The sequence below is a fragment of the Peromyscus maniculatus genome, chromosome 1, assembly GCF_049852395.1.
Source record: "Peromyscus maniculatus bairdii isolate BWxNUB_F1_BW_parent chromosome 1, HU_Pman_BW_mat_3.1, whole genome shotgun sequence".
Lineage (NCBI taxonomy): Eukaryota > Metazoa > Chordata > Mammalia > Rodentia > Cricetidae > Peromyscus > Peromyscus maniculatus.
In genome coordinates this window covers 136,423,556-136,491,439 of record NC_134852.1, presented here as the reverse complement: position 1 = coordinate 136,491,439, position 67,884 = coordinate 136,423,556, and the positions used below count along the sequence as shown (strand labels likewise).

General features: G+C 50.2%; 4 protein-coding genes across 10 annotated transcripts; all 4 read left to right on the top strand.

Annotated features, from left to right (window-relative positions):
• The first annotated feature begins 9,793 nt into the window (after positions 1-9,793).
• On the top strand, positions 9,794-15,923 carry Cd19 (CD19 molecule). 4 transcript variants are annotated; one of them, XM_042270616.2, is made up of 15 exons: positions 9,794-10,045; positions 10,262-10,528; positions 10,809-11,015; positions 11,146-11,424; positions 12,566-12,676; positions 12,918-12,966; positions 13,198-13,286; positions 13,514-13,615; positions 13,740-13,841; positions 13,920-13,988; positions 14,093-14,149; positions 14,262-14,318; positions 15,285-15,374; positions 15,473-15,579; positions 15,734-15,923. In XM_042270616.2, the coding sequence occupies exons 1-14, from the start codon at positions 9,955-9,957 to the stop codon at positions 15,562-15,564; spliced, it is 1,662 nt and encodes a 553-aa protein (XP_042126550.1). In that variant the 5' UTR covers positions 9,794-9,954; the 3' UTR covers positions 15,565-15,579; positions 15,734-15,923. The 4 variants fall into 4 exon arrangements, with proteins under 4 accessions (XP_042126550.1, XP_015854342.2, XP_042126551.1 ...); XM_015998856.3 differs by having other exon boundaries at positions 9,824-10,045; positions 12,569-12,676; positions 15,288-15,374; XM_042270617.2 differs by having other exon boundaries at positions 9,824-10,045; positions 12,569-12,676.
• Positions 15,924-26,204: 10,281 nt separating this feature from the next.
• Nfatc2ip (nuclear factor of activated T cells 2 interacting protein) lies at positions 26,205-40,260 on the top strand. Of its 2 annotated transcripts, none has more exons than XM_006980379.4 (8): positions 26,205-26,876; positions 27,524-27,596; positions 30,199-30,319; positions 31,445-31,525; positions 31,617-31,803; positions 33,787-33,931; positions 34,042-34,151; positions 38,026-40,260. In XM_006980379.4, exons 1-8 carry the CDS (start codon positions 26,505-26,507, stop codon positions 38,182-38,184), a joined length of 1,248 nt encoding a protein of 415 aa, XP_006980441.1. In that variant the 5' UTR covers positions 26,205-26,504; the 3' UTR covers positions 38,185-40,260. The 2 variants fall into 2 exon arrangements, with proteins under 2 accessions (XP_006980441.1, XP_015854391.1); XM_015998905.3 differs by having other exon boundaries at positions 26,206-26,886.
• Positions 40,261-46,185: 5,925 nt separating this feature from the next.
• Positions 46,186-54,037, top strand: Spns1 (SPNS lysolipid transporter 1, lysophospholipid). The gene is made up of 12 exons (XM_006980378.4): positions 46,186-46,788; positions 46,893-46,958; positions 48,562-48,698; positions 49,721-49,872; positions 50,130-50,196; positions 51,254-51,399; positions 51,646-51,801; positions 52,073-52,262; positions 52,617-52,682; positions 52,888-52,986; positions 53,212-53,383; positions 53,698-54,037. Exons 1-12 carry the CDS (start codon positions 46,548-46,550, stop codon positions 53,790-53,792), a joined length of 1,587 nt encoding a protein of 528 aa, XP_006980440.1. The 5' UTR covers positions 46,186-46,547; the 3' UTR covers positions 53,793-54,037.
• Positions 54,038-54,168: 131 nt separating this feature from the next.
• Lat (linker for activation of T cells) lies at positions 54,169-60,137 on the top strand. 3 transcript variants are annotated; one of them, XM_006980376.4, is made up of 12 exons: positions 54,169-54,948; positions 55,139-55,166; positions 55,272-55,306; positions 55,542-55,629; positions 55,772-55,836; positions 55,920-55,949; positions 56,031-56,094; positions 56,166-56,260; positions 59,314-59,376; positions 59,475-59,537; positions 59,635-59,736; positions 59,894-60,137. In XM_006980376.4, exons 1-11 carry the CDS (start codon positions 54,846-54,848, stop codon positions 59,727-59,729), a joined length of 729 nt encoding a protein of 242 aa, XP_006980438.1. In that variant the 5' UTR covers positions 54,169-54,845; the 3' UTR covers positions 59,730-59,736; positions 59,894-60,137. The 3 variants fall into 3 exon arrangements, with proteins under 3 accessions (XP_006980438.1, XP_006980439.1, XP_042139315.1); XM_006980377.4 differs by lacking the exon at positions 55,920-55,949; XM_042283381.2 differs by having other exon boundaries at positions 55,920-56,094.
• Positions 60,138-67,884: the final 7,747 nt, after the last annotated feature.

The following is a 67,884-nucleotide window of genomic DNA, read 5'->3' as shown; positions in this document are numbered from 1 at the left end:
GGGAGACCGGCCTACATCGTCTTGGCAAATGGGGCAATCAATTCCCCAGTGACCTGATTGTCCAGTCTGGACTGAGGCTTGGCTGAGGTGAAAGGCAGCTTTTTTCTGCTCTGTGGCTGGATTTGCCACATTTAAAGCAAGCTCCAGGTGAAGGTTCTTCTGTGCCCATCCATCTTCTTTGGAGGAGATAAGAGTGCTGCCAGGAGCTGGCATGTCTCTGTCATGAAAAGCTTTTTTATTAAACATTTTAAATGCCATATTCTCAGCTCTCTGAAGCATTTGAGGGTCATTACTTGTTAAGTATATCTAAACTAGACAAATGTTTGTTTCTAGCTACTTGTTTTAACTTTGATATATTATATATATAATATATATCAAATATTTGAAATAAATATATTCAATAAATATATTGAAATAAAATATATCAAAGTTCAGTCTTTGGCTGACATATAGAACAGTGCTTAATCTTCAGCTGCCACACAGAGTAGCATGGGCCTTTGGCTGCCTCTGAGAGATGCTCCCGTAGAGAAGGATCTTGGGGGAACTGACCTCACTTTGATCAGGCAAAGTAGGGCAATCAACCCAAAAGGGTGCACAGTATGTGTAGGGCCCTGGCAGCGGGAAAGGCATGGGGCAGTTTTGCCCAGCAGTTAGTGTTACCCCATCTTCTTTGGAATATACATATAAGCTAAATCTGAACATACCAAAGGAGTTGATCCTTTACGACGTGACTGATGGTTTACTTGCATATCTTATAAGATAAGGATTTTATAGCTTTATCCCTGTTAAGGTTAGCCTTTAAAAAAAAACAGCTTCTGAATGGAAGCTCTTTTAATATCAAGATAAGACTTTTAACTCATAAACACAGTCCACATAGAGACTGGGATCTTTCCTGATCCCTTTATAGTACACCATTATAGAACATAACAGTTTTCTGTATGACTTAGTTTACCCAACTAACTACAGCTTAGCAATGTTAGTAAGAGCAAAGAAGTTAGATATACATTCCTAAACCAGTCTATGTTATCCTGAATAGACCTTAGCTAAGGAGAGACCCTTTGTCAGGCTGCTTAGGTCACCATCTTATTGCATCATAAAATAGGAATACTTTAGTCTCTGGTGTTCAGCTGTGGTCATAAATTCTTATTTCAAGAATGAAGGAGGGAGCTTAACCATAACTTATGGAAGACAAAAGCAAGTTTCAACAGTGTAATCAGCTCAGTATCTCTCGAAGGCAAAACCAATTTTTTTTTTCATTTATTTATTTAGGTTTTTTCTTTTTTCTTTCTTTCTTTCTTTTTTTTTTTTTTCTAGACAGGGTTTCTCTGTGTAGCTTTGCGCCTTTCCTGGAACTCGCTTTGGAGACCAGGCTGGCCTTGAACTCACAGAGATCCGCCTGCCTCTGCCTCCTGAGTGCTGGGATTAAGGGCGTATGCCACCACCACCCGGCTCTATTTTGGTTTTTTCAAGACAGGGTTTCGCTGTGTAGCTTTGCACCTTTCCTGGAACTCACTCTGTAGCCCAGGCTGGCCTCAAACTCACAGAGATCCACCTGCCTCTGCCTCTCGAGTGCTGGGATTAAAGGCATGCAGAGGAGGTCTTAAATACAGGCTTACAGTACAATGGCAGAAATTTGCTATCGATGTTTTACAATCTTGCATCTAAGCTGTTAACACCCATTATGCAGGATACACAGACGAGGAACTTCCCTTAAGCATTCAGGAGGTTGAAACCTGGGAGGGAATTAGCATAAGGAGGATATCAAGGTCACAGTAGGCAAGCAAGACAACAGTTACCCAAAACGGGGGCCAGGACCCTACAGGTGCCCCTGGCAAAACCAAATTTTAACAGTGTAAACCATTCAGCATCTCTAAAATCAATACCAAGTAGATTACTCTTAGGTTACAAATTCTGACTGCCAGCAAGATACACCCCTGTACATGAATGCATGGAAGTGCAACTTTAATACCTTATCAAACCAGCATTGTTTTAAATCCTATCTTTCATAAATCTTGTTTTCAGGACAGGATGGGAATTATCATACAAAACTCCATCCTAATCCAAAATATCTTTAAGACCTGCTGTCTCCTTGTTGGGCCCACTCCATGTGGTCACCTTTAATCAAGATGGCTGTGAAGTCATATGACCTCCCTCTTCTCCAACCCTAGTCAAAATGGTGACTGCCCACGAGGCTGTACTTAATTAAGATGATGGCAGACCAGTGTTGCTTCCCAGAACAGTTCCAATTTGGAGTTACAAGTTTTAAGTTAAATTTTTCTTACAGATTTTTAACCATACCCAACTCCCTCAGCTTTTTTTAAAAGCTAAAACAGCATAAAATAACTTTAATATTATTTATACCCAAATAACATCTCTGTTATTGCATCAGATTCAGTGGTCAGAAATCCCAGAGGCAAATTCTGAGCCCAAGCAGTTGCTTGGAATAGTAACAGCTGAGCTAGACACATGGAAAACATAAACTGAGGCATCCAAGACCAGTCAGAAACAAGCATGCAGTGGCCACATTCGCTCACACATCCAACTGAGCCTGAAGTAATTCTGTGTGGCTCTGGTGTCCACAAGAAACATAGAGGCACAGATCCATACTTACACAGAAAATAGACAGGTCTTCTCTAACAGTGAGACAAACAAAACTTTCCTTGAGAAACAGATTTTGTTAGAAATTACATCGATTTTTAAACCATGTCAGATGAGCAACTAACAAATCCTGAAATAAGAGTTTACATTATAGAGCAGCATGTAAGAAACCATAGGAACCTAATCCCAGCACTCAGGAGGCAGAGACAGGCAGATCTTTGTGAGTTCGAGGCCAGCCTGGGCTACAGAGTGATTTCCAGGACAGGCTCCAAAGCTACACAGAGAAACCCTGTCTCAAAAGACCAAAAAAAAAAAAAAAAAAAAAAAGAAAAAGAAAAGAAAAAAAAGAAACCATAGGAACAAAAGATTTAAAGATTTTTAGGAGTGAGGTAGAGCCTTAGAGGTAAGAGTGATAGGAATTCCCACCTTGCCCCTACGGTCGCGCATGCCAGGTGGGACACTTAGTTATTTCCGGGTCATACGTCCTGTGTGACCCATGACCCTGTGGCTGTGTGGTTGTGTAAAGCGCCTGGTGCAACCACGTGATCTATGCACATGTGTGAAGTAGCCATGTGGGCCTGTGTGCGCAGGTGCAGCTTGGCCTTTAAAAGCCGGACCCCAGGTTCCCCTGCCCCCTTCACACACGTGTCCTTTCAGCAGGCCTGTGCACATCTGTCCTTCTCTCCTTATCTTAATAAAACTCTTGTTAGTGGCTTCTGTCCGGTTTCGTGACTTTTCCTTGCAGGGTAAGGGCACCGCTAAAAAAGCAACAAAGAGACTTTGGAATGTGGGTCTGCAGGCCAAAAGAGCCAGAGCCACGTGGAGAATACAGTGGGCTAGAGTTTAAGCTGGGGTCATAGCATAGTGGGTCTGCAGTCTGAGTGCAAGGTGAGAGCAGGCCAGGAAGGAGCAGAAAACAAGGGAGGCGTCCATGTGGATCTGCAGGCCAAAAGAACCAGACAAGCATACATGTGTCCATGTGAAAGTAACATAGGAAGAACAGGACTTTGAAATTTGGAGTTAGATTCAGTCACAGACAAACGATCTGTACATACCCTATTGAGGGCCAGGTCAGCAGACCCTGTAAGGGAGGACAGACATGTGCTGGGCATGAAGCAGCTGGCCTCTCCAGCTTTGACTCCTGAGTTGTAACAAGCATAAGGATGGGACATTTATGCAGTTTAGGGTAGGGGAGCAGACAGGAACAAACAAAGAGAATGGATCTGTTGTGGGGGGAGTGGGTGGACAGAATTCCAGCACGATAGGGTGGGAGAGCAGGCAGGAACAAAGAGAACAGGTCTGTTGCAGATGGAATCCCCGCATAATCAGACCAAATGCCAGGAGAGTCTAGTGAGTAAAAAGGCCAAGTGGGTTCCTTTTGGCAGGCCCTACCAAGGTATGCCATTAAGAGAACATCCCAGGAATAACAGAGTTAGTGCAAGAGGTTTATTGGTGGATGGGGAGAAAGAATGAAAGGCCATTTTGGAATGGAGTCATGAGAGAGACCGGTGCAAAGAATAACAGAACAGGAAAGAGGAAGGGGCAGGAATGTAGGGCTCAAAACCCTGGATGAGGGAGCTCAAACCTTGTCATATGGTGTGAGACAGCCCCAATTTGGATAAATTTTGTAGTAAACACCCCAGGAGTGTCTGAAGATTGGATTTAGACCTGCAGTTGCCCATTTCCAAGCCTGTGCCTGTGAATCAACTGCTAAAGGCTGGGGGCGGGGGTAAGGGATGAGAGCTACCTTTGGGTATATGTCTCTTCCACAAAGGGTCCCATGGAACAAAGATGGTCTTTGCTCTAGAAACAGATGGGGGGGGGGTGCGTGGCCACGGCTTGGGGGCAACTCCAAGAATCTTTGACCCAGAAGGTGTCTTGACTTGGAAGAGGTCGGGACTGCTATAGGCCGTGGCTTGGAAATGGTTGACTTACCCAAGCCAAGTCAATCAATCTAGTCTGGCGGAGAGGGAAATAAAAAGAAGAGTGGCTTCCCATGTGGCCAGGGGACTAGCGGAGAAGGCTCACCTCTTCCTGGGCTTCTGGCACCAAGATGATACCTTTTCTGTACCCTGATAATAGGTTTCTCCACAGATGCAATAAGCCAGATCAAGCCAAATTAAAAGGTAAAAGACCAGGCCCATCTGAGCAAAGCACTCCCTGCTGAGTGTTGGTTTTAATGCAGCGGTGCAGGAAGACATGTGCAGGGAGTGGGGGGGGGGGCAGGAGAAGAAGAAGTAGGGAGGAGGCTGTGACCCGCTTTTTATGGATTCCCCTGCACATGTACATATGGGCTTACAGAGCTACATCACACATGAGCATAGATTGCCCGATAACACTGTGTGCAAATTGCAAATTACGCAGTGCACGGATTATGTAGGATGCAAAGCCTGGAACGATTAGTCGGTTTGCCAGCACATGCATGGTCATGTAGCTGGGGGAGTGGCCAGGAATTCTGACAGTGAGTCCTCCAATCCCCAGAGATGGCCCCTCTGAAGGAGGGGCTTAAATATGGGTGATGACACTTCCTCCACAAGCTGGGTATGTGCCCCATCATGGTAGGCAGGGTCTTGAGCAGCTAGCAGCCGCAAAGGAGGAGCTCCTGCTGCTCGTGGTCTCAGCCTGGAATATGGAACTGGACTCTCAGCAGCTTTTCTGAGAGGGTAGGGTTTGGGGAGAGAGAACTGGGGGGGAGCTGGCGATTCCAGCTGAACAATTGTATGTCACCCCTTATCATATATTACCAACAAAAGGGCTGGGATATTAGGTCTCAAACCCAGGACAAATGGCCGAGGTGCCTATTTAACATATCAAAATGGCCCTGGCCATCAGGTTCTCCCAGAATCCCTCAGTCCCTACCTGTTACAGGATTTGACTAGCACACCCTACCCCCTACCCTGAACTCCAGCCCAGGGGCTGGGGTGCCCTTCCCCCATGGGCTTTTTCCCATATTATCCAGCCATTTGGCTGCATGGTCTGAAAGGGAAAAATCAGTAGCCATCTTGAGAGATGCTTCCCCTTCCCTTCCCCTCCCCTCCTCCAAAGGTATTTGCTGACCAGCAGTTTTAGAAGTGATCAGAAGTTGAACTTAAGGCTGGACAATAAATCTATGTATCCTGGACTTGGCAAAACAAGATATGGGGAGTAATGGACTCAACTGACCAGAAGTTGAACTCAGGGGAGAGTAGGACTGGAAGAATAAATCTGAATGTGTATATCCTGGGTTCAACAAAAGCAGGACACAGGGAGTAAAAACTTATGTCTCTAAGATACCCTGAATCCTGGTAGCCATCAGTAACCTCATGCTTGTAGCTCAGCCAGTAACTTCAAAGAACTGCCTCATCCTTATTCCCCTCATCCAATCCCAAGCTGCATGTAGACTTTTCCTATATAAACCCCTTAAAGTGAGTGCTCAGGGCCATTCTCCTCCACCCACTGTGTCGGATGTTGGACTGCAGACCAAGCTTGCTTGTTTTGTTAAAAACCTCTGTGTGCTTGCATCAGATATCAGCTCTGTGGTGTTGTTGCTTGGGAGACTTGCGACCTGCTCACAACAGGTCTTTTTACCCTTTTGGCCTCTTGGTCTCCTGGCTTTCCCCTCTCTCCTCTTCTCATGTGGCCCGGCTAAGGGTCATGTCCACTCTGGACTCTCCCAGATGTCTCTGCCTCTGACTGTGCTCTCCCTCCTATCTACAATAAACTTTCTCCTCCACCATACCTAGAGGCAGTCATATCCCTTTTTTTATTTTTATTTTTATTTTAAAGGTTTATTTATTTAGTGTATGAGTGCTCTATCTGCATGTACACCTTTATGCCAGAAGAGGGCATCAGATCCCACTATAGATGGTTGTGAGCCACCATGTGGTTGCTGGGAATTGAACTCAGGACCTCTGGAAGAGCAGCAGCCAGTGCTCTGAACCACAGAGCCATGTCTCTAGCCCCTGTTTCTTTTTTTTTTCTTTCTCTCTCTCTCTCTCTCTCTCTCTCTCTCTCTCTCTCTCTCTCTCTCTCTCTCTTTTTTTTTTTTGGTTTTTTGAGACAAGGTTTCTCTGTGTAGCTCGCACCTTTCCTGGATCTCACACTGTAGACCAGGCTGGCCTCGAAATCACAAAGATCCACCTGCTCTGCCTCCCGAGTGCTGAGATTAAAGGTGTGCGCCACCACTGCCTGGCCTCCAACCTGTTTCTTTTTTTTCATTCAGGGGTGCGTGCGTGCGTGCGTGCGTGCGTGCGTGCGTGCGTGTGTGTGAGGCCCTATGTAGATGTCCAGAGTCATCTTCCCCAGTTCTTCCACCTTACCCATTGAATCAGCTCTCTTAGTCAAACCCAAGTTCACCAGTAAGCTTAGTCTTGCTAGCTGGGCTGTTCTGAGAAGGCTGGCATTCCAGGTGGGCTACTTGGCATTTGTGAGGGTTCTGGGGGTTGAACTCAGATCCTCACACTTGTGCAGTAAGCCCCTTGCCCACCAAGCCATCTCCCCAGATCATGCCTGGCATTTTTACACAAGATTCTGGGGATTCAATTCAGGTCCTCACGCTTTGAGGCAAGCTATCTCCCCACCTCAAGGAGAGATTTTCTTTATTATTCCCAACTTTTCTTCCACTAGTCAATAATACTTATTAAACCTTCGTGAACCCTGGGTGCTCCCAGGGACAGTGAATATCTCTGTTGGCACCTAGAGCCTAGGGCTGTGGCTCCTCCCTCAGCTTGCTTAAGGTCCTGGATTGCCAATGGCATTAAAAAAAAAAAAGGAGTGGAACAGTCTGCATTCTGATTCAAGATGTAGATAAGGAGATTAACTAGCCGCAAGTGTAATTTAAAACCGAGGAAAACACTACAAAGGAGAGAAAACAAGGATGTGAAGTCGGAAAAGTACCTGGGAGTTCTGGGCTGGCCTTTCTGAGGAAGTAACGTTTGAACTGAGAGCTGACTGAGGACGGCAGTCGGCCAAGTGGAAAGGCAGCATGTTCAAAGGCCCTGTGGTTAGCAGAGCCGCTCAGTAAGCTGACTGTGGTGAAGGGAGGTGGAAGGATGATGGGAAACAGCATCATTTCCTCCTCACGTGGGCTCCGGTCTCCATGGGGTTTTAAGAAGGGGTTTCGAAGAAGAGATAGCTAGGGAGAAACACCTCTGGGTGCTAGGCAGGTGGGGATTGCCTACTATTCGAAGCCTCTGTTTCCTAAGCCTCATCCTCCCTTCTTGGCCCCTCAACTCAATCAAGGGAAGTTAGGGCCCCCGCCACCTGTGGTGTCTGTCCCCTGAGGTTTGCCTGGGGCAAACAGGAAGTCACAGCCCAGTTGAGACGGGCCTGGGACTCAACTGAGAAAGCATGTCTCTTGGGTCTCTAGTCTTTCCTTTCCTGTCATCAGTGAAAGGCACAGGCACACATACACACACACACACACACACACACACACACACACACACACACACACGCACGCACAACACACACACACAGGCACACACATGCACAACACACACACATGCTCAAACTACTGAACCACCTTCTCTGTGTGACTTTAGAGAATGCCCTTCCCTTCTTAAGGCCTAAACCCCCATTTCCATGAATTTCTATAACTGCATCAGGGGCTTCGCTGGAACATAAAGGGACCTTAACCAGAAGTCATTTTTAAAGACCACTGCAAAGGGTGAGAGTGGCTCTTGCTCCCCACACAGCTGTCCAGCCCCCTCCCAGCTTTGAGTGATGTGTCCCCAGAACAGTCTCTGGGGTCGGCTCTCTTACTAACTTGCTTAGACACTAGGAAATTTAGCCATGGCTTTGCGGCAGCTAATGGCTCCACTCTCAGGCATTAGCTGACGCTGTCTCTCAGAAGCTGAACTGTAGGCTAGACCAAAACACACACACACACACACACACACACACACACACACACACACACACATACACACACACACACACACACACACACACACACACACACACACACGCCACTTTTTCTTCTTGTGCTGGAACCCAGGGAATTTTATATGTTTGGCAAGTGCTCTACTATTGGGCTACATTACATACCCAGCTCACAATTCCTTCTGTTTGTTTGTTCGTTCATTCATTCATTTATTTTTAAGGGAGATTGAGACAGGGTCTCACTATGTAGCCCTGGCTGGCCTAGAACTCACAGAAGTCCGCCTGCTGCTGCCTCCCAGTTGCTGGGGTTGAAGGTGTGTGTCACTATGCCTGTTTGGCTCTTCCTTTATTGAAATGGGGTCTTGCTATGTAGCCCAAGCTGGAATGAAACCCAGTATGTGATGTGTATATGTATCTCGGTGTGTGTCTGTATGTGGTAGCAGGGACTGAATCAAGGGTCTTGTATATACACTATCACTGAACTTGTCCTGAGCTTTTTAAAAAATATTTTTAGGTTTTCAGTCAGGGTACATAACTGTGACATACATGCAGAGTGCCTAGACTCCTAACAGCGGGAACAGGGCCTGTCTCCAGCTCTTTCACAGGCTCTTAGGACCCTACTCCTTGTACTGGGACACCTTGTCCAGTCTTAACACATGGGGAGGTGCTTAGTCTTACTGCAACTTGATATGCCATGTTTGGTTGATACTCACGGGAGACCTGTCCTTTCCTAAATAGAAACAGAGGAGGAATGTTTTGTGGGGGTAGGAACTGAGGGGGGAGTTGGGGGAAAGGGACTAGGAGGGGAGGAGGGAGAGAAGGGAAACTACAGCCAGGATATAAAATTTATTTATTTAAAAAAGTTTTTTTTTTTTTCAGATGGGGTCTCACTAAGTAGTTTAGACTGGCCTTGAACTCACTTTGCTGTCCAAGATGGCCTTGACTTTTGTGATCCTCTCAAGTAGCTGGAATTATAGGACTGGATCAGCACATCCAATATAAAGTCCTAACACTATCCACAGGTGATAGAGAAAAAAAAAAAAAAATGGAAGCCAGGCATGGTGGCACATGCCTTTAATCCCACCACTGGGGAGACAGAGGTATGAGATAGGATCAGAGTCTGGAGAAGGGAGAGGAAAGGAGACCCGAAATCTGTATCCACTCATTGGACAGATATTCACCAGCTACCACTATGTGGAAAACACGGTGCGAGCCCTGGTGACGATGTTAGCTTCCCCCCTTGGGGCTTCCATGCTGAAACATACATAAGGTCATCTCCTTGGGCTAAGTGGGGGGTGGCAGGGAGGGGATGACTGTTGTGGATCTGGAACAGTGCCTGCAGAAGGGGGCCTGAGGTGTGAGCACCCCTTTCCTCTACAGGGGGACTGCCACCACCCCCACAGACACCCATGGTTCATTGCCCACCAGCGTCCTGCCCGCCCCAGCATTCTCCGCGGCACACAGAAGCTGAGTGCCCCGGGGAGCCCGGCTACCATGCCATCTCCTCTCCCCGTCTCCTGCCTCTTCTTCCTTACCCTTGTAGGAGGCAGGACCCCCCAGAAGCCGATCCTGGTGGAGGTAGAAGGTATGTCTGCCTGTCTTTCTGAAGGGAAGGAGCTGGGGTTGGAAGCCTGGGTTCTGGGCTGAGTACCTGGCCTTCTCTGGGCCTCCATTTTCTTAGTTAAACTTCTGGGAGGAGTCAGAAGAGACCCTCAGGGCTTCCCATACGGTGAACTCCTGGGGTCCTTTGGTTTATGAAGAAGGAAGGGGGGCTGGGGCTCCCCTCTATCTCTCCCCACAGAGGGAAGCAACATTTTGCTGCCATGCCTCCCGGACCCCTCACGGGTCTCTTCTGAGAAGCTGGCCTGGTATCGAGGGAATCAGTCAACCCCCTTCTTGGAGCTGACCCTAGGGTCCCCGGGCCTGGGCCTGCAGGTGGGGCCCCTGGGAATCTTTCTAGTCATTATCAACGTCTCGGACCATATGGGGGGCTTCTACCTGTGCCGTAAGAGCCCCCCTTTCAAGGATACCTGGCAGCCTGCCTGGACAGTGAACCTGGAGGACAGTGGTGAGTGCCCGGCAGAGCTGGGGGGTGGAGGTGGATTGGAAAGTGGGGCTCTCCAAGGACCGGGAAAGTTTTTCAGTCAAGGTGGGGCCACAGCGGCTGAGGAGGAAGGGGTTAGTTATAGGCAGCTGGTTCCCATGGCTTGGTAACTACTCTCAGTTACCCCACAGCTCTGTCTCGCTCGTCTGTCAATCATAGTTGCTTTCTCTCTGTATCTCTGGCTCTGCCTTTCTGGGTCTCTGTATCTCCCCCGTCTCACGTATGGCTTGGGGTTTCTTCCCAGGGGAGCTGTTCCGCTGGAACGCTTCGGATATAAGGGACATGGACTGTGGCCTGGAGAACAGGTCTTCAGGGAGCCACAGGCCCGCTTCTGGTTCCCAAAACATTTCCTGGCTGTATGTGTGGGCTAAAGACCACGCTGAGGCCGTGGGGACAGGGTCTGTATGTGCCCCACGGAGGGTCAGTCTGAATCAGAGTCTCGTCAACCAAGGTAAGGGGACAGTGCTTGGGGAGGCTGGGAAGTGGGTCCCAAGGATAAGGATGGTGCTGGGAACTGGAGGGTTTGGGGAGACGAGACCCCATGGATTATATTTTCATTATCTTTTCTCTCCATGCTCTAGATCTCACTGTAGCCCCTGGCTCCACACTTTGGCTGTCCTGTGGGGTACCCCCTGTCCCAGTGGACAGAGGCTCCATCTCCTGGACCCATGTGCATCCTAGGAGGCCTAATGTCTCATTACCAAGCCTAAGCCTTAGGGGAGAACACCCAGTCCGAGAGATGTGGGTTTGGGGGCGTGTTCTGTCACTGCCTCAAGCCACAGCTTTAGATGAAGGTACCTATTATTGTCTCCATGGAAACCTGACCATCGAGATGCATGTGAAGGTCATTGCAAGGTCAGGTAGGGTTTCTCTCAATTCTGGGAATCTGTGTGGAATTATTGAAATTATTGGAAGGGTTAAAAAGAATTGTGGTCAGGGGTAGTGTGTGTATTTAGCATGTATGAGGCCATGGGTTCCATCCCTAGTGTGTGTGTGTGTGTGTGTGTGTGTGTGTGTGTGTGTGTGTGTGTGTGTAGACAGAGACAGACAGACAGGAGGCTGGTGGTACACAACGGTAACCCTAGAACTTGGGAGACTGAGGCATGAATATAAGTTCTAAGCCTGTCTAGCACTAGGACCAGCTTCAAGCCTCACCCCAAACTCCAGTTTGTACACTGAATACTAACTGTAGCTCTTTGTTCATTGCTTCTGAGAACTGGTTTTTCTGGGTCTTCTCCTGTGAGCTTTGGTGACCTCTTCCTCCCAAACCCTCCCCGTTGGAGTCCTGGGTCTTGTACTCACGCCTATCCACACCCGATTCTCATTCGCATCCTCCCAGGGCTCCTAGTTTCCCATGGCTTCTATCTGCCCTGGGCTCCACACTCCCCATACCCAGCCATCTCCTGGAATTGACATTTGATGTCCCACGGACATCCCTGGCTTGCTGTATAAAGTTAAACTCAGCCTCTTTCCCACCTGCACCCTTCTGGGTGGCTCCGAACAAGCCCTTGGGTGGAGCGTGGGTCGTGTGCCCAAGCTGAGGAGCTTCACTTTCTTCCTCTTCCTCACTCCATCCATCCAAGCGGCCACAGTGTCAGCCTTTGCTGTCTCCTCAATACAATCCCACTGTGCTATCCTGACCACAACCCTGACATGCTACCTCCACTTCCACTCCAAACTTGATCTCAACACGTTGGATTCTAACGTGGTGAACTCACTTTGCCCTACATTTTAACCATGATTATCCTTAACTGCAGAGTTAACCTTCCCCTAATCCTGACATTGCTTGGATCATACCCATGCTTTGTATGTGGTTGGTTAGATGGTGTCTCGTGCTCTGTGGAATACTCTTTGTCCTCCTGGGAAGAACAGTTCCTTAGTGGAGAGGAACCCTCTGTGGAGCTCAAGACTTTAAAGTCTTTAAGACATACCTCCCTGGAGGGGTTGGGGAGTAAGTTAGACGCCTTATGGGATCCTTGTCTCACAGCGCCTTCCTCCTAGCAGTGTGGCTCTGGCTGATGAGGACTGGTGGATGGATGGTCCCAGTTGTGACTATAGTCTATCTCATCTTCTGCATGGTTTCTCTGGTGGCTTTTGTCTATTTTCGAAGAGGTGAGTCATGCCTCCCAGTTTCTCCAAATCCTACCCGATCTTTCCCAGAATAAAGCCACACTGAGCGATCTGACATGTCCCACAGCCCTGCCCTTTCTTCTTTAACACCTCCCAAACTTCCCAGGGACCCTAGTGTTTGTACAACCATCTCCTCTAGTGAACCAAAGGCCCTCCCCTGTGTCCCCCACATTCTCCTCCTGCCAGGCACCCCCCCCTCATCAATCTCTTTAAATCCCACCAGCCCTTATCCTGAAGAGGAAAAGAAAACGAATGATGGACCCGGCCAGGAGGTAAAGGAGCAGCTTTATACTCTTTCTTCCATCCTGGGGGCCTTGGCACCATCTCTGTGGTTGAAATGCTACCCAAGTTCAGAGGCTGCCTCCAAAATCACCTTCCTTGGCACGGTCCCCAACTCACTGGTGGACTGTCCCTACACAGTTAACCTCCAGAACAGACTGGAAGAGAGAATCCCTACATGGTTTAGCCTCAAGGTGCACCAACCCTTTCTCCCCCCCCCCCAGATTCTTCAAAGTGACCCCTCCCTCAGGAAACGGGACCCAGAATCAGTATGGGAACGTGCTCTCCCTTCCGACGCCCACCTCCGGCTCAGGTGAAACACACACACCCCACACACACACCCCCACCCCCCCACCCCCACTCCCCCACCCCCCCACCCCCGACACACCCCCACCCCCACCCCGCGCGCGCGCGCACGCACAGGGGCCTTCGACTCAAGACCAGTTACCCAGGCGCACAGAGACTTTATGCAGGGCCTAAAGCCTTGTCTCCTTTCCTCCCTGTCTGTGATGACCCTTTTAAAACACTCTTTCTCATCAGCCCACTCTCAGCGTTGGGCGGCTGGCCTGGGGAGTGCCAATGGGTCCTATGGCACCCCGCGCATTGAAGTCCAGGACACTGAAGCTCAGAGCCATGAGACAGGTCAGATTGAAGGGTCCTTCTTCACTTTGAGAATGTTGGAGCAGCCTGCGGTGGGATCCGTGGACTGGGGGTGGAGGAGGAGAGGTATTGATAACTCAGTTCTCCACACTGGTCCCAAATTCAGAGCTGGAAGAAGAAGGGGAGGCCTATGAAGAGCCAGACAGTGAGGAGGGTTCCGAGTTCTATGAGAACGACTCCAACCTTGGGCAGGACCAGCTTTCTCAGGGTGAGGCCCCACTTCCCCTGGTCCTGACACTTCCCCGACTGTGGACCTCTGTTAGAGATGCCCCTTTTTCTGTACCAGATGGTAGTGGTTATGAGAACCCTGACGATGAGCCCCCGGGTCCAGGGGAGGAAGACTCCTTCTCTAACGGTAATGTGGGGTCCTTGCGGGGCTGGTGGCCAGGAAAGCGTGGTTGGTGCTATAGAGCTCCTAACACACGGGGACACTGCTTGAGTTCTTTCTCTGTTCCACAGCCGAGTCTTATGAAAATGCAAACGAGGAGCTGGCCCAACCTGCTGGCAGGACAATGGGTGTGTATGTGTGCGTGTGCGTGTGCGTGTGCATGTGTGTGTGTGAAAAGTGGTCACTCTGGGACAAGGCTGGAGACCAGGAGAAAAAGTGACGTGTCTCTTCTTGTTCCAGACTTCCTGAGCCCCCATGGATCTGCCTGGGACCCCAGCCAAGAAGCATCCTCGCTTGGTGAGAGATGCTTAGGAACACCCTTATTTGGTCAATTCAGGCTGATATAATCTTAGCTTTGACCCCAAGCCCAAGTGTCTTATTAGGCTTCATTCCTAACTCTGACCTCCACCCTCTATCCTGTTTTCCTAGTATTTATACTATCTCTAACCTTGAACATCAATGTCGACCCAAGTGGGCCTGACATAGTTGTTTGTGTCTGGAATCCTAAGTCTGTGGGAGGGAGGCTGAGGCAGGAAGATGGCCATGGGCTTGAGGCTAGCCTGGGGTACTTAAGTGAATTCCAGGTCAGCCTAGGCTGAAACCTTGTAGCAAAAACGAAACAAAAAATACCCAACCAACCAACAAAAAAATTGAAGCCAATGATTTCCCACCTGGAGTTTGACCTCTACCAAACCCCAGTCTAATGGAGTCTTAACCTTGACTCCAGCTGTCTGTGTAATTTCCTGTGATCTTGAATTTGACTCTTCCCGATTCTGTTCTTGACTCTTCCTTTGGCCTTGGCCATCCTAAGACTGAGTAGGATCTTTTGTTTTGTTTTTTGTTTTTATTTTATTTTCTGGAGCTGAGGACTGAACCCAGGGCCTTTCTCTTGCTAAGCAAGTGCTCTACCACTGAACTAAATCCTCAACCCCGAGTAGGATCTTTTTTATTGTTGTTGTTTGTTTTTCGAGTTGGATTTCTCTGTGTAGATCTGGCCGTCCTGGAACTAACTCTGTAGGCCAGGCTAGCCTTGAACTCGCAGAGATTGGCCTGCCTCAGGCTCCTGAGTGCTGGAATTAAAGGCTTGTGCCACCACCGCCCGGCTCTGAGTAGGATTTTGATGCTGAGCAAATCATTCCTAGTTTGACATGAGAAGTTCCCACTTGCCCCTGCTTGGCTCCTGCCTCGTGGTATGCGGCACTTCCCTCCCCCGAAAGCCCCAGCAGGGTTTCAGGGTCTCTAATTTTCCATTCCCTACCTAAGCAGGGTCCCAGTCCTATGAGGATATGAGAGGGATACTGTATGCAGCTCCCCAGCTCCGATCCATTCGGTCTGGCCCCAGTCACGAGGAAGGTGGGTGTTTCTGCCTGCTTCTTAGTTGTCCTCTGGACCACTCCCTCCTGCCTCCTTCCCATCCTGTGGATACCTTCCTTTTTCCTGGTCTTATCTAGATGCAGACTCTTATGAAAACATGGATAAATCTGATGATCCAGAGCCAGCATGGGGAGGAGAAGACCATATGGGGACTTGGGATACCAGGTGACTCCCAAGTGACTAGGTGAGCTGGACACTGCCCCTGGGAAAGGGGAGGAAGAGGGGGATAAATATGGATGGTAGTGCAGTGCTGGCTTATGGGGAAAGGGAGGGGAGGGTTTCCAGGGCCAGGTGGATGGGGCCTCAACGCCTGCCCATCATTGTTTTTTTCTACATAGCCCGGGTTTCCTCAGGCCCCAAGAACCACATCCAACTCTGAAATCTGGAGGTCCCAAGCAGATGGTGTCGGTCACTGAAATAACCTTGTTTAGGATGTGTGTATGTGGATACACGCACCCTCAAATGCATGTACAAAGCTTCCTTCCCACCCTTTTTATTTTCCCCAAATAAACTCAACAAGCCACTCGAGTTCTCTGAAGCAATGCCCTTGTGTGGGAGAGGAAGGAAAGATGGGGTTGGATGCACTCCTGAATCACCCAAAGGAAGGAGGGCTGCAGTTAGCCTGGCTCCGGCCTTCCCATGGCTTGGCAGTAGCCACCTTCCAAACATCCAGGGATGCCGATATGTTCATCCACTATCCAGCTGATGTCCCGTGAGGAAGAGACCGTGATGGGATTGGCACTCTAGTTAGAAAACATCGTCTAGCATCACTACAGATTTTTTTTTGTCTTCTCTATTCTATGCATTAACATCTATGAGCCATTTCATCCTTCGATAAGGTCACAAACTTCTTGAGTATGCCAGGATTTATCAAAGTAAATTTATGTGTGGAACTGAAGTGTGTGTGTGTGTGTGTGTGTGTGTGTGTGTGTGTGTGAGAGAGAGAGAGAGAGAGAGAGAGAGAGAGAGAGAGAGAGAATGAGAATTTTTTGAGATGAGATTTTTGATATGTATCTTACTGCTTAGGGTTTCTATTTCTGTGATAAACCACCACAACCAAAAGCAACTTGGGGAGGAAAGGGTTCATTTCATCTTACAGCTTACAGCCTATCACCCAGGGAAGTCAGGGCAGGAACTCAAGGCAGGATTTGGAGGCAGGAGTTGATGCAGAAGCCATGAAGAAGTGCTGTTTACTGGCTTGCTCTCCATGACTTGCTTAGCCTGCTTTCTTATAGAACCCAGGGCTCTTACCCAGGGGTGACAATGCCCACAGTGGACTGGGCCCTCTGAAATCATTAATCAAGAACATGCCTCACGGACTTACCTATAGGCCGATGGAGGCATTTTCTCAGTTTAGAATCCCTCTTCCTAGATGACTCCATATTCTGTCAAATTGACAAAAACTAACCAGCACACTATCTGTCCATCCTGGTCTTTAACGTATGGGCTCAAGGGATACCCTTGTCTCATGAATAGTTGGAACTACAATTGAATGCTACTGTTTGTCAAACCTAGGGCCTCACACATGCTACTGAGAACACTGTGCTACCCAGCCATACTTAAAGCTTTATGAAATATATGTTTGGTAGTTTTTTGTTTTCTTTTTGAGACAGGGTTTCTCTGTCCTGGAACTTGCTCTGTAGACCAGGCTGGCCTCAAACTTACAAAGATAATCCTGTATTTCCTGGTGTTCAATGTGTAGAATTCTAAGCATCTCTGAAGTGTGTGTGTGTGTGTGTGTGTGTGACTGATGGTTGGCAGCACTGATGGTTGGTAGCTTCAGGATGAGAATGGTCTTCAGAGAGACCAGGTAGGATGAGAGGGTTGGGAATTTCAACTCATCCAGCCTCCAGAAAGGGGAGAGGACTGAAGGTTAAGTTGATGGCCATTGAGGTAGTTAGTCATGCCTATGTATAAATCTGGAGGAATGAAGCAAGAGGATCGGATGTTCCAGGCCAGCTTGGACTGTGAAAACAAAAGCAGAAAAGAGGGAACAGGTTTGGAGAACACCGAGGCTGCTGATCACGTGGAGGCTTTTAGAAAGTGAATTGAGCCCATGAAGAGGTTTGTGGGAACCCTGATTTGTATCAGTTTCTCCAAAGCACAGGTGTGGTGCACTAAGTATAGTCTTAGGATTTAGGAGGCTAAGGCAGGAGGATGGAGTTCGAGGCCACCCGGTCTCTGAACAAAGCAACACGAGTGGACATCCTGGAGGTGCTTGGGGGTGCGGCAGGGGCCAGCCTTGGGACTGGCACCCTCGTCCTTCCGGTTCTGACTTCTCCAGGTAGACCCTGTCAGTACTCAGCTAGATTAAAGGCTGTCACTTGCTGTCCCCTGGAAAATTAGTCACTTGTTGGTGGAGAGAAATCTCCATACCTTTTTGGGATCATACAAATCTGTGGTGATTGTTACTTAGAGTGCAGGAGGAAAAGAATTTGAATATTTTTTTTCCTGTATTATCAGATTATGTTTATTAAGTCATGTCATCTTCCCAAAACCCCTCTAAGTATGACATCTTCATGGATGAAGAGATTGCGGCAGGCGAGGAGAGAAATAACATGCCAAGACTTGTCTAGTCAGTACGTGGTGAGGCCTCGTACTCTAGTTCTCTGCCCACCTTCAACCTCGACGCTCCCCCTTCTGGTTCTTTATTCGTGGACACTGTGGTGCTGGAGATGACACACAGGGCTTGGGGATGTTAGGGCTGTGCTCCATCACTGAGCTGTAGCCCAGCCCCCTCCTTCCTGACACAACACTGTAGAAGGGGAACTGAGCTTTGGAGAAGCTAAGTGACACATCTTGGTCCCATGGCTAAAGTCTGAGCATGTAGTCGCCCTGTCTCCCCACTTGGTGTACGTGGGTGGAGCCTTGTCCTTACACAAACCCCGCCTGCAAGGCATCAACAGTGACCAAGTGAGATGGCATTGGTGACTGATTCCCAATGTCCTCCATCGGTCCTGATCTCCCTGCCACCATTGTCCCCAGCTCTATGGCCTTTTAAAACTCAGACTGGCAACCGAAACCTAGTCTTTCTTTTTAAAAAGATTAAAGATGTTTATTATTTCATGTGTATGGGTGTTTTGTCTGTCTGTATGGCTGTACACCACATACCTGCCTGGTGCCTGAGGAGGCCAGAAGAGGATATTGGATCCCTTGGGACTGGAGTTATAAATGGTTGTGAACTGCCACATGGTTGTTGGGAATCAAACCCAGGTCCTCTAGAAGAGCAGCCAGTGCTCCTAATCACTGAGTCATCTCTCCAGTCTGTGAAACCTAGTCTGTCTGTCTCTCCCTCCCTCCTCTGCTTTCTTTTCTTTCTTTCTTTCTTTCTTTCTTTCTCTCTCTCTCTCTCTCTCTCTCTCTCTCTCTCTCTCTCCTCCCTTCTTCCCTCCCTTCCTCCCTCCCTCCCTCCCTTCCTCCCTCCTTCTTCTCCCCCAATCCCCCCTCCGCCCCCCTGCCCTTCTGAAACAGGGTTTCTCTGTGTAGCCCTGGCTGTCCTGGAACTCACTCTGTAGACAAGGCTGAACTCAGAGATCCACTTGCCTCTGCCTCCCTAGTGCTGGGATTAAAGGTGTGTTCCACCATCATCTGACAAAACCTATTCAAAAGAAATTTCAAAGCTCTCTGTGAGACTACATAAAAAAACAAAACAAAACAAACTTTCCAGTGTTCTTTTATATATTTATATATATATATATATTATATGTATGAGTTATGTGTATGTATGTGTGATATGTATTATATGTTTTGCCTACATATATGTGTACCATGTATGTGCCTGGAACCCACAGAGGTCAGAAGAGAGCATCAGATGTCCTGGAACTGGAGTTACAGATGGTTGTGAGTCTCTATGTGACTTCTGTTTCCAGAACCCTGGTCCTCTATAAGAACTGCAAGTGCTCTTAACCGCTGAGCCATATCTCCAGTCCCTAGAGTTTGTATTTTATCTTGTTTTTGAGACAGGTTCTCATGTATACCTGGCTTCCAGCTCTCTCTATAGCCTAGGGTGGCCTTGGGCTTCTGACCTTCCTGCTTCTCCTCCTCAGTTGTGGGATCAGAGGTGTGTGCGGGAAACGTGGTGCTGGGGATGGAACACGGAACCTCACAGATGTTAGTAAACACTATTAACTGGGAAACCCCCTCAGCCTGCACGAGGACTTTTACTCTCATGTCGAAGGCCAGGGCTCAGGGAAGGATTTTTCTTCATTGTCTGTGCCCAGAAGAGAGGCAGTCCTTCCTTAGTCTCCAGCCTCGGGCAGGAAGCTCCATTTCAGCTCTGTGCTGTTCGGAGGGCCTCCGTCTCCACCTCTGTCCCCAGTCAGGTATTCAAACTTCTGTTCTTGGGACTCTTGCAAACCTCATGAGCTGCTTGACCACACATTTCCCCGCTCACCCATTATGGTGGCTTTGATTTCTTAATTTCTGGCATCTTGAGGATTCTGCTTTTGAGCTCAGTTATTTAAAAAAAAAAAAATGGCTTAAGGGTATGACTCAGTGCCGCAGTACTTGTGTAGCATGGGAGAAACCTGGAGCTCCACTCCCAGGCTTCAAAACTCAAACCACTAAAGAAGGCTCCTTGTTAGATTCACATATTATACGCATGTTTAAGGGTTCGAACCTCCGGCATTTCCCTGGGCTTCCATCTCAGTGGCAAAGCCGCCTGCATTTGCCTGAACACCCGTTCTTCCAAGTAGCCCCTCTCGTGCACAGAATTCCCTCTCTGCTGCCCACCACCCAGCCTGCTTCATTTTAGCTCTTGCCTGTGAGCTGGATGGGCTGCCTCACCTCTGTAATCCCAGTACTCGAGAGGCTAAGGTAGAAGGACCCACCAGAGTTGGGAGGCTAGCCTGTGCTATCCAATGAGTTCGAGGTCAGCCATGCTGGAAGTTCGTCAGGGACTCAGAGATGAGAAGGAAGGGGAAGTGGATGTGGAATGCTGGGTTGTGAGAAGTACTCCTTGTGGGTCCCATGTATTCAGGGCAGAGGACAGAGACACTTTGGTGGGCTCTGTCGTCTAGGGGTGCTATGGTTGGAGCTGAGCTCTGCTGACGTCAGCTCTGCTGACGGTAGCTCGGTGGCTCGGTGCCGACTGTCAGGATTTCAAACACCAGCTCCTCCCCTCCCCGGCTCGGTGCTTCAAGGTCTTCATATGGCAGTTTCCTGATCTGAGAAACAAGGACAGCAGTGATGGTTTCTTTCGGAATTAATCTTTCTAATGTTCTGTGGTGCTGGGAATCAAACTTCAGGTCTTGCTCATGCTAGGGAAGGAAGCACACTAACCACCCAACCCCCGAGGGGGTGATGTGACCATACCTGACGGTAGCACAGTAAGCTCTAACATGAACTATTATTATAATCTGGCCTTTATGGAGGCTCCATTGTATACCAGGAGCCAGAAATCACCAAAGCATTATGTAGAGACCTCCCTATGAAGGAGTCACGTCTCAAAGCGGCTCAACTTACTGTTCCATGCTTCTAGTTTTGGACAGGGCCTGGACCACTCTCAGTTCTTGAGTTAGACTTGGAGAAAATTTCGGGTTCTCAGTGTCTCTCCCTGCATCCCTAAGCTTGCAGTTACTTCCCAGGTAGGTCCAGAGTTGGGAAAGGGAGGTAGAGGGGTTAAAGTTTCATTTAGACCTGCTGGGCACTGCAGTCCTGCTGCTTGGCTCCATAGTTTAATGTCAGCCTGGCTAAGAGAGTGAGAATCTACCTCTAAAAGAGAAAACAGAAAGGAAAGTTTAGGGCTGGAGACATGGCTCAGTGCTTAAGAGGGCTTTTGACTGCTCTTGCAGAGGACCTGCGATGGATTTCCCACACGGAGGCTCGCAACACCTGTAACCTCAGTTCCGCGGGATCTGATGCTCTCTTCTGATCTCCACGGGCACTGCATGCATGTGGTACACAGAAAGACACGCAGGCAAAACACCAGACACTTAAAAGCAAAAACAAATGTTTTTATAAGGAAAAAATTTCCTCTCTGTCTGAAAGTTTGATAAAATCTCTTGACAGATTACCAAGAGAAAAATCATTTTAATTGTGTGCACATGTATGACAGTCACACAAAAAAGTGGTGGGGCCAGAGTGAAGTGGTGCATGCCTTTCATTTTATTACTTGGAAGGCAGAGGCAACCAGATTTCTATGAGTTCAAGGACACCCTGGTCTACATAGTGAGTTACAGGAGAGCCAAGGTTATATAGAGATCTTGTCTCAAACAACAACAAAAGAACAAGAACCCTTTCTTAAAAAGGTGGTGGGGGCAGATGACTGAAGTTTATGTATTATCCTGAGCTACAGAGGAAACAGGCTTGGGACTTCTTGGGGAAGTAGAGGCAAGCCATGTGAGGTCCCAGAAAATGCTTTTGTCTCACATCACCTGTTAACTTTTCATTTTCTTGTCTTGTCTGTCCTTCCTTCCCTCTTATTTCCTTCTCTCTTCCTCCCTTCCTCCTCCCTCTCCATCTTGACACAGTCTTCCTATTTAGCCCAGGTTGGTCTTGAACTCATGATCCTTCTGTCTCAATCTTCCTTGTGCTGGGATTACAGGTGTGCTGCACCACTTGGCCTTACTGTGGACAAGCCTAAAGTGCATTTCCTTTACAGAGGTTTCTTCTACAGAGGATGACTTTCCAGAGCTACATATTCATCTGCATTTCTATAAATAATCACCGAAAAATATGTCAAAGAAGTACGCTGCAGGACGGCATATTTTGGTCTGCATCGGGGCATATAGTCGAGCTTGGCTGCTGAGTAGAGCTGGAAGACCCAGGAAAAGAGCCCCACCTGCTGGTGGCTGTGTGTCTTTAATCCTGACCAGGGCTGAGTCACTTGGAGCATCTGAGGTGCTTTTGAGTTGAGGCAGGTGTTGGAGGGGTTGTCACTGTTGAATGGTAGTAGCGGTGTCCTGGATGGACTGTGGACATCGGTCAAGATGCCATTCGGAACTGTGGTGGTAGTGCACACCTGTGACCCCAACACTCACAAGGCTGAAGCAGCAGAAGGATCTGGACCAGGCCAGCTGGAACTACATAGTGAGACTTGTCTAAAAAAAGGTGTGTGTGTGTGTGTGTGTGTGTGTGTGTGTGTGTGTGTGTGTGTGTGTGTTCATCTAAATGAAAGTCTCTGGAAACTCCTGTGAGGGATTATCTGGAGTGGGAATAGCATCCCGGATAAAGGATGAGGAAGAAAGAAACTCTGCTTTTTGTCTGCTGCCTTCACTCTGCTGGCGAGCTCATCATCCACCCTGCTCCCGGGGCATCACCACGCTGATGCCAGAGCCGACTTCCCCAGGCTTCCAACATAGACTGAAGATAAGCAGGTCTCCAGAAACCCTCCAGGCCTTCAGCACCAGATTGAGATGGCTGAGACATCCAGCCTCACAGACTGAGTGACTATTGTTTGATTACCCAGACCATATTATGTAAGCCAAACTAATTAATCTCATATATATATATATTCTGAAGCCTTTTGAGACTATAATATTCTCTGCTGCAACCTTGACAGAAGAATTCATCCCATCAGCTCCGTTTCTCTGCAGAATCTTGACTAATACACTGGCCTAGCATGCATGAAGCCTTAGGTTTAACCTCCAGCCCTTCACAATAAATTAATAAATTCTCTGCAAGATACCTCGGTGGGTAAGGGGACTTGCTGCAGAGCCATGTCACAAGCACCTTATGCTGGAAACATAAAGATGTTTGTGCCTTTTCAGTAACAGAACTTACTGAGGAACATTTTAATGGCAGGAATTTGAAACATAAAACCCACCTATTTTAGATCCAGCCAAGGTGAATGCAGGTTCTTTTATTCCAATCATAATTACTAGTATCAGCTCTCACAGGACACAGCATTCAGTAAATTATATCTACATACATATATACGGTTTACAGAATAAATACAAAAGGCTGCAACAGAGTCCAAAAGGTTCCAGAAGTGGTGGGGTGGTGGTGCACGCCTTTAATCACAGCACTCAAGAGGCAGAGCCAGGCAGATCTCTGTAAATTAGAGGCCAGCCTGGTCTACAGAGTGAGATCCAGGACAGGGGCCAAAACAACACAGAGAAACCCTGTCTCAAAAAACCAAAACCCCAAAACCAAAGCAACAGCAACAGCAAAAGGTTTCAGAAGTGAGTCTGAAAGAGAGCCTGTATTGATAACTAACCAGACCAGTGAGAGGAAGGAGTGGCTGAAACCAGGGGCTGAAGGCAGGAAGTGGTGACTTTGAGCCCAGGTGGGACAGGCACACAGGTGTAGGGGCAGGCAGTTGTGTAGGACAGGGCAACAGGGGGAAACGGAGCCAAGCTAATTAAAAATTCATTTATTTTGTGTATGAGTGTTTTGTCTGCATATATGTCTGTGTACCATGTGCATGCAGTGCCTGAGAAGATTAGAGCTTCTGGAACTGGAGTTACAGACAGTTGTGAGCTGCCATGTGGGTACTGGGAACTGAACCCATGTCCTCTGGAAGAGCAGTCAATGCTCTTAACCGCTAAGCCATCTTCGCAGCCTCTGATAACATCTTTTAGTAAAACACAAAGTCATCTGTAGCAGGCCTCCTTTTGGGCCACCAGCCAGCTCCCAAATCATGACACGGAGATTTATTACTAGTTAGGAATGCTCGGCCTTAGCTTATGCTGGTCCCACTGGCTCTTCTAACTTCATTTAACCTGTTTCTCTTCATCTACGTTTTACCTTGGGGCTTTTTACCTTTCTTTCCTTCTGTATGTCCTACTTCTCTGCTTACTCTGTGTCTGGCTGGCTGGTGGCTGCCTGGCTGGTCCTGGGCATCTCCCTCTCTTTCTCTCTGGAGCCTGGATTCCTCCTTTTATTTATTCTCTCTACCCACCATCCCTGCTTATCCCTCTACTGCCTAGCTATTGGACATTCAGATTTCTATTAGACCAATCAGGTGCCTTAGGCAGGCAAGGTGACACAGCAACACATCTTTACACAATTAAACAAATGCAACACATCTTCATATACTTAAACAAATTCAGTATAAACAAATGTAACACATCTCTGCCTAGTTAAAATAATATTCCACAATAGTCATCTTAACTTCAAAGAAAAAAATTGTTTTTATGTGTGTCTACGTGTGTGTGACTGCTTGTGTGTCTATGCACTGTATGCATGAAGGTACACACAGAGGCCAGAAGAGGGCACTGGATACCCTGCAACTGGAATTTCAGGTGGTTGCAAGCTGCTAAGCTGGGAACTGAACCTGGGTCTTCTGAAAGGGCTCTTACCTCACTGAGGCATCTCTCCAGGTCTGTCCATCATCTGAACTGTATCATGGTAAATGGGGAGACAAACTCTATTAGCTAACTGGCTTTGTGGGGGCAAGAGTAATACAAGGAACCTAATTTATGACAGTCGAAGGAGAATGTCGGAACAAGACTACTGTGGAATAATCCTTCTGTGCACCGTGTGAATATATGTCGCTATGATTGGCTTAATAAACAAGCTGACTGGCCAATAGCTGAACAGGATAAAGTTAGGCAGGAAAGCCAAGCTGAGAACCATGGGATGAGGAAAGGCAGAATCAGAGGAGATGCCAGCCAGATGCAGAGGGAGCAGGGTGTGTACAAAATGAGGTAACAAGGCATGAGCCACATGACAGCACATAGATTGATAGAAATGGGTTATTTTAAAATGCTAAGTGTTAGCTAGTAACAAGCCTGAGCTATTGGCTGAGCAGTTATAATTTATATTAAGTCTCTGAGTCAGTTATTTGAGAAATGGCTGCCAGTTATTTGGGAGCAAATGGTCAGGACAGGAAACTTCTGCCAACACAAGACCACCTCTGAATCTAGGCTTTGACCCTCTCACTTGAACCAGAAGCCTGAGTAGCTGATTCCTTTGATGCCTGCATTTCAAAGACAAGGCTCTTCTATGAATTGCTGAGTTGTGAAAAAGCAAGGGATTTATTAAGACTTCAGGAGTAACATATGCACAAACATGTTACTGACTGGCAGTACTTACATTTTCCCAATTGATGCTCTACATGCACGAGGGTATTGACCAGCAGACAATAGATCAGCAGTAGGGACCCCTCTCTCAATTTTGAAGTTGTTTCTTTCCCCAAACTAGCTATTCATGCATCATGTTGTGCTGGCCAGGGGCAGCACAGCTCCTAATCAGCCTGCAATCGCTCTGTAGTAAACTGTGTTGATGAGCGGCCGGGCTCTGTAGGCTAGGTGTAGTAAATGCGAGGCCTTTATCAGAAGTAACCCCACTATAAATCGAGGAGCATCGGTATTTCAAAGAACAGGAAAGGGAGGAGCTCGAAGTCTCTTTGCAACAGGGAAGAAGTGAGCATCTTTTTTTTGTTTGTTTGTTTTTTTGTTTTTTGAGACAGGGTTTCTCTGTGTAGCTTTGCGCCTTTCCTGGATCTCGCTCTGTAGATCAGGTTGGCCTTGAACTCACAGAGATCCACCACCTGGCTCTGCCTCCCGAGTGCTGGGATTAAAGGTGTGCGCCACCACCGCCCGGCTAAGTGAGCATCTTATTTTAATTTGTACTCGCCCTAAAACTTGTTTCTGAGTTGTGCTGCGCTAAGGTATATGTTGTATTGATAATTGTGTTAGTAGAGGATGTCCGAGGTGACATGTATGAAAGTGTTTAGTGTTGAATGGAACTCCTGTCACACAGAGGTTGAGGAGACAAAGGGATATTAAGGCCCGAAGTCATAGGCCTTAGTCCTCAGCTTCTAATGTTCCGGCCAACCGGTTTATCCCGTCACTTCCGAGTACGAAGACTACAATTCCCAGGATACCCCAAGCCTTCCACCAACCAGGAAGACGGATTTCTCCAAAGGGCGGGTCCTGGGGGAAGGCTGGGTCTGGAGGAAATTCAGCCAATGGGTGAGCTGTACAGAATCGAAACCTTCTTTGATTGCGCCGAAGAGATTGGAATCTTTGGCGCCTTTGTGTTAGTGGAGGGCGGTAGATAGACGGGTAAATTGACCAATGAGAAGGTGGGTAGGCGGACCCAGAGCGTGTGGGCGGGGGGAGGTTCTGACTGGCAAGCTGTTCGCCCAATGAAAGGCAGGGTCGCCGGTGCGTGCCCGGCGAGGCTGTGGAGGCCGGTGTGTCTAGAAGCTGTGTGAGAGAGATGGCGGAACCCGGGAGGAGACGGGGTCCGAGGTCCCGCGGTGGCGGCGCCGGCCGAGGCTCTCGAAGAGCCCGGGTCGCCCGTGGCCGGCGTCCTCGCGCCCCGCAGTCTCTGTCCCGGCTCATTCCAGACACGGTGCTTGTGGACTTGGTCAGTGACAGCGACGAGGAGATCCTGGAAGTCGTCGCGGACCCGGTAGAAGCGCCCGCCGCCCGGGCCCCCGCGCCGGCCGCACATGGGCAGGACAGCGACAGCGACAGTGCAGGGGCGGACGAGGGGCCTGCAGGAGCCCCTCAGACCTTGGTCCGGCGGCGGCGCCGGCGGCTGCTGGATCCCGGCGAGGCACCGGTGGTTCCTGTGTACTCCGGGAAGGTGCAGCCAGGTCCCCAAGGAGGGCTGTGAGGGAGGGAGGGCTAAGGCTGGCGTGGTGGGTTTGGCTCAGGGCGGTGGGACGTGTGTGTGTGTGGGGGGGTGTCATGGATCCCTTAGGTTGGAGATGCGAGGGACTTCGGGGATGGTGGAAGTACGCCGATGCCTGGGATTGTAGTCTTTAGCAGAGGGGAGGCTGAGCGACGAGGTACCAGAGGATTCAGAGGGGATTTGGAAGGACTGGGGACTGGTATTGGGCGCATGCTGGATTTTGAGGTTGGAGCCAGTGTTAGGGAAGCCAAAGAGTTGGGGTATTTGTTGGGGGGTGGGGGTGGGAGGGAGCGTGTATGGGGATTCCGAAGGGACCGGGGGTTTCCAGGAACCCAGGGTCCTTAGGTTTTCGGGTGAGCCAGGTGGCTGGGGCTAGCAAAGAAGGGGGAACTAAGCCTGCATCCTCAAGTGCCGTAAGGAAACGGCGTGGGAAGAGGGTACTGCGTTTTTGGATCATGAGGAAGCTGGACTCCGGGTGCCCTTCAGAGGTTGGACTCCTTAGGGAAGATGTAAGAGCTGAATGTGGGGGAAGAACCATCCCCAGCTTGAGTAGAGTAGACGAGGTGTGAGACCCACCTTCTCCCCTTTTGTCTTTGTAGGTACAAAGCAGCCTCAACCTCATCCCAGATAATTCATCCCTCTTGAAACTTTGCCCCTCAGAGCCTGAAGATGGTAAGGGTGGGCTTGTAGGGAGTGTCTGTCCAGCACTGACTTCTCTGATCGTCCCAGAGTTTACATCCTTGCAGTCAATGCCTTCTCTCTCAGTTTCTCTCTGCCTCAGTGGAACCTAGGGTCTGGAGAATGGTGCCCAGGTGCTGTCCCATTGAGGCACATCCCTGATTCTAACTGGGATTGGGAGAAGGGACTCCTGTATCTGGTCCAGAAAGGAGCTGGTTTATTAATCAGAAGACACAGGGCATTACTTAGCAGCGATGCCCACTCCCCTCCCCCTTCAGCTCCTAACAGGCATACATGTTAGTGTCCAGGTTTTGAAGTACCTCCCCCAGTCATCCGCTGGTGCTGTCATAATAGAGGATGGACATCATGTTACACCAGAACTCCTGCAGTGTTCCATTCCTTGGGAACGCTATGGAGCCAGAGAGTGTTCTTGAATTTTATCAGGACTGCCCATTCTTTATTCTTCCCTGTTGATAGGATTTTTGCAAACCCTTTGTAAAGGCCAGGGACTAAGAGTTAAGGCTAAGTGGGGGGAGGGGGGTGATCCAGACCAAAGACCTTGAATCAAGACTTCTTTCTGTTAGGTGAGGGAGTGTGGTAGGCTGATAAGAACAGCCTTTGGAGTCATGTGGCCTGTGTTGAATCTTTCATAACTGTGTGACTTTGGGCAAGTTTTCCTCTTCAGGAAGATGGGGATAATAGTGGACCTATCTCAAAGCTTTTCTTGTTGAGAATTAAAGGGACTCTGTATATTTTATTTGCCATGCACATGGTTTAGGATAGCACCTGGGATGTCGAAGTGCTAGGTAAAAGATGCCTGTGTCCTTGATGTGGTGCCGGGCACCTCTGGGAGGGTTTAAAAGTGTCTGCTTGGAGTTGAGGAGATGGCTCAGTCAGAAAAAGCACCTGCCACATGAGCCTGATGACAGCAGCATAAAAAGCCAGATGAGGTGGTTTCCATCTGTAGTTCTACAGGACAGGAGGAGACTCTGCTGGACGCCCATGCACCCAATGGCAGACATACCAGGGGAGACCCTTTTATTTCTGGTAGAAGGTATAAGGAGAGAACCTACTCTATGACATGAACACCCAATACCCTCCACCCCCAATAAATAAACCTTGACAAAACAGGATCTCAGTCCTGCAGTAGCTGCCATATTTAGTTAGGACAGTGCTTCTTCACCTCAGAATCATTGACAATTTAGACTTGGAAATTCTTTGTTGTGGGGTATTCTATATAGACGTTTTAGGAGCATCCTGACCTCTAGTCTTTAGATGTCAGTAGCATGCTCTGACCCTTTCCTCTCTGTGTTGTGACAGTCAAAATCCACTTCAGACACTGAGACATGCCATTTGGGAGGCAAATTTGTCTCTGGTTGAGAACTACCACATAGGGTTTATTATCATAGTTTTATTTGCTCACTATTTATTTTGTGGTGTTGAGAAATGAATGAAGAGCACGCTCATACTGCCTAACATAAAGAAATGTAAGTGAGTAATGTAATAAAAATAATAAATAGGGCTGGGGAGAAGGCTCACTTGTAAAAGTGCTTCCTGAACAAGCCTGAAAACCTGAGCTCTATCCCCAGAATCTACAATGGAAGGAAAGAGCCAACTCCCAAAACTTGTCCTCTGACCTCCATATGCTGCAGTCATCTCACACAGACACACGATTCAAAAACAAAGGCATAGTATATAAGTCAACAAACGCACCCCGCGAGGACTTGTCTAGTATTGAGAAGTACTGCCTAGGGGCTGGGGTGACGGCTCAGTAAAGTGCTTACGGTGTGAGCCTAAGGACCTGCATTTGAGCCCCAAAACCCACGGAGAAAAAAGCTGAGCATGGTGGCAAACACTGAGAGTCCCAGCACTGGGGAGGTGGAGACAGGTGGATCCTTGGTGTTAGCCAGCTGGTCTAATCAGCTAGCCCCAGGCCAGTGTAAGATCCTGTCTCCAAAAACTAGATGGCTGGTACCTAAGAAATGACATTTGTGGTTGACTTCTGATCCAAACATGTATACATACACACTCTAACATGCACTTATACATGTGTACACATGCATTCAAAGTGCTATGTGTGCCTATTTTTTTTCTTCCCTCCTTTGTTTTATTAAGGGGGATTGCAATCAGGGCATCTGGATGCTAGGCTCTATTACTGAGCTGTACTATATCCCACCTCTTGCCTCACCCATTTTTAGAACAAAACTCTTTGTGTGTGTGTGTGTGTGTGTGTGTGTGTGTGTGTGTGTGTGTGTGTGTGTGTGTAGCTTTGTGCCTTTCCTGGATCTCGCTCTGTAGACCAGGCTGGCCTCGAACTCACAAAGATCCGCCTGCCTCTGCCTCCCAAGTGCTGGGATTAAAGGCGTGCGCCACCACTGCCCGGCTGAACAAAACTCAAAAGAACAAAAACTCCCAGGGTCTCTGTGGCTTATGCTGGCCTCCAACTCCTGACCTCTAGCTCAGCCTCTCCAGTCCAAAATTTGCATGTGCCACACACCTGACCTTCTCTGGCCCTTCCTAAAGCCTTTGAGTTGTTTCTTCTCGGCCTCCCTGCCATCTCTTAACTAACCCTTTCCTCTTTCTCCTCTGCCCCTAGAGGCAGATGTGACAGATTGTGGCAGTCCTCCTCCTGAGGATGCCCTAATTCCAGGTTCTCCCTGGAAGAAGAAGCTGAGGAATAAGCATGAAAAAGAAGAGATGAAGATGGAAGAGTTTCCGTGAGTGAGGCTGGGGCATTAAGGCCCTGGGAGCAAGAAGGGCATTGGAAAGATAAGCTGAGGAGGCAGGACTTTGGGGTGGCTCTTGAAAGGCTAAGAAGGGATGGAAGGTGAGACTCAGATGTCATAGAGGTGGCTTGTCCTGAACAGGGACACTGGGGCTTCTAGACCATCCTTTGGAATGGAGGTGGAGATGTGGGATGTGGCTCAGACTCTACAGCTGTCCCTGTCCACTCTGCTTCTCATTCCTTGTCTGTAAGATGGGGCTAGTCATGCTGCTTGAGCGTCCGTGAGGAGCTGGTAGCAAGTGCTTGGTGTCTGCTGGATAGTTGACATTTTCCTGGAGAGTGACTTAATCCTACACTGGAGTGTTTCCATTGCTCATTGTTGAGTCATACAAATATAAAAACAATGTTTCTTACTACACATGTATTTGTAGCTAGAGTTTTCCTGCCTTGCCCACAGTCAGGACAAATCTCTGTCACCTGCCACTGCCAGTCCCATAGCCGCTCAGACCCAACCAAGTAAACACAGAGACTTATATTGCTTACAAACTGTATGGCCGTGGCAGGCTTCTTTTTTTTTTTTTTTTTTTGGTTTTTCGAGACAGGGTTTCTCTGTGTAGCTTTGCGCCTTTCCTGGAACTCACTTGGTAGCCCAGGCTGGCCTCGAACTCACAGAGATCCGCCTGGCTCTGCCTCCCGAGTGCTGGGATTAAAGGCGTGCGCCACCAACGCCCGGCCCGTGGCAGGCTTCTTGCTAACTGTTCTTATATCTTAAATTAATCCATTTCCACAAATCTATACCTTGCCACGTGGCTCGTGGCTTACTGGCATCTTCACATGCTGCTTATGGCAGTGGCTGGCATTGTCTCCCTGACTCAGCCTTCCACTTCCCAGAATTCTCCTCTCTTCTTGTCCCGCCTACTTCCTGCCTGGCCACTGGCCAATCAGTGTTTTATTTATACAGAACAATATCCACAGCATGTGTATTCTAGTCAAGTGATGCTACTGAACAGTATTTTCTCTTGATTCTCCGCTCAGGTTCCTGGAGGTCCCCAGCCCACGAAAGTGTGTGTTGGGATCTCTCCTTTGCCGTCATCCTGCTCTGCTCTTCTTTCTGTAGGGACCAGGACATCTCTCCTTTGCCCCGACCTTCATCAAGAAACAAAAGCAGAAAGCATACCGAGGCACTCCAGAAGTTGAGGTGCTGGGGCTGGGGAGCTCTGGCTGTGGCAGAGAAGGGCGGAGAGAGAGGCTCTTGAGCCTCAATCGTCCTGTGTCCTGTCTGTACCCAGGGAAGTGAACAAGCGCCTCCAAGATCTCCGATCCTGCCTGAGCCCCAAGCAGCACCAGAGTCCAGCCCTTCAGAACCCAGATGATGAGGTGGTCCTCGTGGACGGGCCTGCCTTGTCACAGAGCCCGAGACTCTTCACCCTCAAGATCCGGTGCCGGGCTGACCTAGTCAGATTGCCCGTCATGACAGTGAGTTCAGGGGCGGCAGGGCGGCAGGGGGGCAACGGGGGCAGCAGGGGCAGGGGGCAGCGGGGGTAGCAGGGGGCAGCGGGGGTAGCGGGGCAGCAGGGGCAGGGGGCAGCGGGGCAACGGGGGCAGCAGGGGGCAGCGGGGCAGGGGGGCAGGGGGGGCAACGGGGGCAGCAGGAGCAGCGGGGCAGCGGGGCAGCGGGGCCAGCGGGGCAGGGGGCAGTGGGGCAACGGGGGCGGCAGGGGGCAGCAGGGGGCAGCGGGGCAGGGGGGCAGCGGGGCAGGGGGGCAGGCTCAGCGCCTGCCTTGGAGAGACGGGCTAGACGTGGAGGTGGACTGGCAAGCCCACCTCCTTCCCATCCGCTCTCTGGAGCCCCCCCTTTGTCTACACTTTCCTCACTCTTGTCTCTTTTCGGCAAACTTTGCCATTTTCAGGGCTACTTAGGCATACTGTCTCCAGGCCAGGTTTGAGGGTTGGCACATGTCTGTAATCTCAGCCCTCGGGAGGTGGAGACCTGAGAATCTAACTAGAAATCAGCATGGACTACATAGCTATGCCGTTTGAAAAAACAATCACAGAAATATGTGGATCTTTATGAAGCTTTTTTTTTCTAAGATTTATTTTTAAATTATGTCCAGGCATTGCTGGGTGGTAGTGGTGTATGCTTTTAATCCCAGAACAGAGGCAGGTGGATCTCTGTGAGTTCGAGGCTAGCCTGATCTACGGAGCTAGTTCCAGGACAGCTAGGGCTGTTACACAGAGAAACCCTGTCTCAAAAAAACAAGCAAACAAACAAACAAAAGAGTCCTTCTCTAGGCTGCCTCTCCCCTTCTCTCCTCCAGGGCCCCATGCTTCCCTTTTATGCTCTTACTGCCTTGGACACAGCAGGTAGCACACAGTAATTCTGAGCTTGCCCAGCTTCCTGGCAAAGGCTGGTTTTTGTGTAGGATGATCAGTTCAAGAGTGCTAGTGGAGATGAGCCCTCAGGAGCATGGACCGTGTGTGGCCAAGCAGCTAAGCCCAGGCTTGCCAACTGGTAGCCTGTGGTCTTATCAGCCGGCCATTTTGCACCGTAGGGTACTTCTAATGTAGACAAGTAGTTGGAGCTGTGCCTCGGTGACACAGAACTTGGTGTCTATGAGGCCCCGAGTTCCGTCTCTAGCACTGAGAAAAAAGAATGCGTTTGTACCAAACTTTATAATGGGTGATTTCCTCAGGAGCTCAGAGTGTATGTGAGGTCCTACCCCTTCACTCCTGTTTAACTCCTCATCCATGAATTCATGGCTGCTGCCTGCCTGCCTGCCTGCCTGCCTCCCTCCCTCCCTCCTTCCTTCCTTTCTTCCCTCCCTCCCTCCCTCCTTCCTTCCTTTCTTCCTTCTTCCCTCCCTTCCTCCTTCCCTCCCTCCCTCCCTCCCTCCCTCCTCCCTTTCTTTCTTTTGGTGTGTGTTAGGGTTATATTCTTGTGGCTATGTGCCTGCGTGCATGTGGAGGGGTGTGCATGACTGTGCATGCATATGTCTGTGGAGGCCAGAGGATGATGTCTGGTGTCTTCCTCAATTGCTGTCTACCTTGTTTTTTGAGATGGCCTCTTCCTTGTTTTTTGAGATGGAGCTCACTGATGCAGTGAGGCTGGCTGGCCAATGAGCTCGAGGGATCCCTCCCCCCCCTTCCCCCCCCCCCCAGCATCAGGATTGCAGGTACTGTCTGTTGCTCCTAGTTTTAGGTAGTGCTGGAGATCCAGAGTCAGGTCCTCTTGCTTGTATGCCAGGCACTTTGCTGACTGAACCACCTCCTTAGCCTCAGCTGCTTCATCTCTCTGTGCCATTTGCCTAGACCACTGAGTGACACTAGTTAATTTTGTGCTTGCCAGGTAAATATGGTGAATCTCACAGCTGAATAGTTCAGCAACTTGTGTTTGAGGAGGTAGCTCGGGGCTGGGGTGTGGAATTTCAAGGCTGGAAGATTCCTTTGTCTTCTTCCTAGTCGGAACCCCTTCAGAATGTGGTGGATTACATGGCCAATCATCTTGGGGTGTCTCCAAGCAGGATTCTTTTACTCTTTGGAGAGACAGAACTGTCCCCTACTGCCACCCCTAGGACCCTAAAGCTTGGTGTGGCTGACATCATTGGTGAGTGGAAGGCGAGGAGGGGTCTTGAGGAAGGCTTTGCTGTGGGTGGGGGTTGGGAGATAAGGGGAAGTTCCAGAGGCAGCCTGGCATCTCAATCCTCCTCTCCATAGATTGTGTGGTGCTGACAAGTTCTTCAGAGGCCACAGAGACAACCCAGCAGCTCTGCCTCCGGGTGCAGGGGAAGGAGAAGCACCAGATGTTGGAGATCTCACTCTCTCCTGTAAGTAGGACGTGCTGCCCATGCCCCTCCCCTTTCCAGTCCCCTGTCATTGGGTGGGTTGGCAGGACGTGGGCTCCTCCTAATCCTCCCTTACTGCAAATGCCCCTCTGTTTCTGTGTGCCTACCCAGCCTAGGTCAAAGAGAGAAGAATATTGTTAAGTCCTGTATCGGTTTCTCTCTGTTGCTGTGACACACCACCATGACCAAGGCAACTTACAAAAGGAAGGGTTTTGGGGGGTGGGGTGTCTGTGGTTCCAGAGTTAGAGTCCATGATGGTTGAGTGGAGGCATCCTGCAGGGCTGCTGGAACAGCCACCGAGAGCCCCCATTGCTAATCACAATCAGGAAACACCACAAGGACAGAATTCTTTAAACTCTCAAAGCCCTCTTCCAGTGACTTGCTTCCTCCAACAAGGCCACACCTAAGCTTCCCCAAACAATGTTACCAACTGTGGATCAAGTATTCAAATGCCAGAGCCTCTGGGGGCCTTTCTCATTCAAACCACAGCTTTCTTCCCACCCTGCTACCATGTGTTCCTGTCTTAGTTAGGGTTTCTATTGCTGTGAAGAGACCATGACCATGACCACAGCAACTCTTATAAAGGAAAACATTTAATTGAGGCTGCTTACAGGTTCAGAGGTCTAGTCCATTATTATCATGGTGGGAAGCATGGTGGCACACAGGCAGACATGGTGCTGGAGAGGAAGTTGAGAGTTCCACATTCAGATCGGCAGGCAGCAGGAAGAGAGCCTGATACTGGGCCTGCCTTGAGCTTCTGAAAAACCTCAAAGCCCACCCCCAGTGACACACTTCCTCCAAGGCCACACATGCCAATCCTTTCAAATAGTGCCACTCCCTATGAGCCCATGGGGGCCATTTTCAGTTAGACCACCACAGTTCCCCTTCCCATATCCCTTCCCCTTAGATGGAAAGAACCTTGTGTAATAACAATGATGTGCAGTAATAATGGCTTTTATCTATTTATTTGTTGGTTATAGTTACAAAAACCATCGAAGTTATATATATATATATATATATGTATACACAAAATTTTAATAGGTATATTAAGAAATTAACAAAAAATAAAACTAAGGATTAAACCCACACCGTGTGCATGCTAAGCTGTTACTGTGTCACTGAGCTCTAACCATATCCCAAAGCCACACATCTCCTTTTTCAGTCTTAGGGTTCTTTCCCTTTGTGTTTGTGTATTTGTGTGGGTGCTTGTGCCACAGTGCATGTGTGAAGGTCCGAGGGGAGCCTGTGGGAGGTGGTTCTACTCTGTGGGTGCTGGGAATTGAACTAGGTCATCAAGCTTGGCAGCAAGCACCTTTACCTGTGAACCATCTCTCTGGCTCACTTGAAAACAGCACTTCTCAACCTGTGGGTCACAACCCCTCTGGGGATTGAACAACCCTTTCACAGGGATTGCCTAAGACCATCAGAAAACATGTTTACATTGTGATTCGTAACAATAGCAAATTTAAAGTTATGAAGTAGCAACGAAAATTTTATGGTTAGGGGTTGCCACAACGTGAGGAACTGTATTGAAGGATCGAAGCATTAGGAAGGTTGAGAACCTTTGCTTTAAAACTTGCTATTATTTTTTTTCTTGTTTGATTTTTATATAATCATAAATTATATGTAACTCTTACTATAGTATATAGTATATTGTTAAAATTCTTCTAATTTGCCAGGTGTGGTAACACTCCTTTAATCCCAACAACTCAGGAGACAGAGGCAGGCAGATCTCTGAGTTTGAGGCCAGCCTGGTCTAGGCCAGCCAAGAGTATAGTGAGACCCTATCTCAAAAAAAAAGAAAGAGGAAAAAAAAATCCAAACACAACAACAAAAAACTAGTTTTATTTTTTGTTAATTTCCTAATATACCTATTTAAAATTTTGTGTGCATATATATATATGTGACTTCGATGGTTTTTGTAACTGTAATCTAGGGCAGGAAAATTCATATAACTTACTTGTCTATTTTAATAAGATAAATTATTGGAATTTAAATTTCCTGTGAATATTTTAGCAAATGATGCTTTGACCTCTATCTGTATGTATGTGTGTGTGTGTGTGTGTGTGTGTGTGTGTGTGTGTGTGTGTGTGTGTAGTGTCTATATGTGTGCATATGCCGTGGAGTATGTATGGAGGTCAGAAGACAGCTGGAAGGGATCAGTTTCCTACCGCCACCATATGAGTTCTAGGAATTGGACTTGGGTCCTCATGCTGGCAGCCAAGTGCCTTTACCTGCTGAGCTCTCTCGTGCCCTGTAGTACCTAAAGTGTCATAGGTATGTCATTATGCATGGTGCGTGCAGGGTTTGGTACTGTCGTTGACTTGAGACACCAGCTAAGTGTCTTGGAATGTGTCTCCCCTTGGGATGCGTGTGGGGTTTGGTACTGTCGTTGGCTTGAGACACCAGCTAAGTGTCTTGGAATGTGTCTCCCCTTGGGATGAACAGGGGTGACGCTACTGCAGCTGCTGGGCTTAGAGCAACAGAAGTTGGTTCTTACAGTTCTGTAGACTGAGACTCCACATGAATCTTTTCTCTTTGTAGCTTCTGGTGGCAGCCAGAGTTCCGTGGTGTACTCCTGGTGTCTCTCTCTTTTCTCCTGTGAAGACCTGAGTCATGTTGGATTAGTTGTCTGCATGAGGTGTGACCACACCTTACCTTGATTGTATCTGCCGAGGCCCCAAATCCAATAAGGCCACATTTGAATGTACCTGGTCAGGATGACAAGGTGTCTTTGGGCACAAATGCCAACCCATAAAACTTTTCTAAGTCACACATAACAAATTCTGTAGGACGAATTACTAAATGGTCTTATTAATAAAAAAACTTGGAGCCAGATATTGGGGTAAAAAGCTGAGAGATCAGAAAAGCAGAAAGAAGCCAGCCACATTCTTACCACTTGGAGATCCTTGCCAAAGAGACCTACTTCCTGTATACCCACGCCTATAGGCCTTTCTGTTCTGCCATCATCATTTCCTCTCTCTGCCCAGCTACATGACTTCTTCTTCCTGCCCAGCTCTGTCACTTCCTGTCTGTCTGTACAGACCTCCAGGTCTTTATGATTAACTAGTGTTGGAATTTAAGGCCTGTGCCACCACGCCTGGCTCTGTTCCCAGTGTGGCCTTGAACTCACAGATATCCAGACAAATCTCTGCCTTCTGAGTGATAGGGTTAAAGGCGTGTGCTACCATTGCCTGACCTCTATGTTTACTGTAGTGGCTGGCTTCTTCTTCTGATCCTCAGATAAACTTTATTGGGGTACACAGATAAAATATCACTACAAACTTCCTTTAGAATTTGCGTTTGCTTTATTCATGTTTCTGTTTCAGAGGGGATGTGACTGAGGCTTAGAGAGCTTGTTTATCCCGTAGTCTGTGCCCCAGAGTTGTCCTCTGGTCCCCGCTCAACAGTTCCTGAGGAACCTGTGAGTTCCCAGACAGGGGCCTGCCTTCCCCTCCAGGTTCTTCCTCTGTTGATGTGCCCTCGTCTTCCTTGTCTCGTGTTCTTTTTTCTTTGTTTTGTTTATTTTCAGATAGGGTCTCGTGTAGCCTAGGGTGTCCTGAGACTTATTGTGTAACCCAGGCTGGCTTGGGACTCACAATATAGCCCAAATTAGCCTGAAACTTGTGATCTTTTTGCCTCCATTCCGCAAGTCCTATCATTTCAGGCATATGCTGCATGTTTGGCTAAAAGTTGCCTTGGCTAAAAGTTGCCTTTTTGTTTTTGGTACTAGAGAATGAACTTAGCACATTGAACTTGAAAGTGTGTGCTGACCACTGCACTTGGCTCCTGGCCTTTGTCCCACGTCCTCCACCTGCCTTTCGTACTCTTCTATCTGTTGTTTGTGTCTCTACAGGACTCGCCTCTTGAGGTCCTCATGGCGCACTATGAGGAGGCCATGGGACTCTCCGGACACAAGCTCTCCTTCTTCTTCGATGGGACAAAGCTGTCGGGCAAGGAACTGCCAGCTGATCTGGGCATGGAATCCGGGGATCTCATTGAAGTTTGGGGCTGAAGCTTCCTCCTCCTGTTTGGATGCAGAGCCAAGACTTGGGGACAACAGCTCCCACTTTTATTATTATTTTTTGCCCCATAAGGGCTAACAGAAACCGAATTAGAACTCGTTTATTTATTTCCGGCACTGGGGATTGAACCCTGGGCTGTGCATATGCTAAGGATGTGTGAAGTTGAGGTAAAACCAAGGCATGACCTTTGCCCTGTCTCGTTGACCGATTGGTAGTTGTGTGACTGTGGCTGCCCTGGGTGGCCTGTGGCTGTGTGTGTTGGTGCTGTGGACAGCAGCTCCTGGGGCATGGAGAAGGGGTATTGGCTTCCCTACCATTTCGTTCAGTAGTGCACAAATGAGCCTTGCATTTGGGTGCCCAGGCTTGTGATTTATGCCACATTGGGGACCAACAGGGATTTTAATTCTCATTTGGGGGCTGAGATGCAGGTACCTTCCCTGGTGGGGATAGTCGGTTGCAGGGAAATAAACAAGCAATGACATCTATGCTGAAGCTGAGGACTAGGTAGACAGTGGGTAATTTTTAAAGGCTAACAGGAGTGGTGTCTTCAGCCCTGGGCATCCACTCTCCCAGGACTCGGCCAGCATCTGGTACATACTTCCTGGCATGCACATCTAGCCACATCTGAGCACATGCAGCTGTTGAGTTTGATGTTTACTCTAGTTCCGTCCTCCCGCCCTCTCCTGTCAGCACCCACTTGGTATATTTGTATCTGAATGTCTTTATAAGATGATTTTCTGAATGTGTGTGATTTTAGTGTATGTACATGGTACTGTGCAATAGACATTCTGTCTTCACTCAGTGTGAGTGACAGGCTAGCCATGTTAGCACCTTCTAGATCTGTTGTTGTTCCGATCTGCTGTGGCTGCCCCATAGTGGCATTAGATGATATTACTCACACATTGCCTTAATTGGAGGGATACCTGAGTCGCCAGCTCCTAGGAACCAAATTCCAGACCACAGCAAACATCTTTTTGTGTGTTCCCTTCTGGGCCAGGGTAGGTAATTGTCTGGCATACTTGCCCAGGATGGGACTATGGGTTACGCAGGTTCATTTTTCTGGTTTTTCTAGAGTTTTCTTCAGAATGTGGACTGCTTTTCTTGGAGCTTCTATTTCCTTATCTTGACCAGTATTTAGTGTTGTACTTTCTGATTTGCCAGTCTACTGTGTATAAAGCACTGCATATCTTAATATCCTTTATCTGACCACCATTTCTTATCAATGTCCACCTTCTGGTTTTTCTTTGTTAGCTGCTTGTTTTCTTGTGAGGCTTCCTTTTGTGTGTTTTTTCTGTGAGGAGTTGCTTGTGTTCTAGGCAATTGCAAATAACCTTCAGAATAGCACTTTGTGTACCCAGGGGGATTTTCACCAAACAGACATTCTTAACTTTAATGCAGACAGCTGGCTTTTGTTAGAAAGGGTTTTTTGTTTTGTGTTTTTTTTTTTTTTGCTTTTGTTTTTGCTTTTTAAGGGAAAATGAGAAAGAACTTCCAGAATGGCAGGGGTTCTAGCGGGGAGTCTCAGGATTGCTACTTTTGGATCTCTAAACTAGTTAAGAAACTTTCATTGTCTTCTGTTAGCTTGCTAGTTTTTTGTTCTTTTGTTTTTATCTCTCATATTGAGACCACTAAATGAGAATAGAGTTCTAACTGATCTGCTGTGGTGTGGATACTGACTGTTCTGAACTTTCCACTCTGCTTCTCACTGGTTACAGCTAGACTGTACTGGTTCCTGACTATTGTATGTTACGTCTAAACCATCTGAAATGCACCTTTGTGTGGGAGAGCAAATTTTATTGTGTTTTAATTATAATGAGCCAGTTTTCTAAGCTTTGTCTACTAAAAAATTAATATGTAGTCTGACTTTCACAAGAAGTATGTCAACTTCTTAAAAATTTTTTTTGTGAGAATATGTTATACCTTTGAATTTTAATATTTAAAAATTCCATGACATAGTATAGCTTCCAGGTTTCTCAGCTCTTGTATGACAATTAATGAATCTGAACACATTACTATTATGTATTCAATCTCAGCCAATAAAGGGAGATGCCTTTAACTTAGGAACACCTGATGCTTTCTGTCTTTGTCTCTTTCATGTGATCCCATTTGAAGTTCTTGTGATAGAGACCATTAATTATTCACAAACACCCATCCTTTGTCCTTGGTTAACAAAATCCATGGCTTTCAACACTGTGCAGAGACATTCAGAATGAAGACACTGTAAGTGCTATAGCTCTGATGAGACAGGTATCCTGGCAGTCAGGAGCCAAGAAATACTACAAAGTTGAACTGGTGGCCCAACAAACCTCACACAAGACATTTATTGGGAGGGAATAACCCAGGAGGATGGTTGCCTCTGCTCCAGTGAGAAGCAGCAGGACAGCTAAGCAGAAGACAGGATTTATATAGGATTTCTTGGGTGGGTGGAGCTTCCCAAGGTGGGATTTGGTGGGATTTCAAGTTCTGAGCTTGGGCTCTTTACTCTGTATGGCAGAGGCTGGGGCTGGCCTTTAGGGCAGTTAGTGTTCTGTGGGTGGAACCTGGCAGTTGGGGGTTCTCAGAGGAGGGGCCTGGCCACTCATGTGCCTCAAGGGACTTACAGACACTATAACCAGCCTATGAGTCTATGAAGCTTCTGTAGACTGAACCAACTATGGATTAAAATTATTAGGGAATGCACTTGGGTGGCAGGAGGTTTGTGAATTTGAAGTCAGCCTGGGCTACACACCAAGACCCTACCTAGTTTTTTATGTATGGAAAAATATTTATGCCAGAACTCATATAGGCTCTTCTTCATCACTATTTCCCAAAAGACATGGTGTAACTTTTTTGTTTGTTTGTTTTTTCAAGACAGGGTTTCTCTGTGTAGTTTTGCGCCTGTCCTGGAACTCACTCTGTAGACCAGGCTGGCCTCGAACTCACAGAGATCCACCTGGCTCTGCCTCCCGAGTGCTGGGATTAAAGGCGTGCGCCACCACCGCCCGGCCGGCCGGCATGGTGTAACTGTTAACGTGGCACTCACACTGTGTTAGGTATTAGAAGGACTCCAGCAGGTGTAACTCGGCCTCCTGGGGTGGCGGTGGAATGGGCTGCCCTTCCAGGGACGTCTGTGTGGCAGTGTGCGCTCCCCTGCATGCTTGCTTCCTGCCAACTGGAGGTAGAATGTTCTATGAACACAGACTTCAGAACTGGAACTCAGTGGGAGCACAGTGAGACAGGGCAGCCCGTGTCTTGGTCTCCATGCCATACCTTAGGAGTCTCAGCACTGAAATAACTGTCTTGTTGAAATCACTTAAGGATTTCTGTCACTCATAGCAGCCCAAGATGTAGCTATTTCAGACACAGCAGCCCAGATGTAGCTACTTCAAACACAACAGCTCAAGTTGTAGCTATTGCCAACAGCATTATAGTGGTTCTCTTTGGGCTGTGGGATAGTTTCCACAGATGTCTAGTTGTAGAAATAGAATGGGCATGAATATGAACCTACCTGGTCTCCAGGTTTGGTGGCACAGACCTATAATCCTGGTCACTCAGTAGGCTGAGGCAGGGTCTTAGAAAGCTGAAGGCCTGCCTGGGCTAGAGTGAGTTCAGAACTGGCCTGAGGACATATATAGGTCAGCAATAGTGTGCTTGCATGGCTTCGGAGTCAATCCTTAGCTTCTTGAGTTCTGTTAGGATTGCTCTTCCATACCTTTGCCCCTGTATCTAGTGCTAGAAGGTCCAGTTTTCTACAATTTTCCCTTGTACTTAGCAAAGACTATGCCTTTGTAACTGTAATGAGCATTTACTCAATGTCCAATTAACTCTCTCTGACACTAGTTTTACAGAGAAACTAAAGCTTAATGCGATTAACCTGCCACGGTTCTCACAGCCATTCACTGCAGAGCCAGATGTAGATACAAGTAGGCCTAACCTGAGACTTCTTGAGATTCTTGAGATTGGCACACTTGAGTGTGTGTGTGCCAAGTGTCCTGGGATCCTGGTAAAATGCTGGAGAGATGGCTCGGTGGTGAAGAACACTTGCTGCTCTTGAAGAGAACCTGAGTTCAGTTCTCAGCGCCCACATCAGGCAGCTCACAACTGCCTGAAACTCAACCATGGGGGATCCAATGCTCTCTTCTGGCTTCTCCAGGCACTTGTACACACGTGGCATTACTTACACAGGCATGCACACATAAATAAAATCCATTTTTTTAAATGAAGGGCCAATTGTGGCGCACACCTTTAATCCTGGTGCTCAGGAGGCGGAGGCAGGAGGATCTCTGTGAGTTCAAGACCAGTCTGTTCTACATATCAAGGTCCAGGCCAGCGAGACTCCATCTCAAAAAAAGGAAGTGGGTAGGGAGCTCGAGAGATTATTCAGGGATTAAGAACCCTTGTAGCTTTTGCAGAGGACTCAGGTTCAATTCCCAGCACCCACATGGTGGTTTACAGCCACCTGTTTACTCCAGTTCTAGGGATTCCACACCCTCTTTAGACCTCTGAGGGCACAGACACACACATACATGCAGGCAAAACACTCACAGCCGGGCGGTGGTGGCGCACGCCTTTAATCCCAGCACTCGGGAGGCAGAGCCAGGCAGATCTCCGTGAGTTCGAGGCCAGCCTGGGCTACAGAGTGAGTTCCAGGAAAGGCGCAAAGCTACAGAGAGAAACCCTGTCTCGAAAAAAAGAAAAAAAAAAAAAAGAAAAGAAAAACACCCATAAAACGGGGAGTGGGGGCCTGCACTGGAGCATGTGGTCTGGACCAGAAGCTGAGGAGGAGCCTGGATGCCTGTCTGATGAGCAGTCAGGGGATGCAGCTCTGCTGACCACATTTGACAGTGAGATACTCACTGTGCTTTGGTTCTTTTTCTTATCATTTTTCTTCGTACCCAATCCTTAAATACTAGAAGTTAGAAATCTTTGAGAACACCCCATACCCCTCTTGACAGTTTTTCCATGTAACCCGGGCTACCTTCTAACTCCAGATCTTTCTGCCTTTGCCTCCCGGGGGCTGGGAGTGTAGATGTGTGCTACCACACCGGGTATTTTGCCGTTTCTTATGTACCTTTATAATCTCCAATCTCCCCAACTCCTGCTATCCTCTCTAACTCAGAGGTTAGTTCTTCCTAAAGCTCCTGAAGAGCCATCCACATCGTGTGTGTGTGTGTGTGTGTGTGTGTGTGTGTGTGTGTGTGTGTGTGTATGGTTTTTCAAGACAGGGTTTCTCTGTGTAACAGTTCTGGTTGTCCTGGCATCTGCTTTGTAGACCAGGCTGGCCTCGAACTCACAGAGATCCACCTGCCTCTGCCCCTCAAGTGCTGAGATTAAAGGCGTGGGCCACCACTGCCCATCCATGGTCACATCATTTTTATGTCCCACCTTAGCACGAAACAAAACTGTAGCTCTCTCTACGTCTGTTTGATTATTTGTTTCTTGCTTTCCCATCGGTCTGTAAGTGCTTCACAATGTCTTGTTCTTTTCGACAATGCTCGTTGTTCATACACACAGTTGTTTCCTCCCAAAAATTTACTGAAGGAATAAATCTCATGTCTCAGAGAACCCCACTGCCACCATCTCAGTGAATGAGCCAGAAATAATGTGTCACCCTGCCTCCTTTTTGTGCTGAGACTGGAAACCAGGCCCTCACTCAGGCTGGGCAGGTGCTCTACCACTGGCTTCATACTTCATTTTGTGATGTTTGGGATGGAACCTGGGGTCTTAAGCATCATTGGTACTTGCTTCATTTTCATTATCTACTCCATGCTTGACCCCCACCCCTCTTGACGGTTTTTGTTTTGTATTATTTTGGTTTTTCAAGGCAAGATTTCTGTGTAGCCCTGGCTGTCCTGGAACTTGCTCTGTAGACTAGACTAGCCTCAAACTCAGAGATCCACCTGCCTCTGCCTCCTGAGTGATGGGATTAAAGGTGTGCACCACCACCACCACCACCACCACCACCACCACCACCACCACCCCCGGCAATGGGGTTCCATATGTAGCTCAGGCTAGTTTCTAATTAATTTCTACCTTTATTGTCGCCGTCCTCAGATAAGTGTCTTTCTGTCTCTCTTCTCCCATGCCCTGCCTGCAGTATAACACAGGCCACTGCTTCCCTCCTAACCCTCTCCAATCTATCTGCAACCGATGGTTAGCTTTTCTCAAATGCAAGTATGATTTTGGGGGGGTGGGGGTCAGAGACTCATTAAATAGCCCAGATGGCTTCAAATTTCTAGGTTCGAGTGATCCCCTGCCTCAGCCTCCTGAGCACATGGGACTATGGGCCCGTCTCAGTCACTAGATTTTCATATGAATTGAATAATACAATATGCATTCTATTATTTAACAGTGTTTTAAAATTTTTATTTTTATTACATTTTTATTTTGGGTGCATGCCATGGTACCCGTATGAGATAGAGGGCAGCTTGTGGCAGTCAGTCCTCTTCTTCCTCCATTTGAGTCATAGGGATGGAACTCAGGTTGTCAGCCTTGGCAGCAAGTGTTTTATCCTCTGAGCCATCTTGCTGGCCCTTAAGTATTTTGAGCTTTATCTCTGTTTATTATCATCATCACCATCACCTCGTCCAGGCTGGTTTATGACTTTAAGTCCTCAAACCCTCATACTTCTTTATTTTTAATTACTTTTAATTCTTTTGAGACTGGGTCTTATGTACCCAAAGCTCATCTTGAACTTGCTATTACTATGTATCAAGGAACATTTTGAACTTGCAAGCCTCCTCTCTCTGCCTCCTGCCACTCACTGGCCTGGCTTATGAGATACTGGAGAATCGAACCCAGGGTCTCAGCCATGCTAGGCAAATATGCTATCAACCGAGCTGCATCCCCGGCTGGAAGTGGGACTGCAAAGCAGCTCTTTCATAGGATTACAGTAATTTTTATTCAGAATGTATGTATATTAAGAAAAACAAGCAATCTGGGGCAGGAGTGGCGTACACCTTTAACCTCAGCACTCCGGAGGCAGAGCCAAGTGGATCTCTGTGAGTCTGAGGCCAGCCTGGTCTAAAATGTGAGTTCTAGGACAGTCAGGGGTACATAGAGAAACTTTGGAAGAAAACAAAAGAAAAACTAAAAACAAGCAAAGAAAAAAAAGCCTCAGGCGCTAAGATTAGAGGCTTGAGTCACCACACCCAGTGGGGTTGGCTTTTGTTTGTTTTGTTTTGTTTTGACGGGGTTTCTCTGTTTAGCGCTGGCCGCCATGGAACTTGCTCTGTAGACCAGGCTAGCCTCAAATTCAGAGACCTGTCTGCTTCTGCCTCTTGAGTGCTGGAATTAACGGCGTGTGCCATCACTGCTTGGCTTTCCGTGTTGGGCGCTGCAGTTCTTGGTTCTGAGCCCCTGCCTACCCTGCAGGAGAGACACCAGAGGGCGCGAGCACTCCAGCCTTGGTTGCTGGAGGGAGACTCTGTGGCCATACTGGTGCGTCCTTTCCTTCTCGTCTGCGGGAATCTTTTGTTTGAGGCAGGGTCTCATTCTGTGGCTTCCACTGCCCTGAAACTCGCTATGTAAACCAGGCTAGCTTTGAAGTTGCAAAGGTCCGTTTGCCTTTGCCTTCTGGGACTAAAGGCGTGCGACACCACGCCCGACTCTATAGGAATCTAAGTATCCACATTTTGTAAAAGCTCATGATTGGGAAATAAAAGGGGGTAGCTGCTCGCCGTTATTCATTCAACGATTTCTGAGCCATGAAGCCATCACAATCACCGAAGAAGAAAAGTGGGGACTTCTCACTAGCATCTGGAGAGATGTATTATTTCCAAACCTTTGTGATTCACTATCTCATGTGATGACAAGAAGTCGGATAAATGGGCATTCCCTCTAAGGCGCTCGATTTTGCCAACTTGCGAGGCCCCCTGGAGACTGCTAGTGAAAGTGGGAACAAGCGTCGGGTTGCCATGGTGCTTGGCTGTGTGCAGGAGCCCAAGAAGCCTTGGAGGCTTCCGTAGTCGGTGGAAGGTCACGTGCTCAATCCTTGCACCGGGTGACTGTCTCCGGTCGGGCTCCGGTGTCACATGACCTGCTCTGGGGCAACATGGCGACGGCCGTGGTGCAGCGCCGGGACTGAGCGACAGCGAGTGTGGCGCGCTCCTTCCCAGGGTGAGGAGAGCATCAGCGTGGGAAGGGCGACTGGGGCCTCGTCTTCCCGCTCCTGCCCCCAACGTCATCTGCATCTCACACGACCTCTCCGTTGGAACCAGAGGGAATGACGAAGCCCAGGGCTTTTCCCAGTCGTGCTCTGTGCATTGGAGCACGCTCCTAGCCGGCTGTGGGCAACTCTCCCCGCCATCCTTTCGCTAATCTCCTTCCGTCGGAGGTGGGACCCGAGCGTGGGCGGTTGCGTGCTCCTGGGACCATGGCAGGGTCCGACACAGCGCCGTTCCTCAGCCAAGCTGATGACCCAGATGACGGGCCAGCGCCTGGCCACCCGGGATTGCCGGGGCCCATGGGGAATCCCAAGTCCGGGGAGCCCGAGGTCCCAGACCGTGAAGGCCTGCAGCGCATCACTGGTTTGTCTCAGGGCCATTCGACCCTCATAGTGGCGGTGCTGTGTTACATCAACCTCCTGAACTACATGGACCGCTTCACCGTGGCCGGTAGGCACTGGTTCTAGAAAGAAGGGACGTGGGGAAGGAAGCAGTTTCCCAGGATGGGGCGGCCTCTCCGTGCTCATCCAGTTCTTTTTGTTTTTTCTTTCCAGGAGTCCTTCCAGACATTGAGCACTTCTTCAACATTGGAGATAGCAGTTCTGGCCTCATCCAGACTGGTGAGTGAGGCTCCTGCTCACACAGCCACTCACCTTTTGTTGCCTCAGCTGGGCCTACACACATGCGGGTTGGCCTAGTGAGGGCTTGTTGGCCAGAGCCCTCGGAGGTAATGGCCTGGACTGCGCTAGGGCTGTCCAGTTGAGCTGGGACGTGACATTTACTATGTCACGGCAGGCGACACGCTCACCTTCTCTAGGCCTCATCTTTCCAGTTTGTAGGATGAAGCCAGTAATAAAATGGGCTAATTCTTTGGACTGGTGTGAGGACTAAGAAATGCCGGGTGTGGCACCTAGTAGGCACCAGTAAATATAGCAAGAGCACTTGGTGGGGGGGTTTATTTCTCTCCTTTCTTTCCGAGAACCCACTCTATGCCAGGTCCCAGTAGAGCACCTTAGAGGTGTAGAAGCCCTATGGGACTTCAGCTAGGCCTTCCTGCCTGCTTCTCCTTCTACAGCTGAGCAGAAGCGGTGTTCTTCCTGATTTGCACGGGGATTTGGCTTTTATTTAGATTTTATAAGCAAACTCAGACTTTGAGGGGGGTTAGGATTTGCCCAGGGTCACATAAGCAGACAGGTGAATGGGAATTCGAAACCAGGTCTTGAAGTGTTTGTTTCCCTGCCCCAGGCCCATGCGGAACCGGAGGCACTTGTGTGTGGAGAAGTGAGAGTGAGGTCATAGGTCAAGGTGGTGTTGAGTCAGAGAAGCAGCAGACCTCCCTAGGTGGTTTCATTACCCATCCTGCTTTTCATTCGACACACGTGAAGTGAACCCTTGTTTTGTGCCAGCTTGTGGGTTAAATGAGACTCGCAGTCGTGGCCCATGCAGGAGCTGACATCCTCCTGTGCCTGAGGGGGTTAATTAAGACGGGATAATTTCAGATGGAGGAGTGTGAAAAGTAAGATGTAAAAATGTAAAAGAAAGCATACAGCAGGTGTTAATCCTTTAATCCCAGCACTTGGGAGGCAAAGGCTGGAGAACTCTGTGAACTCGGGGCAGCCTGTGTACATAATAAGACCTTCCCCTCCCACCCACCCCCCCCACCTCCCCACCCCCCCCCCAAAAGAAAAGAAAAGAAAAGAAAAGAAAATGGGCTTGGGATGGATGGCAGTCTGGGTTGGAATTTGAAGCAGTAGAATTTTGTGAAGCTCAGGAGAGACATGAAAATGTTGCTTTGAGGGGACACTGAGTGCCGAACCCTAATGTGGTATTGATCTTGACAGTTGTCATGAAGGTGCAGGGCGGGAAAGAGGTAGGGGCTGGATTAGACGGGACACAGTGCGTGTGGTGTGGATGTGGATTTTGTTTCAGGCTGGGTGGAAGGCGGGTCATGCCAGCTGGACGATCCATTCTATACAGGGCGTTTTGGAAAGTTGTGGAGATGAGCCTGGGTCACCACCCCCCACCCCATCCCCCCACCCCCCCCGGCTCTGATGGGTCACAGGGTTGGGATGGGAATGGTGTTCATCAGGGAAGAGGAGGGTGGGGATCTCTGTTTGGGCATTTCTCTACCCGGCTCCCTAACTGGAATAGGAGTGGGGGAGGGAGGGGTTGGGGCAGCAAGGGACCCGAACCGGGCTGTGACTCTCTGTCTCCTCCCCCCAGTGTTCATCTCCAGTTACATGGTGTTGGCACCAGTGTTCGGCTACCTGGGTGACAGGTACAATCGGAAGTACCTCATGTGCGGGGGCATTGCCTTCTGGTCCCTGGTGACGCTGGGGTCGTCCTTCATCCCCAGAGAGGTGAGGCCCTGTGCTTTCTCCCCACTCCCCGTCCACGTTTGCTGCTGTTCTTCGGAGCCATGTTGGATTGAGTGTGGGGGAACCTCTGTAGGGTCCTTGCTCTGCTCCATCTTCCGCTTTCTCATTGCCTGAGTTAGCCTGCCCACCCATCCCGCCCACTGTCCTTTGTGAGCTTTCTTCCACTCGTCACTTGGCCTGTCCCCTAACTCTCCCACCGCACACCTCAACACTGCTTTTTTCCTTCACCATTGATCTCTGTGCAGTGGCCATTGTCCTCTCCCTTCCTGGGACCGGGCTTCCTCTTAGGGCTGGTGCTGGTGTGGGTGAGAGAGCAGCCCGGGGCAGCCATCACTTGGCCTGCACTTCCTCTGTCCACCCACCCTCCAGTGCTGCCCCTGCCGCTCTGCTGGCTCTGTAGACCACAGCGTTTCCCCGGTTGCTTCATGGGGCTCTCCTTCGGGCCCCTTTCCTGGGAGCCTCTGACACAGTGACCCACTTCTTCCTTCCCAAAACTCTGGAAACACACGATGCCACGTGTTTCCCTCCCAGTTCCCTGGCGGATGCTTTTCCGTGTCTTTGAGATCTTCCCCTATCTGCTGTCCTCAGCCCCAGGCAGCCCCTAGTGCCCTCAGGCGATCCTGTGCCCTGGCCAGGTGCCTTTGGTAAGCAGACAGTCCGCCGGTTAAGATCGTTATTCACCACCGGGGTGGGCCCTCGGTGGGAGGGGAACTAGAAACCCGAGATTTATTTTGCACCTACTGAGTGCAAAGCCCTCCGAGTACCATGTGAACAAACTGTTGTTGTTCCCCTTTTGCAGATGAGGAAACTGAGGCTCAGAGAGGTTAAGTTATTTTCTCAAAGTCACAGCTAGTAAGTGGAGCCAGGATTCCAGCCAGGTCTGTGTGATTCTCAACCCAGGCCTCTCTCGCTGTCCCTGCTGCCTCTCCAGCGCCCCCTGGAGAGGTCTCCTGGGAGGCTGGCTCCAGGGTGGGATGCCACCTCCCCCATGTCTCCTTTCCCAGCGTTTCTGGCTGCTCCTCCTGACCCGGGGCCTGGTGGGGGTCGGGGAGGCCAGTTACTCCACCATTGCGCCCACCCTGATCGCCGACCTCTTCGTGGCAGACCAGCGGAGTCGGATGCTCAGTGTCTTCTACTTTGCCATTCCTGTGGGCAGGTGAGCAGGCTGTGGGCGGGCCTGGGGCGGGCCAAGGGCTTGGTGGGCATTTGTTTTGTTTTTCGAGACAGGGTTTCTTTGTGAAACAGTCCTGGCTGTCCTGTAACTTGCTTTGTAGACGAGGCGGGCCTCGAACTCACAGAGATCCGCCTGCCTCTGCCTCCCCAGTGCTGGGGTTAAAGGCGTGCGCCACCACCGCCCCGGCTTGGTGGGCATTTGCCTGACCACATGTGACTCTCCTCTTTGCCTTCCCACAGTGGTCTAGGCTACATTGCGGGCTCCAAAGTGAAGGATGTGGCCGGAGACTGGCACTGGGCTTTGCGGGTGAGTCTGGTTAGAGTTGGGGAGTCAGCAACCTTACTGATCTCCCTTTCTTTCTTCAGATATTCCCTTTTTTAACTTTCTTAAAAAAAAGAAAAAACGTGCTGGGTGGTGGTGGCGGTGGCGCACGCCTGTTATCCCAGCACTCGGGAGTTAGAGGCAGGCAGATCTATGAGTTCAAGGCCAGCCTGGGCTACCGAGTGAGTTCCAGGAAAGGCGCAAAGCTACACAGAGAAACCCTGTCTGGAGGAAAAAAAAAAAAAAAGTGTGTGTGCATGCAATGCCAATGCCCGACTGTGGGAGTCAGAGGTCAACTTTAGGAAGTTGGTTTTTTTTCTTCACTTGAAGGTCCTGGAGATTGAATTCAGGTTGGCAGACTTGGCCACAAGACCCTTTACTCACTAGGCAGGCTCCCTGGCCTGTCCGCTCCCTCTGTGTGGCGGGGCTCCTTGTGCTGAGCCTCAGCAAGCCTGGGCCTCCATAGGGAGCCAAAGGTCTTGCTGCAGATGTAAAGCTGGATGCCCCAGAAAGGGACAGTATTTGTTTTCCTAAGGGAAAGTGGAGCTGACCAGGACTCCCGTGCCATCCCCGGTTTCGCTCGTTTTCTGTTTTCCCCATGTTAACTTTATTCCCAAGCGCTTGTCCTCAACTGAGCAACTTGGGCACCTCAGACCCCTGAACAGTAGCCACGAGATGGTGTCCAATTGGATGAACGTGGGTCACATACCCATTATGTAATCAGTTATGGAAAGGCCGGAGAGTGATAGCCCTTTTGGTTCAGCCTTAGATCCGGTTTGAACCATGTGGACTGAGAGGAATTTGGTTGGGGGTCCTTGAAACAAAATCAGGGGGCTGTTGCCAAAGAAGAAGCAAGCCTAGGCCTGTAGAAACAGGATGTCCCCAGCGGCAAACCTTCCTAAGCCGCAGCCCCAACTTCTCTGAGCCAGCCCTTATGGAGTTTAAGACCCGGGGAGCTAAGCTGCCTGTCCTCCTCATTCTCCGTGGCCCCAGACGGTCAGTATACCCCTGCCCTGCATCCCAAAGCTTGCTCTTTCCCCAGGTGACACCAGGTCTGGGGGTGGTGGCTGTCCTGCTGCTGTTCCTGGTGGTACAAGAGCCCCCAAGAGGAGCTGTGGAGCGCCACTCGGGGTCACCACCCCTGAGCCCCACCTCGTGGTGGGCAGATCTGAAGGCGCTGGCGCGCAAGTGAGTTCACCCCTTCCTTCCGTATTTCAGGCCTGGGGGCGGGGGGGCTGCCGTCTTCAACAGGCCGAGTTGTGTGTCCTGCCAGGAAGCCTCATTTATGGCCAGAGACCCAGGCATTGCTGCCCACCTGAGGCATTTGCCTGAGATATAGACGCGGGGTCGCATCCAACCAACTCTGACAGTAGAATAAGCCGGGGAGGGAGGAGAGGGCAGGCCCGGGGACTCACTTCCTCCCGCTGTCCACAGTCCGAGTTTCGTCCTGTCTTCCCTGGGCTTCACTGCCGTGGCCTTCGTCACGGGCTCCCTGGCTCTCTGGGCGCCAGCGTTCCTGCTGCGCTCCCGTGTTGTTCTGGGGGAGACCCTGCCCTGTCTCCCCGGGGAATCGTGCTCTTCCTCCGACAGGTACGTGGGAGGGGCTGGGCAGGGCGACTGCGGGTATCGGGGTATCGGATATCGGGGATTCGGACTCTACCAGCTACCTCCACTCTTGGAGTCTCAGGTTCTGGTTCCGAGAACCACGTGATGAGGTAACACACTGGCTCTGAGGGTCTGTGCTGGATGGATTTGGCTACGAGGGCAGTTGGGGTGGACCGTCCTCGCGGGGCCAGAGGGCCTCCCAGGAAGGAGACGGAGCCATGCCAGGGGGTGTCTCACCTTCGGACTTAACCCCTAGTCTCATCTTCGGGCTCATCACTTGCCTGACTGGAGTCCTGGGCGTGGGCCTGGGTGTGGAGATCAGCCGCCGCCTGCGCCGCATCAACCCTCGGGCTGACCCGCTGGTCTGTGCTACCGGCCTCCTGGGCTCTGCGCCCTTCCTCTTCCTGTCCCTGGCCTGTGCCCGAGGCAGCATCGTGGCCACCTACGTGAGTCAGACACCGGGGGTCTAGTGGGTATCCATCTCTGCACGGGGGGGGGGGGGGGGGAGGCAGGAGGGGTGGCGTGGCCTCCCTGGGCCCCGCCATGGCCATGGAGGATGACCACCAGCCGCTAACTCCCCGTGTGCAGGGTCAGCCCGCAGAGGAGTTCAGGGCGAACTGAAGGTGGCATGTCCCCTTTCCAATCCCAGCCCTGGGCCTTCCCAGCTGGGGGCCGCGCTGTCTCCTCCCACGCGAGGTGCTGGCGCTGAGGCTAGCCCCTGCCTTGTGGGGTGTGATGGGGACTAAGTGAGTTAATGGCTAAGCCTGGTCACATGACCCTCTCCCTCTTCTGCCATCCAGATTTTTATCTTCATTGGGGAGACCCTGTTGTCTATGAACTGGGCCATCGTGGCCGACATCCTCCTGGTGAGTAGCTGGGCAGAGGCGGAAGGGAGCAGGGATGGGGTCAGGTGGTGGCACTCACTCTGAGTTCTGGCTTTTCCCCCTCAAACCTCAGCTGCACATGTATGCCAGCGTCCAGCCGCAGAGGGGCCTCTGGGCCTGCCTCGGGCCTGCAGTGGGCCTTGGTTTCTCTGGGACCCCTGCTGAGTTCCCCTCTTCTCCCTCCTAGTATGTGGTGATCCCAACCCGACGCTCCACCGCGGAGGCCTTCCAGATTGTGCTGTCCCATTTGCTGGGCGATGCTGGGAGCCCTTACCTCATCGGTCTAGTGAGTACTAATTATCCTTGGCTGGGATGGGGTGGTTTGGGGAACCTGGTACTCCCCACCCCGGCAGCTGGCCGGTGGCTGGTGATAGGATGGGATAGCCTGGCCTCGTTCGGCAACAGTCACCCTGGGCACTTTTTCCCTTAGCAGCGCCCCTGGTGGATGGGAAGGAGGGTGTGTGAAGGTTTTACCCGTGGGGCCGTGGGGCTGACTCTCTGGTCCCCGCAGATCTCTGACCGCCTCCGACGGAACTGGCCCGCCTCCTTCTTGTCCGAGTTCCGGGCCCTGCAGTCTTCACTCATGCTCTGTGCTTTTGTCGGGGCACTGGGTGGTGCGGCCTTTCTGGGCACGGCCATGTTCATCGAGGATGACCGCCGGCGGGCTCAGCTCCACGTGCAGGGTCAGTGAGGGCCGCTGTCAGCCCAGGGTCACCGTACTGCCTGTCAGTCTGTTCATCCGCTGGCTCATCCGTAGGCACCCCACGTCTCCCAGTCCACAGCTCCCCCTCCACTCGGACCATCCCATCCGCCCAGGCCCAGGCCACCGGCCAGGGTTGAGAGTCCCGGCTTCCCGGTCCCATCCCACTCAGCTCTGAGCCTGTCTGAAAGCGTGCGGGCTTTCTGTCTGTACACAGTTCTGAGGACTTGGGCTGCCCCGCCCCGTCTCTGCCCTCTGCCTGATTGTCCTTGGCCCCGACCCCTTCCTTCCCCGCAGGTCTGCTGCATGAGACGGGGCCCTCGGATGACCGGATTGTGGTACCTCAGCGAGGCCGTTCCACCCGGGTCCCCGTGTCCAGCGTGCTCATCTGAGGAGCTGTGGCCCAGCCACAGGTGCAGCCCAGCCGGCCCTGGGCCCACCCCCAGGAGGTGCCCGGGCAGAAGCCCTCACCAGGCCCAGGTCCAAGGAGGAAGCCCTGGGGATAGGTCCCCGCTCCCAGACACTACATAGGCAGCCCAGGGAAGAGATGGGGGTCCAGAAATGGGGCTCGTCCTGTCTACTAGGGCAGCCCAAGGGGTTTGGTGCTATTTGTAATGGAATAAAATTTGTAAGCAGACTGCGACTGGCCGCTTGTCTCTCTGCGGGTGCCGTTGGTTTCAGGGAACGTCTGTGGCCTCAGGACTGACTGACTTTAGCAGGGCAGTCGGGTCACCCTGTAGGTAGGTCCCTGCCTTCTGGGCTAGGTGATCTGGAGGACTGCCCTCTTCCGAGTGAGTTGCTTCAGTGTGACCATGACTCACTGTGGTCCCTGGAAGTGGCTCTCCCAGAGGCTAGGCTGGGAGGTGGGGGGCGGTGCTGCCCTTGCCCCACACCGTCCCTGACAGAGCCTCCGCACCGTGCTCCCGCCCAGGCATGGGGAGGACACAGCTGGCCAGGCTGTCTCCCTTCCCACTGGAGGGGTTGTCTCGTCCTGAGCCTCAGCCCCTTCCTTCACACGGTCCCTCGGCCTCCTCCTCCCCCTTCCCACAACTGGGTGGGGGTGAGTGGGCAGGGGGCAGGCGCAGCCGGCTGAGGAGCCTGATGATTTCCTGCCCTCACCACAGCTTCCTGTCGCACGCGGGTGGTGAGGAGGAGCAGAGGCAGGCGGGGAGCAAGAGAGGGGCAGGTACAGCTGGGCACAGGGATCGCGCGTCTGCTAGCTGGGGCACAGGCCCCAGCTCAGGCTCTGAGCCTAGAAACTGCCGGCACCGACCTCACACTCAGTCCAGCGAGGAAGTGGGGTCGTTGAGCCCCAAAGGAGGACGCAGCTGCCTGCCGCCGCCACCGGATCCCAGGCTGGGGCCCGCTCAGTCCCACACCCTTCCTGCTGCCGCTCTGCCTCGAGGGGCTGCAGTGCGGCAGGGTCTGGGGCAGGTGCTCTGCAGATGGAAGCGGACGCGCTGAGCCCCCTGGAGCTGGGCCTCCTGCTGCTGCCCCTCTTGGTCACGCTCCTGGCTGCCCTGTGTGTGCGCTGCCGTGAGCTGCCAGGTAAGTGGGGAGCTCTGGGGTACTGGGTGCTGGGCACCCCATTGGGTCCTCATGCCTTCCCCAGCCCCTGGCTCCCTCGAACTGTCCCTGCCTCGGGCCTGCTGGGGGGAACTGGACGGGACGGGATGGGACTGAATGTCTTTGTTCCCGGTGCACCCTGATCCTGCCTCATTGGCCCTCTCTCCTCCAGCCTCCTATGAGAGTGCCTCCACAGAAAGGTGAGTCCCATCCCCCCCCCTCCATGTGTTTTCCCTTTGTTCTGATGGAGGGCTTGGGGCTGCGGCCCTCTTGGGCCTATACCCAAGCCGCCTCTTTCCTACCAGTTTGTACCCAAGGAGCATCCTCATCAAACCGCCTCGTGAGTTCAGTGTCCTCGGCCTTCCTTGAGGGTTCTTGGGAGTGTGCCTTTGTCCTGCTCACCCTAAGCTGTCTGTAGGGCTATTACCTGGGATGGGTTGGGGGAAAGTGGGAGCCCCCATGCCTGTTTAGGACATGGTTTTTAGGGGTACATCTGTCCTTAGAGGCCTTGACATGGGTTGGGGGTGGGGGTGGTGTCTGGAGTCGTTCCCTCAAGCTTGGTTCTATGTCCTCAGAAATAACCGTCCCCAGAACAACTTCCACTTCCTACCCTCTTGTTACCTCCTTCCCACCCCTGAGGCAGCCAGACCTGCTCCCCATTCCGTGAGTACCCCTCAGCTGCCTCCCTCTGATCCGCTGTGCCTCCTCCACCTTCTAGGGTGGGGGGGACGTGGCTTTTTCCCTGTTGCGACCCCGCTCGCCCCAGAGTCCTACTTAGACCTGGTCCCTGACCTTTGACTTCCAGGAGATCCCCACAGCCCCTTGGGGGTTCCCATCGGATGCCATCTTCCCGGCAAGATTCAGAGGATGGTAAGAGTGTACAGGGTTAGCGGACTGGGGAGAGGGTGTGCAGCCCGAGCTGACTCCGTCTCCCTCCCCCTCTCTCTTTGAAGCCAACAGTGTGGCGAGCTACGAGAACCAGGGTGGGTCTGGGGTCTGGGGAACTGGGTGGGGTGGGGAGGCTGGAGCTGTCCCAGGTCACGTGGACTTCTCATTCCTCACAGAGCCAGCCTGTGAGAACGTGGATGAAGATGAGGACGAGGACGACTATCCCAATGAGGGCTACCTGTGAGTGGGGAGAGGGGAGGGGAGGGTGGAAGTTGGGGACCCTTTCTCACCTCCTCATTCCTTCCTTCCAGAGAGGTGCTCCCTGACAGCACCCCGGCCGCCGTTCCCGTGGCCTCCTCTGCTCCTGTGCCCAGCAACCCTGGCCTCCGAGACAGCGCCTTCTCCAGTGAGTCAGGGTTTCTGTCCAGCTCCTTCCGCCATGTGCTGCTGGCTGCACCTCTCTTCCCTCTCATTTCTGAGGTGATTGCCGCCCTTCCATTTCCTCCTTCAGATGTTGGACTTCCTGCTCTTCACTTCCGATTGCCTTGCTTTTCCTTCCTCCCTCTTCTGTCTTACCATTTTTTCTGTTGTCTAAGAAATTTCCTGACTCTTCTTTAACCCTTCCATTGAAATTTTATTTCTGGGTTGGATGCGAGGACACACGCCTATAACCCTGGCATCAGGAGTCTGGGTAGGAGGGTTGAGTTTGAGGCTAGCCTGGGCGATGTATAGTGAGACCCTGCTTCAAAAACCAAAACAGCACTGCCACCAACAAAAAGAAAAGAGAAAAATCATTTCTCTTATCTGAAAGCTCTTCTTTGGGCTTCTCAGTGTTCTTTTTGTATAGTACCCTGTTCTTGTTTCATGGAAGCAATGCCATCTAATGTATCTGTAAGAACTTTGGTTAGAGATTGTTTCTCTCTGTCTCTTTCTCTGTCCGTCTGCCTCTTCAATCACACGCTCTCTCACTGAAGCTTTCTTCTGTTTACCACGTAGTCTTTGTTTCTCTTGGGCTGCGTTTTTCTGCGTTGGTCTCTTCCATTCCTGCTGTCCTTTCCTGAACTTCTCTTAGGGTTTGGTGATCTTCGGTGTTCTATCCTCTTCTCTCTGTGTAGCATGAGTGTCCCTTACCTGAAACACAATACAGATTTGGGAATATCTACAGATATATAGTGAATTTTGTTGGGGATATATATATGTATATCAGTCTGAAGGTAGAATTTTGTTTTGTTTTGAGACAAGGTCTCACATTGTAGCCCTGGTTGTCCTGGAACTTGATATGTAGACCAGGCTGGCCTCAAACTCACAAAGATCTACCTGCCTCTGCCTCCTAGGTGCTGAGATTAAAGGTGTGTGCCACCATGCTCAGCTTTGGAGGTAGTTTATGCAAATTTTAATTAATCTTTTGCATAAAACCAAAACTTCCTGGTGTGGAGTTTTCCATCTGGGGCATTACACCAGTACCTCGAAGGTTTGGGATTTTGGAATATTCTGAATTTTGGAGTTTTAATTCAGGGACACCCAACTTTCTGTATTTACCCTAGACTATTATGTCTGTCCCCGAGCTCTGTTTGTTTTGTTTAAGGCAGAATCTTACTGTGTAGCCTTGGCTGCCCCGGAACTTGCTTTGTAGACTAGTCTGGCCTTTAACCCATAGAGATCCAGTTGTCTTTCTGCTGGGTGCAGGGATTGTAGGCATGTTCCACCACACCTGGCCTCTGGTTCCATTTGTAGTCCAGATTTCTAATTTGTCATTTCTCTCCTGAACCCCAAGACTGTTTAAGTGATTCTTTCCATCCATCTATCCACCACCACCACCATCCATCCATCCATCATCCATCCATCCATCCATCATCCATCTATCATTCATCCGTCCATCATCTATCCATTCATCCATCCATCATCCATCTGTCCATCATCCATCCATCCATCCCCTCACTCATTTCCTGGGTATGTCTGCTGGGTTATGTTAGGGATTTAGTGAGTCAATTCAGCAAATTTGTAAAGATAAAAGAATCATTTGCTAGGGCCAAAATGACTAATTTTTTTTTCTTTTCTTTTCTTTTCTTTTTTTTTTTTTGGTTTTTTGAGACAGGGTTTCTCTGTGTAGCTTTGCGCCTTTCCTGGAACTCGCTTTGGAGACCAGGCTGGCCTCAAACTCACAGAGATATCCGCCTGCCTCTGCCTCTCAAGTGCTGGGATTAAAGGCATGCGCCACCACCGTCAGGCTCAAAATGACTAATTTTAAGTTCATCGAGAGGTACTGTCTCAATGGACTGAGGTGGAGTGGATAAAGCCTCCACGTGTTCATGGGTGTGTGCATCTGCATAGCATACACACAAAGATACTAAAAGAGGTTCTGGTACCTGAGGACCGACTTTATGCCCTTGTAGTATACATTAACCCGTTAAACCTCACAGTTCCTGGGTACTTTGCTGACTACCCCTTCCCTCCTGCCCCTCACTTCTGTCTCTGAACTATGCTAGGGTTTATTTTTTCATTTCTATTGACTGATTGGTTGACACAGTCTTGCTATTGCGATGCCCAATTTGGCCTTTAAGCCTGGAGCTCAAGTTACTTCCTGTCTCAGCTTTCGGGGACCACAAGCATGTGTTGCCGTACCCAGCGGGTGTATTAATAGATACTTGGTAGCAAATAGTGTATGGCAGACTCTATTTTACTATTTACTGTTTCAATCCTCATAATAATCCTGTGGGGCCGGTCCTGTTATGAACTTTATTCTAAAGCTGAGGAAACTGAGTCACAGAGCATTTAGGTAATTTATCTGAGGTAACATAGCTGGTTGGTGCTGGAACTGGGATTTGAACCAGGATATTTGGCTCCGAAGCCCAGCTTGTCTACATGCTCATACAGACTCCAGGCAGCGGTGAAAGCAGAAAGCAAACAGCCATGTCACATGGCGAGTGATATGTGTGGGCCTGGGAGGGTGTAGTGTGGGCAATGGCTGGTAATATTGAGGAGCCAGACAGGTCTGAGGAGGAGGAGACGCCATCTGGACCAAGTGTGCCATCTCTTCCACATGCCACCAAGATGTCTGTCCTCTGCGCTCCTTTGATCCCTGCTCCCTGCCATGCTCTCAGAGTCCCACACTGTCACCGTTTGATTTTCTCCAGTGGCACTGGTCCAGTGGATCTCTGTCCTCCTCCATGGCCCTTGCCCTTCCCAGGCTGCTCCCCTTGCTTCTCCTATTCTCTCTATATCCTGTGGGACTGCCTCGGGGGAAGGCTGTGTTTGGAGACCTGGTTGGCGGGACTGCCTGGGGGAAGGCTGTGTTTGGAGACCTGGGTGTTGGGACTGCCTCGGGGGAAGGCTGTGTTTGGAGACCTGGGTGTCGGGACTGCCTCGGGGGAAGGCTGTGTTTGGAGACCTGGGCGGCCTCTGGGAACAGTACCTGGCTGAGGGTCTTCTAGTTACTACACTGCTATTTCTGTCCTACAGTGGAGTCGGGTGAAGATTATGTGAACGTCCCCGAGAGCGAGGAGAGTGCAGAAGCGTCTCTGGGTAGGTGACTCTGCGCTCTGTGTACGGCCCATAGCCTCTCCCACCCTCCACATGGCCTGCCCTTCGCATGACTGTCCGTCTTGATCTGTCCCCCACAGATGGGAGCCGGGAGTATGTGAATGTGTCCCAGGAGCTGCAGCCAGGGACCGGGGCTGAGCTGGGTGTGTATCGAGGTGTAAGGGGCAGAAGCTGGAGAGCCTGCCTTCAGCAGATAGCCTGCAGGCTGAACCCCAGTCTCCCTCTGTCTCTCCCTCCCAGCCACCCTGAAGTCCCAGGAGGTGGAAGATGAAGAAGAGGAAGGGGTGGAGGCAGAGGAGGCTCCCGATTATGAGAATCTGCAGGAACTTAACTGAGAGCCTGGTGAGTGGCCCCTGTCCCCACCCCTGCCTTGGGCCTTCTCTCCAGGAGCCCCTTCCTGGCCACCCCCAGTGGTTAGGCACGTACTTGGTGGCTCTGGGTACCCGGGTGGTTTCGTGACTCGATGACTCTGCCCTCCCCTCCCCCTGTTCTGTTTCAGCTGCAGCCATCTGTCCTGGAACTAGCCTTGCTGGGAGGGCAGAACTGGGAAGCTGGAAGTAGCTCTAAGAGAGTCCCATTTGACCTCTGCCTTGTCAGCCGTCTGAGAATCCCCCTAACTTATTGTCACTTTGGGGTCCAATCTGTGTCCCCAGTATTCTGCATCTTCTGACGAAGCCTGAGAATGAATCTAGTTCCTGCTTGACTCTGTCATGGAATAAAGGCCATGATGGCCCAAAATCTTCCTCTTGTTTTTTTGTTTTTATTGGGGCAGAGTCTTGCCGTGTAGATCAGGCTGGCCTTGAACTCGTGGGTGATCATCCTGCCTCTGCCTCCCTGGTGCTGGGAGTACAGGTCTGTACCAGTGTGCATAGCTGTCAGCAGCTCTGTTGGCTTTGGGGTCCTGGAAGGCTGAGTGAAGGTAGTGTTGGATTGAGGACCGTCCTTTGTGGGATGTTTGTGAATGTGGGCATACATGACCTGTGTGTGTGTGTGTGTGTGTGTGTGTGTGTGTGTCCAAGTCTGCATCAGAGTGTCTGGATAGCTCTGTCTTTCTGTCTGTGGGTCTCCCTTCTCCACCGCCCTCTTAACTGTCTTGGTTTAAAGGCTGTAAAGTGACAAAAGACCATGACTTGGACTTAGCCATTTTCTAAGTGAGGCCTTTGATCCAGCCTGGCCCTTTTGGGGTTCAGAATGTATCTCCCCACAGATAGTTCATGGACGTGCAGCTGTTCATTGTGACAGTGGCAGATCAGGGTACAGGGCACCTCTGGGTGGGGAGTGTGTGCCAGCAGCAAGACCCTGCCTTGGTGACCCTCGTTCCTTCTACTTGCAAAGGGCTGGCCTTGAGGACCTCAGGAGGTATCTTGGGTCTTGTCTTTTGTGTGGTTCTCAGTGAAATAACTGAAGTGGTCTGAGCAAGTCAGACATGATGGTGTATGCTGGTACTCTCAGCTGTTCCAAAGGTGGGATGGGAGGATTTCTGGAGCCCAGGAGTTTAGAGCCAGCCTAATACACATAGTGGGAAGATATCCTACCAGCCACCAAAGAGGCGAAGGCGCCTGAAGTTCAGGTGTAGGCAGCACAGTGCCCACTGTGTGGTGACGTCTGCGGGTCTCACTGCCGGCTTACTAGGTCTGGACGTGGGAATGGCCTAGTGAGTCTGCTTATTTGTCTGACCTGGCTCCATCACCCGTGTTCTGGGAGTTTTCTCTGGGTCTCCTTCAGAACCCACTCTTGTCCCAGTTCCATTCTTTGTGGGTTTAGAGGTGCCAGCGCAGCCCTCCATCCTGAGACGTGAGCTGGTCCTCTCCCGCCTTGGGCGATGGTTCAGGTCGGGCCTGGGGCCTGCTGGGCAGTGGGATGGGCCTGGATTTTTCAGGAGACCCCTTTTGATCCCAGCTGTTACCAGGCCAGAAGGAGGTAGTTCTGGAGACCCCATTTGCATGGCCTGCCTGTGAATGAAGCCATGGAAAGGAGAAGGGTGGTTGAGGCATGACCATTTTCCTGAATCTAATCACAAATGAGCGAGGTGACATCTACAACCTCTGGGTCACGTGGGCCAGTAAACCATGGTGTGTCAGAGCTGACTTGGAGTGTCCGTTGTATAACCAACGCTGCTCTGATGAATACACAGAGCTCGTAGTTCTCTCTGGCTGCTGACGTCACCTGAGTTCCAGGTACCCCTCCCATAATCACCGTGGCTTCCCTGTTGACAGTTGTAGGTAAGGGAACAGATTTCAGAGAGGTGAGGTAACTTGCTCAATGATGCACAGTCAGAAAGGTCAGTCTATGATCAGATCTGGGCCTCCGGAGTCACTACCATGCTTCTTGGTAGCCTCTGTATTCTGGTTGTTTTGCGAAGTGCCAACAGCTGGAGACAGGGAAGCCCTTCAGATTATCAGCAGATTGAAGGGGGAGGGCGTGGGAAGCCTCGGTGTAAGTTAATGGGCTTAGATCTTTTTATTTGGGTGTCGGGGATAGGAGGAATAGGCAGAGGTACCAATAGCAGTTTACTGACAAAGGCAAATTGGCAGAAAGAGCAACCTTGTCAAAAAAATCTAGCAACAAATGGTAAAGCTGAAGACAGGCCCTTTTGCTTAGTGGATTCTCTTAGGGGGACCTTTACCAACTCAGTGGATGGACAGGCACAAGCTGCCCAGGGCAGTGTTGCAGTGGTCACAGCAGGACGCCACAGAGGGAGCCAGTGCTAGTGGATGGGCAGGATGCCGTCCCTGGTGGGACGGTGCCACTGGTGGGACGGTGCCACTGGTGGAACGGTGCCACTGGTGGGACGGTGCCACTGGTGGCATGCCATCCCCGGTGGGATGCTGTCCCTGGTGGGGATGCCGTCCCCGGTGGGATGCCAGCAGCAGAATGAGTCAGGCCCGTCAGCAGGAGAGACACAGCTGACAGAGCATGCATGCATGGAGGCAGCAAAGGGGGCCATGTGAAGGCAGTTAAAGATGTGAAATGCATGTGGGTCCCTTGCCAGGAGCTCCATGCTGATTTGGATTCCTTTGTTTAGATAGGTCTCATTGTTTAGCCCTGGCTGCCCTGGAACACTGTCCTTGAACTCATCGAGTCTATCTGCCTCTGCTTGGATTTATTGTTGTTGTTATTATTATTATTATTATTATTATTATTATTATTATTTTAATTTGGAATGTTTGGCTATCTTGAGGGTGGGATCCAAATGTAAACATGGAATTCTTACGTTTCATATACACCTTCTACACATAGTCTGAAGGCAGGTTTATACATTATTTTGAATGCACCTACATTTGACTGAAACCCACCCCATGAAATCAGAAGAGGATTTTCTGCTCAGGACATCATGTCAGCACTCAGAATGTTTTATATTTTGGAATATGTTGGGTTTCAGATGTTTGGATTAGGGGTGTTCTCTGTACATGTTGCTCAGGGACACCCGTATGTGGTGTATCAAGGCAGGTAAAGAATACTAAATTTGCTGGGCGGTGGTGGCCCACGCCTTTAATCCCAGCACTCGGGAGGCAGAGGCAGGTGGATCTTTGTGAGTTCGAAGCCAGATCTGGGCAAGATCCAGGAAAGGCGCAAAGCTACACAGAGAAACCCTGTCTCGAAAAACCAAAAAAAAAAAAAACAAATTTGGGGCTGTGTTACCTTGGGTGGAGGGAGAGAACTGAGATGGGAGTTGAGCCAGGGCCTCAGTGAACTGTGCAGTTTGGGCCTGGGGTAGTTGGTGGCAGAGCCCTTGTGCACATGGGAAGGTCTGAGCTCAGCCCCCAGCACTGCCTCCCCCAAAACAGTGTGATGGGGAGGGCTCCCCAAGTGTTCGATAATTGTTCTTCAAGTGTTTCAGATCTGAGTGATTTCATAATAATTAAGATCAAGGGCCAGGGCATGGTGGTGTGTGTCTAACTCCAGCACTTGGGAGGCAGAGGCAGGCAGAGCCTGTGTGTTCAAGGCCAGCCTGGTCTACATAGCAAGTCCCACCCAAGTCAGCCAGGACTACATAGCAAGACCCTGTCTGAAAAACAAACAAACAAAATAAACACAAAACAAAAACAAGATCGAGGCCCAGGAAGGAAGGGTGGGCACGTGTGTGTGGCACAAGCAGCCATGGGAGAGGGTGTCATTGGTTGGTTTGTGACACTTGGATGAATTACCCAAGGTGCTCCAGGCTTTAGGGGCAACATATACCAAAGCCCTGAGGTGACTTGAAGAGCTGAAGAAAATCTAGTTAGGATACAGGAGAAAGCACAGACCCATGTAGCTAGTCTCTTTGTCTTGCCTGCCGCTGCCAAATCACTACACAGAGACGACTTATTATTTATGAAACCCCGGCAGAGAGCTTGGGCTTGTTTCTAACTAGCTCTCTTCTTCCCAGCGTTCTCTGTACCTAGAAAGTCTTCCTTGCTATTGGCCATTCAGCTCGTTATTAAGCCAATCTGAATGACATATCTTCACAGTGTACAAAAAGATTATTCTACAACACACAGGAGGGTGGACGGACGGAGGGGCTGAGCAGCCCGACACCTTCATCCTGAGACCATGGCTGGTCCCTGGAGGCTGTGGAGCCCAGGGTGACTTGGCCAAGTTTCTGTTTTAGAACTATCTCTGCATTAGTTGTTGTGGAGGCTGGCTAGGGGAGGCAGATGGCCTAGAGGAGGCAGAGTGTGAGGAGGCTGTGGGCTAACAGAGAAACGGCCACACAGCCCAGCGGCCACAGTGACTGGTTGGCTGTGTCTGGGAGGCACTAGGAGAACCTAGTTGATTATTGCCTTCCAGAGCTACTTGTTTGCCATCACATCTGGATTTTCACATATGTGCTGGGATCTGAACTCAAACTCTCACACTTAGCACAAGCAATTTACCTGTTCAACAGTCTCCCTAGCTCTCAGCTTCTCCCTGTGTGATCATGTGATGGGTCTCACTGCTCTAGGGACCACATCCTAGGATCCCAGGAAATAGGTCTCCACCTCGCCAGCAAAACCACTTAAAATTATCCTTATTGAGCTTTATCATGACACCTGGCTCCCCTGAACCAGTCACTAGCTGATAGAACTCCCATGTGCTGCCTAGCCCAGGCACTAGCCTAGGCTCGCCCATGTTATATATTCTACCCTGAACTCAAAGGGACTGGAAATCAGAAGGCATCTGAAGAAAAGCAGGTGCTGTACTGCTGAGATGTGTGTGAGCCTCTCACAACCGCACTCACAGGAGCCCCATTCTGTAGACAAGGACCCAGGCCCGGGAGTTTAAATGGTTTTCTTAAGGCCACACAGCTATCTCCATGGTAATTAACAGAATCACAGTTGGCGGGGAGGTGGAGGAAGAGGAGCTGTGTGACCATTAGATGTCAGTGAAGGAAAAAACACGGCAAAGCAGAGGAGTCTCTAACTACAGTCAGCTAGTTCTCCCTGACACATCGGAAGACACTCTTTCTCCCCGAGGCCACTCAGGGGGACACAGGCCGGGAGTGTTGAGGAACGGACCCCATGGGGAGGTGAGGGAGGCAGGTTCCTGAGAACTCCACTGAGGCCTGGATACACCCTGAGGGGAGGTCGGCCCCCCATGAAGTTACTGCTATTGGACGTGGTTCTGCAGCACCCTGGGGCTTCAGCTGGGTGTCTGCTGTTTGTAAATGAAAGCGTCTTGACTCACAAAGACAGGATGCTGGGGGAGCATCAGCGGCTGCCAGGGCCCCAGCTTCAGGCACCCGCCACATGCCATGTGCAGCGCCCTGTGTGTGTGTATTCTGTTCATCCTGGGATGGCTTCTCTATGCTCCTGTTCAGCAAGAGAAAAGTGAGGCCCAGAGAGGACAGCCGGGCTTAGTCAGGATGTGGTTCTCCCTCCAGGAATAGTTCGGGGCCGATCTTTGCTTTGAATCTGCCCTTTGCCACCCACCACACTCATTGGCTTGTCCCCGGGAGTGGCTCCCAGGACCCCCCCCACACACTCTCCCCCCCCCTTGCGCTTCCCCCACAGGACTTCTCACTGACCTAGACTTCCACAGGCCCGTGAGCGCAGTGGGGTGGGTACTTAGAGCGTCAGTACCCCGGGGTGGGGGGGGGTGGGAGGGGGCTGAGGGGTCCCTAGTGCCTTGAGGGAGAAGGTGGCAGGGTTCTTGCCCTCCTGCTGAGCCTCTGGGCGGCCCATCCTCCTCCTCCTCCTCGTATACCTGGTAGGTGCTAAGCACTTCTCACCCTCTCCCACCAGACTCGCAAGCTTACTAATTTTCTCTGTTTTCTGGGTCCCTGCAGCACCCCACACCCCAAGCCCTCCTCTCTCCCTCTCCCACAGACTGCTTTCGGTTTTGTCTCGTTCTTGATGTCCCCGCCTCTGCCTCCCTTTGTATGTGTGTGTCACCTTTCTGACTCTCTCTCTCTCTCTCTCTCTCTCTCTCTCTCTCTCTCTCTCTCTCTCTCTCTCTCTCTCTCTCTCTCTGAGACTGTTTAAGCACAGGCTGGTCCTTAACCATCATAGTTGAGGGCCAGGATGACCTTGAACTTTTTTTGGGGGATTGGTTTTTTTCGAGATGTGGTTTCTCTGTGTAGTTTTGGTGCCTGTCCTGGAACTCACTCTGTAGATCAGGCTGGCCTTGAATTCACAGAGATCCACCTGCCTCTGCCATCCAAGTGCTGGGATTAAAGGCACATTGCCACCACCGCCCGGCTGACCTTGAACTTTTTGTTGTTTGTTTTTTTGAGACATCGCTCTGTAGCCTTGGCTGGTTTGAAACTCTCTCTGTAAGCCACGCTGGCCTTGAACTCATAGAGATCTGCCTGTTCTGCCCTTAGTGCTGGGATTGAAGGCCACCACCATGCCTGGCGACCTTCCACTTTTGACCCTCCTGCTCCCACCTCCCCAGTACTGGAATGGCGGGGGTGTATTTCCCACACCTATTGTCCGTTCTTTCTTGTATTTGTCTGTTTCTCCCTGTCTTTCTGTCTGTCTGCTTCTGCCTGGGAAGCATTTTCCCTCTTGTGTTTCCACCACTTGGTAATGGTCACTCCATCTTCCTCTCCTTTGTTTTCTCTCTCTCTCTCTCTCTCTCTCTCTCTCTCTCTCTCTCTCTCTCACACACACACACACACACACACACACACACACACACACACACACACACACACATCTGTCTTTTGCTTGGTCTCCTCCTCCTCTCCATGCCCCCCTCCTTCCCCACATCCTGAGCTGTCTTTGGGGAACCGGAAATCTGGGGGATCAGAGAGATACCAGGAGGCTCAGCTGCTGCCGCTGCTGCCTGGAGATAATGCCTTGGGGGTGCTGGGAGGGGGAGGGGCAGGAGCCCAGCATCCTTTAGCTCCCAAGCAAAGCGGACAGAGGGGTCTTGCCACCAACCTCCTCTGCAGATCTGCATTCTTCCCTCTGTGGATGGGGCCCATCAAACCCACCTCCTCTCATGTTGGCCACCAGAGAATTAAGTCAAGGGGCCTGACGGGAACAGTTGAGGGTGGAAGAAGACAGCTTGTGGGGGGTGATCAGCGGGGGCCTGGGAGGGGCCAGAAGAGAGGTTCTTGGAGCAGGAGAGAGGTCTGGGCTCCATCCCACCCCTTCCCCTCAGCCTCCTCACTGTGGTGAACTTATTTTGGTGGCATGTTGTGACGTGTCCCCCGCGCTCATCTTCTAACCCTGTGAGGTAGCTACTCTTATTAACTCTATTTTGAAAGTGTGGACATTGAAACACAGAAAATTTGAGTGACTTCTGACGGCCACACAACCAGGATGCCTCCTCACAGGATTCTGATTCCATTAAATTGGTCTTTGCCAAAGTCTGGGCTGGGCTGACATTTTTTATTGTTTATTTATTCAGACAGGATCATGCTATAACTTTTTTTTTTTAAATAAAAAACATTTAAAAATATTTTGTTGCTGGGCATGGAGGCACAGACCTTCACTCTTAGCACTTGGGAGACAGAGGCAGGCAGATCTCTATGAGTTCAAGGCCTGGTCTACATAATAAGTTCCAAGACAGCCTATATAGAGATACTCTGTCTCAAAAAGCCAAAAACAAAACAAAAAAAAGAAAACCCCAAAACCCAAAAAACCAAAACCCAAAATTATTCTTACTTATTCAAGTGTTTTTGCCAGCAAGTATGAAATGCATCACGTGTATACAGTAACTGTGGAGGTCAAAAGAGGGCATTGGATTTCCCGGATTGGAGTTACAGACATCTGTGAGTGAGCTGCCACGTGGGTGTTAGGAATCAAACCTGGTACTCTCCAAGAGCCATCTCTCCAGCCCCCAAAAGGCGGTTGCTTTAAAGACAAATAATGTGAAAGTTGAGTACAGGCCCCCGTAGATGTGGTAAGTTGTGGCTAGATGCAGAAGAAGTACTGCATTTGACTGGCTGATTTCAGGCTGCAAATGGGACCCAGGACCCACACACCCTAACACATGTTCTGCCCATCAGAAGGGCTGGGTTGAAATGTTAAAAGCAATTTGCATTGATTGGTTGGCTGTACTCAAACGCACATGGTATAT

Coding starts and splice junctions, on each gene's coding strand:
- Cd19 (XM_042270616.2), top strand. CDS start 9,955: ATGCCATCTCCTCTCCCCGTCTCCTGCCTCTTCTTCCTTACCCTTGTA. Junction 13,989..14,092: donor GGAAGACTCCTTCTCTAACG/GTAATGTGGGGT, acceptor TCTGTTCCACAG/CCGAGTCTTATGAAAATGCA. Junction 15,375..15,472: donor TGGCCCCAGTCACGAGGAAG/GTGGGTGTTTCT, acceptor GGTCTTATCTAG/ATGCAGACTCTTATGAAAAC.
- Nfatc2ip (XM_006980379.4), top strand. CDS start 26,505: ATGGCGGAACCCGGGAGGAGACGGGGTCCGAGGTCCCGCGGTGGCGGC. Junction 26,877..27,523: donor TTCCTGTGTACTCCGGGAAG/GTGCAGCCAGGT, acceptor TTGTCTTTGTAG/GTACAAAGCAGCCTCAACCT. Junction 31,804..33,786: donor TCAGATTGCCCGTCATGACA/GTGAGTTCAGGG, acceptor TCTTCTTCCTAG/TCGGAACCCCTTCAGAATGT.
- Spns1 (XM_006980378.4), top strand. CDS start 46,548: ATGGCAGGGTCCGACACAGCGCCGTTCCTCAGCCAAGCTGATGACCCA. Junction 52,263..52,616: donor GCAGCATCGTGGCCACCTAC/GTGAGTCAGACA, acceptor TCTGCCATCCAG/ATTTTTATCTTCATTGGGGA. Junction 52,987..53,211: donor GCCCTTACCTCATCGGTCTA/GTGAGTACTAAT, acceptor TGGTCCCCGCAG/ATCTCTGACCGCCTCCGACG.
- Lat (XM_042283381.2), top strand. CDS start 54,846: ATGGAAGCGGACGCGCTGAGCCCCCTGGAGCTGGGCCTCCTGCTGCTG. Junction 55,307..55,541: donor CATCCTCATCAAACCGCCTC/GTGAGTTCAGTG, acceptor CTATGTCCTCAG/AAATAACCGTCCCCAGAACA. Junction 56,261..59,313: donor CCGAGACAGCGCCTTCTCCA/GTGAGTCAGGGT, acceptor TCTGTCCTACAG/TGGAGTCGGGTGAAGATTAT.